General features: G+C 42.3%; 1 long non-coding RNA gene across 1 annotated transcript; it reads left to right on the top strand.

The window, feature by feature from the left end:
• Positions 1 to 18,399: 18,399 nt before the first annotated feature.
• Positions 18,400 to 70,230, top strand: LOC112958872. Its single transcript, XR_003251517.1, has 4 exons — positions 18,400 to 18,566; positions 35,355 to 35,487; positions 69,227 to 69,352; positions 70,082 to 70,230. It is a non-coding gene; the product is annotated as an uncharacterized LOC112958872 (long non-coding RNA).
• The last annotated feature ends 1,859 nt before the right edge of the window (positions 70,231 to 72,089 follow it).

Here is a 72,089-nt window from a genome sequence, read left to right as displayed (position 1 = left end):
CGGCTGCGTGGGGCTGTGACAGGTTTCACATCACACAGAGACACACTAACGCACTCCAGATCTGAAGCCTACCGTGTTTTCAGCGCCTGGTCTATTTTGGGGGTGTTTGCTTTCATCCTTTGACATGCCATTTGGCTTTGTGGCTACTAGACCTGCCAGTATAGTGGGTAATAACGGGGCCTCAGTATCTTTTCCTTAGCCCTTTTTCCTAAGTGGTGAAAAGATGAACACATCATCGCTGTCTGCTGGCGTTTCTCTCATTCCCTGCTTTACCCTAATGTCTTCTGAAAGCCTAAAATCCATCTTGCGGCGAGCTCGGTTTGAAGCGCTGCTCTGCGGTGCTCCGTCTTGGAGAAGTGGCATGTGTGTTTGTTTTCCTTCCCCGTGTGGAGGAGTGTGTAATTCTGGGATCTGTTTTCTGTATCCGGAGGAGTGCGTGTGTGCAAACTGCTCCGTGGTGGCTGCCCAGGCGAGCACAGCTCAGGCACGTGCAGCGCCTGGGGGCGCAGAGACGGCGTCCGGAGCGGAACAGCGCGGAGCACAGGGAGGTAAAACCCTCCTGCAGAGCCTCCCGGGAACTGCCGCCTCCTCCCTCAGCTTCYGTCATTCCCTACACTTCCTTCCACCCATCCCTTCTCTTGTTCTTCATTTTCGTCTTCTGCTCTCGGTGCTGGCTTTGTTCAAGAGAACACTGAGGCCCGTGTGCCGAGGGAAGCCTGGCAGCTGTGGTGACACCGAGGATGTGTCCCGATGAGCTTCTGCATTGCCTTTTGCTCACCGTTTGTCATGGTGAATTACGCTTTGGGGTTTTTTGTACCAGCTGGTTGTCTAAATTTCAATATAATCTAATTATTTGGTCAAATAATCTGCCAAAAATGACATCCGCAGTCAAGGATACTGCAAAATCTAGAAAATAAGTTAAAGTCTGGTTATCTTCTGAAAAACAACCTTAAATAAAACCTTAGGTAGCACCATGCCAACTGTCCCTCCTGACTTCCAAGACAAGCATGTTGACCTTAAAGACCAAATAGCCTTTCTGCAGTTACTTGTTGTGACTGATTTTAAGCTTTTTGCCACTAAATGAAACAACTAGGGGATTTAGTTCTTCAATAGGAATGGGAGGTGGTGTTGCTGTGGTTGCAGGTTTAGGATGTGGTCCTCCCTGAGGTTTTTTTAGGTGGTTGTGTCTGTGGTTTGTGARAGGGGCAGCCAAGCATTGGAAGAGGCTGCCTAAGGAAGTGGCGGAGTTCCCGTCTGTGGCAGCATTCAAGAAATGTGAAGATGGGTCACGTAGTGATATGGATTAGCAGGCATTGGGGTTGAAGGGTTTACGGATGGACTCTGATCTTGAACTTCTCTTCCATCCAACCACAATGATTCTGTGATTCTAAGATGTGCTCGGAAGGATTTCAAAGTTGTTTCCGTCTAACAGCAGCTTCCTTAGTCACTTCAACCTGAGTGTAAGAGATGCTGTTCAAATTCTCTCCAAACAGAGTTCTGATCTCTGTGGTGGGTGTAAGTCTCTCTTACGGTTTAGATAATAAAAAGGAAAAGAGAAGAACATAGAAATGAGAGAGAGGATATTTGTGGCAGAGGGGACAGGCGCTACCACCCTGAGTCCCGAGGCTTAGGGCTGGTGTCAGGTCGGCTGGTGCTCTCTGCATCAGCCTTGATCGTTCACTTCAGAAAATCTTGGGCATATAGCTGTTATTTTTGCTGCATRTATATGCAACAACCAGCACCATGGGCTACTTGATATGGAGATATTATGCATGCACCCTGAATTCTACATGTTAAATATGAGGGTTAAATATAAAAGATTTATGCAGCTTTTCAAACAATGGCCAGATTGCACAAGTTTTACAAACTATACTTAGAATTGCAAGCAACCTGTGTTTCTTCTGTTTTCTAATTTTGTCTCCAAGCCTCAAGAGTTCTCTGTTAGGATTCAGTTGGAGTAAGTAGGGGATTTGACTGCAGAAATTTTGGGTGCGGTTGAGGGGGAAAGACCCTTCCTCCCTGGCCAGCTTTCCCAGTCTGTTCTTCAGCTCTTCTCGGGGGCATCCCAGAGCAGGCTCCAAAGAACTGTCTCCACGTGGCCTTGGTCCCTCTGCACAGCCAGCCCAACATACAGTCCAGCAGTGCTGGCCAGTTTGCAGTGTCCTCGTAAGGATCACAGAGCACCTTGTGGTGGCTCTTGGTCCTTCCTTGCCTGACCCTGCCTATCTTGCTTGGTCTTGGCATGACAAAATTATATATAGAATCATAGACTCTTAGGATCATTATGGTTGGAAGACCTTCAAGGTCATTGAGGCCAACAGTAAGCCCTTCAACTCCATGCCTGCTATAGCATGCCCCTATATGCACCATATGCATGCAGATTAGCAAGACAGGAACCCAGTGCTAAGGCACTGGGCCCTTCCATGGGCAGTAAATGAGGCAAGGCAATAGCTTCTATCCAAGTTTGCTCAGCTCTTCATGGGAGCAGTCACTCTTAGCMTAAAATACTATCACCCACAGTGGTATTTATGCTGGGATTATTGCAGGGCTTGTTGGGGGTTAGCCAGAAATAAGAGGGCTCAGTAAAAAGAAAAAAAAAATCAGGCAGATGGGAGGAAATAACTATTACATTTTAATTTTCACTTTTTATGTAAAGCTCTGAAAAGCAAATACAGTAGCCTGCTCTGTCCCTATATGTCTTTCAATGATGAGAATTAGCCCAAAGCAAACTCTGCAGACAAATCACATGTTGTTAGTATTTTCATATTTTTAGCATTCCTGGAAAGGCTGAAGATTCAGGCAGCATCAGGGAGGGAAATGTGATATATTCTGGTTTTCCTCTTGCTAAATATTCTTAAGCAACTTTAAGATATTGAATGGACAATTATAGAGYATATATTACTGCAAACAGATGTATTATTATAACATTCCAGCAATTATTCTAATGCTAATTCAAGTGACATTTAAATATGCTTAATCCTGTTTTTTTATGCATTATTTTGCATACCACCAAAAGCTGTAAGCAAATGTACTGCAAACTGTAGATTTTGTGTCTTTAACTTTGGGGCCATACGGTAATTTATTTTGCTTTCACCACAAGATGCATTGCTTGGTTTTATATCACTTCTTCACTGCTGTTTTTGAAGCATATTCTTCATCTCACACTGCATTTGCTGTAAAACAAAAATGCTCCTGAGGAGCTGTATTGAAATGTGCTTCTTGGCCTTGTGTGTTTCGCTTCTTCAAGAAACACACTGTTAATTTCAGAGAAATGTTAATCTTTGTGTGTACACAAACAGCRAGTCTTTTTTTTAATAATTTCATACTAAAGATAATGGGCTGATTCACCCTGGAAGCAGTGAAGCCTGAAAGTGAAATAGGTTTAAATTTACGGCTAAGCAGTTTATTTCATGTTTTGTCCTGCTCTGAAAAAATAGAGTGGCTATTTACATATTACTGGGCACGCAAAGTAAGTCGCTTACATAGTTATATATCTTTTTTTTTTTCCTGATTAGAGCTTTTGTTTGCTTTCTGGATCTGAAACCGAAAACAGAGTTTAAAAAAATTAGAATCAGAAGGCTAAATGCAGAGAGACTGTCTCAAAATGAAGCAAACTGTCAGGAATCTATGAATATAAATAGATTTTAGCAAAAACATGTTATCAAGGAGTTGTCTCAACTATATTTGGCATTTTTGGAGCAAGAAGAATGTAGGTGCTTCATTAAAGAGCAGTTCAGCAAAAAGAGGGAGCATGTGGAGCCACGGCCTGGAGTGTCCTTGAAATGAGCACGGGCAATGAGAAAGGTGTGTTCCTGCGACTGTGGCACTACCCAAAAATTCATTACTATTTTTTTTTTATTTTTTTAGAGCACACATCAACCAAAAAGCTGTAAATAATCTACAAGGATGCTGAACTGTCACAAATTTTTTTTGTGATGAAAGCAAAAGCTATAAAATATTCATCTCTTTTTCTTAATTCATGTAAGATGGTAAAATTAAACCAGGCGAGCAACACCTCTTTTCTGTGTTTGCTCGTACCCCTCTCTCTTCTCATACCGCCTGGGAGGGAGCGAACTGTGCACTTCTTGGTTACCATTCTGAGCAGAATCGTATTTTGCTACATGCCTAAGAACCTGTCTCACATTTGTACTTAATCACATAACCCGGGCTACAAATGAGAAGTCCCCTGTCAGCTGCAGAAGGTATTAGAGGATGAGCTACAGGCTTGGTCGTGCGCTCGTTCCTGCCCATTCAGCCTTATGTGTTCCTGCTCTCCCAGCTCCTGGAGTTAACAGGAGCTTAAGCAATATGAAATGGGGTGCCGGGCTCCAGGGATCACCCTGGAGTGTGATTCCAGTCAGGAAGGGGAATCAGGGGCTTGGGGGGCTAGAAACTCTGTTCTCACTGACTAGAGCCCCGAGCGTGTTCAAGGAGGCCAAACAGAAAGGGGGGAAGAGCAAGGTGAGGGGGAAGAGAAGGCAATATCATCGTCCAGTCCTTGTAATGTGGTGTGCTTGCCAAAAAATAGGGATGCCACCCACTTCCAGGATGAGGAGCAGGCTGCTGCAAGCGTTTATTCAACTGCCAGGRCTGTATTCAGCTCTCTGGATGCCATTCCTGAAACCGTCTCCCAAACCCCAGCTGTAAACAGAGCTACTAAATGCCTACCTCATAAAAGCACTTCTCCATGCAAATGGCCTGCTTTGCTTTGTGTGGATAAAGGCATTGGGGCGTGCGTGTGGTGTGCATCACATTCAATTCGTCTATGATTGATAGACCGTCTTCCAGACCAGAGAAATGAAAAGAAAAGTGGAAGTCAAAGCCTCTGATTTTTATTTCAGCRGTAGCCAGGCACATACATCTGTGTGCAGCATTTGGCATTCAGCAAGTCTAACTTTTGCCAAACCAGCACAAGCAGTTGGTGTAACAGGGCTGTCCTGAAATGAAAACACGCACCAAGTAAGTATTTCGCATCCCTATCCTGGAGGTTATTTTTAGGGTTCCTTTGGGTTATGCAGTTGTGTTGTTCAGGATCTTTAACATGCAAATGCTCCTTGCTAGGAACAAACCCCCAGTTATGYTATTTGGGTAGGGTTGATGGCCAGTGGTCTTGCCCACGCAGGTGCAGCGCATATACGGTGGCGACGTTTCCCAGCCCTGGATCCCACGGAGCATCATTCCAGGCACATTCCTCTCTTGTGGCAAGTTGCAGGCAGTGAGGAGAGAGAAACCTAGAGTGAGACAGAGGTGCTGATTAGCAGGTCATAGAGAGTTTTTCACTGCTATGTCCACCATTTCTGTAGCTCTGTCACAAAGGGACAACTTTAAATAGCCATTGCACTGCATAAAACCTATTTATTGAAGCTGGTTGTGTAACGTAGGGTGTCATTTATTCTTTTTAAAATATGTTTTGGAACTAATAAGAATGTTTAAAGCTCTAGCTGGGCATTGCTGGGTAGACAATGCCATTACAAAGTAGTTAGCTATGCTCTAGAAATAATGAAGTTAGTATTATTTTCAAAACTTCATGACGTGGTACAGATTATTTTCATTTACCCTCTGGTCTCAGGATCTCGAGGAGGTCCTGGGACCATACTTCTTTTCTCCGTGGCCACAAGGGCTAGAATTTACATGGGAAAGAAAGCTAAGATCAATCTGAGAGTTCAAATACTGTAAGTCTTGTGATGAAATCAGGAGAATTGGCTCTGCTGTTTCTGTGTTAGATTTCAGTAGTTTGCTGCTGCAATGTTCAGCATTTCTCCTGAGAATTTCATGCTGACATGGGAAAGGCAGAATATTACCAACTCTTCACTTCCTCTTCTCTCTCCCAGATTATCTTTTAAAACAGATAGAGATGAAAAGGGGAGGAGGGAAGGAATTTAAGTTAGACATTCGACTGCAGCCCCAGCAGATCCTGCAGAGATGGTTCAAATGGGGATTTAAGGCAGGCATTTTTGTGTGTGATTCGTGTGAAAACTGAAAGCCATAAGGTTCAGGCTGGTCTTGCTTTAAAACAACATTTTTTGGCAAAGCGAAGATACATTTGATGAAAATGACACTTTGTCACCAAAGACTGTTTCAACAGCCTTTCCAAAAATCTCTCAAAGGCATATTCAAACCAAGAAGTATTTCCTGCCACATCCTCTGCCTCCCTAGTCCTCTTCCTCCTCTGCACTGATCTGCCTTGGAATCTGCTTCTGTTTCTGAAACTGGCAAAGCTGCTGGGAAAAAGAAGGGGGAAAAATGATCATCTTTGACTTAAAGAAGTCTTCTGAGATTTACAGGTCAGTTTTGCAATATTCACTTGCGTAGCCACAGTAAGTGTCTGACCCCTAGGGTGCTGGTGCAACCTCAGCCTGGCCCCCCTGAGCTTGGCCACCAGGAGAAGGTGCGTCCCTGCGTTGTCCACCCATGCTATGGTTTCTTATAGATGCTTATCCAGACATGCAATACATGCGTTTCTAAAACTCCTTAAAAACAATTTCTGAACAGAAATTAAAGATCGTCTTTAAGATGGAAAGAAGAATCACCAGCTTTGTCTGGAACAAAATCAGCTACCTCTTGAAACTGCAGATTTCTCTCCCTCGCTTGACGGTGTCAGTTGTGATCCTTGTCTTCCCATCGCTTCTAATGGAGAAAAGCGCGAGATGTGACTGCATCAACATTCCCCATATAATGGCCAGGTGTACTCTAAAGAAATATAGGTAAACTATAGCTATTTARTAGTTTCTTTTAAAGTCAGCCAGTCTTTTCACGAAGGAGACACTAGTGATCTGGAGACAGAGCCAGCCTCGCTTTGTCTGTTCTTGAGTGTGGTGTTGCCATTTATATCACCAGCTCTTCTGTGCTATTCAGATCCAGAAACAGGAAAGAAACCCGGCTGCACAGTTAGATTCTATGTTTGTAGAAAYGCATTTGATAGCAGGGGGAAGGGCTGTTTTCATAAAGATCAATGTTTTAATGAAACCCCATTTCCTTTCTGTGTGGCTCTGCCATGGGGCCTGTGGCRACGCTCGCCCAGCTCTGGCCAGGCCTGCCCCAGTGCTGCCGTGGGGAAGGGGAGAGGCCACCGCAGCCCAGGCGCTGCTTTTTAGGAGCAAGGGGCCTCTGCCACGCCCTGTGCTGCACTTGGCAGGGACAAAACAGCCAGGGGACAATCAGGGACTTGTGCTCTCCCTGAGGGAATTTTGCTAGCCCAAGCGCCGCTCGTCCAGTGGCAGGAGGGCCCGGCTGAAGCCCCAGGGTGGTGGGTCGCTGTGAGGTGCCGGCGTGAGGCGAGCCAGCGCATCCTCCGTCATGTTCCGTATCCTGCCAAASGTCTGCTTCCTTTTATCTGCATCCTGGCCTGAATCAGCAGCTGTTCCAGTACTTTCCCTTCTGAAGTGCATGTGTGGTTCCAGCAAGGCCGGCTCTGGGACTCGGGCTCCGCGGCCCAACCTGGAGCTGCCTCCCTGCAGCGCCCGCCCCGGCATCTCGGATCCGAGTGGCTTCATCCCATGGCTTTAGCCCTGGATCATAACACGGAATTTGGAGGCTCCTGTGCCCAGGGCCGTGCATTTAGCTGTCCTTCCCAAAGCTTGCTGTTCAATTCCGCTAGCCCAGAACGAATTACCATCGGCGTTTCAAATCACCCCCAGACAAGGTGTCCTGCTGCTTGCTGCGCAACAGCAGATAGCGTCTCTGTGCGCGTCCTCGCTGCTGTTTTCCCCTGTTTAGTAACCTTTGATTGTGGCTGTCAGTTGTACAAGGCTTATAAAACCTGATTTCCAGCTTCAGCTGTGGCTGCGTATCTCTTGTTATTGTCTGTATGCTTAGGTAATCACTCATGTTGACAGAGATGCTCTTCCAGGTCAGAGACCCTCTAGTCATTACATTAATTTGAACAGTTTAAGAATGATCAACAGCAAAAGCAGAAAACACCATTTGCTTTCTTTAAATAAACAGCTTATCTTCCTGCAACCGCTCTGCCCTCCGCTCGTCTCACTCACGTATTATACCATAAATTTATGCTGTCTGTGAGCTCTAACCTCCTGGATGTTTCATAATTCTTTGGATTGCATCCTTGGCAACTGTTCTGACTTCCAGCCTGTCATTAATTATGTTGTCCGAGTATCTGAGATCAGATATTCTGGGCTGAGAAGTCGATGAAGATGACATGGTTGTAACACCACTATTACAGTTGATGCYTTTCAATAAATCAGTAGGAAAAATCCATTTTTCAAATGGCTTTTTTTCTTAGCCTTCAGTAATATGGATGTTGATAGGTTTCCCCAAGGTTCTGCTTTTGTGGGTGTTTTTTTTACCCAGCGTTGCATCAGAAGTGTTACTAAATCATATGGGAAATTTTCTACTGTTCTAATTTCCTACTAATTGTTTTTCTTATTTTTTTCTTTTTTTTTTTTTTTGTTTTTCCTATAAGCATTGCTGCATTAATGGCTCTTTACAGGAGCAGCTCCATTTAAGCTCTTGCTTCAGGTTACCCATCCACTTTTTCCACATCAAAACTGTCCCAGTTCTGAGAAGATACGAACCCCTAAAAGCAATTTAGCCGCACGCTGCCAGGGACAGATTTAGCTGTGGACAAATCCATGCCGAATTTGTTAATCTGTCAGGTGCCCCCTGAGCACAGAGCCTGCTCCGGCGCTGCGGTTTGGCCCGCGCGCAGCTGCTGCGGCGCCCTGCACCTGCTGCAGCCCCAGCTTCTCCTCCCYGCCCGGGCAGCCCTCGCCTTAATCCTGGGAAAATATTTTCTCCATGGATCTTCCTGTGTCTCGCTCAAGGTTGTTTTTCCTGTGCAACCAGGGTTGCTGTGATGCGCCGGCCTGTGGAAGGTGCCTGGCTCCTTGCGAGCATCCCAGAATGCCCCAAATTGGGCAGGGAGCCACAGGGATTCGGAGCTGAGGGTCAGGAAGTTCCTCACCTCTTCTGAATTAAGGCGCTTTGTTTGGGATATAAAATGGAGTTAATTTAAAATGAATTCAAAATAAAATGCTCTCTGTCTCCCCGCCTAGGCACACGTATAGTGTTTTCATGCATTGACTTAAAGCAGACCCTTCCCTTCAGGCCATGGCAGGTTTGTAGTTCCAGAAAACAGCCCCTAGGCTGGATCGCTCAATCTGCACACCRTGTGCTTAAATTTAGATGTGTTTAATTTAAATTTAAAGACATAGAATACAACAGGGAGGTCGCTGGAGCCCCCTTTACGCTGGAATGATGTTTGTTCAGCGGACGCAGAAACGTGTCTGTTCCGGCCTCTTGGAGACTAAGCTGGTGAAGGTGGAAGCGAATGCAGTTGCAGGAAGGATTTACAGCAAAATATGTTTTTACAGTCAGTCCTGGAACTTACAGGGTTGTTTCAGATCTGATTAATGGTTTCTTTCCCCTCATCTACAATGAGAAGAAATAATTTTAAAATAATAAACAAAAGGCACATAGGGTTATTTCAGGAGCTGGGTAGTTTTGATTCCAACCATTGATTTAAATGCACACTATCTCCCAGCAATATAAGGGCGATACTGCTTGTTTTTCATGTAAGATGCAGACTCCACCAAATAAATTCAATATTAGTAGCTTGTCTCATACTGCCAATTGCTTAAAAGCAACAGGATGTTTTGAGACAAGTATTGAGTTGTTATCAAAATGTCTCAATCTCTCAACTCAGACTTTGACATGTTCTATAGGGAGTTTATTTCTTTAGCCAGAAATATGGCWTTGAGAATTCCACTCAGTAACTTCCCACTCAAGTTATAGATTTTCTGTCAGAAAAAATAAAATCATGCTTGTATACAGCTACAATTAAAACATATGGCTCTGCTTTGGCATCTGCTCTTTTTTTCTATTTAAAGACTTGAAAATGTATAATAAAAAGGGCAGTTTTATGAATATATCCCTTTTTGTTAGGGATTTTACACTGATATTACTATCTTCTTTCTTTAAAATCTAAACAAATAGCTCTTTACAGTCTGATCTGTAGATCGTAGCTGCTTCATGGGATCTCTAACACCTGTATTAAAATTTGTTGGATTAAACTAACATAGACTAAATTGAAAATGAAGTATGCCACAGAAATACCGCAAAATTAAGCTGTGAATTTTCTCAGTCATTTGGACCTTCTAAATGGGAGTTAAATACTGTTACATTTATAGCAAAGGTAAAGAAATACCATAAAGAAATACTAGTATTTACTTAGACTGAAATTGGAGAGCAGGAAAGATATCTGAAATCTGCATGGGGCTTTTACTTCTGAGTCACATACAAAATCTCTATCAAGTGTTTAATTCTAAGATAAATTCAGTTTTGGTGCCATTTTTACTTTTCATGTTTCTGAGTTATCAGATTGAGTGTTAAAGTGTTATGGACACAAATATGGAAAAGATCTTGGATGTTTGGCAGTACCTTCACACTCACTGATCAAACACTAAGTGCCATCTGATTACTTTGACAAATCACAGCAAAGAATACAGTTTACAGTTGGATTATCAGGACCCACAGAGCAAAATATGTGCTAATGTATTCATCACATTCAAAGAGGAATACATTTGAGGAAATCATGATCTTCACATTGGTTAGCTGCGAACCAAAGTAGGCTGCATTCAATGAATAAGTTACTCATGAATTATTTGCTGAACTCTGAAAACAAAGATGAATCTTTGAAAAGCAGCAGTGAATTTTTGGATGAATAGGCCCTTGAAAACATCTAGTTTGGATATATCCGTGATGTATTGCATCCACATTCGATTGGAGCTATTTTCAATAACAGCCTAATGAGAAAAATAAACCTCTTATTGCTGAGGGACAAATCCACGTCCCACTGAGGCTGGTGAAACTCGGGCTGCTGATTAAATAGGAAGAGCAGTCCCTGCAAGCACTCATGTGCCCTTGGGTAGTGGCAGCGGCTTCAGGGGAGCCAAAAAGAAGAGATCCCATCAAACAAGCTCCTCGTGCAGACAGGCTATTTGTGGTGCATAGTATTAACAAGAATAATAGTAAACTCATCAACAGAGGCTGAGACAAGGAAACGCTGTCTTGAAGCTTTTGTGAGTTACTGTCGTTAATCTACTTTCCACTTGCAGGGTTTGCTGATTCAGGAGGCCTTTGAAGCAGCTGCATCGTGRCTATTAAATACTGTAAAAATAAGTGGGAGATCTCATGCCTGAAGGCCTCAGGTAGCGGCGTGCGCAGCTCCACGCGAGGTGGAGCCGCGCGGAGGCCGGCGGGGCCTGTGGGCCCTAGGGATGGCGGAGTGGTCTCTCAGTCCCTAAGGGTGACACATGCCGTCCTCCTGCTTGCCCTGCTCCCCGTTGGACCCTGCGGAGGAGCAGGCCAGGCCTGTGGGGCCTAGGGATGGYGGAGTAGTGTCCTGCTCCCCAAGGTTGGCACCTTCCATCCTCCCGCTTTGCCCCGCTCCGCGCTGGCTGCGGAAGGGCAGGCGTCTCTGCCGAGCCCTCTTGTAAACCGCGGTGCCCAGTTCTGTATGTCAGCAGATTTCTGCACACCTCAGTAAGAGCTTTAGTCTCGTTACGCCTTATTTTATCTGTGGGAAGCCGACGGACGCACTTAGGGATGGCAGGAGCTYGTTCACGCTAAGAAAGCAGAGCAAAACAGGAGCTGGAGCCCACATCTCCTGAGCCTCGTGCTTGTGCTCTGCCTATCAGCCCAGTCCTGAGACCCATCTCACGCAGAGAGGTCATTGAGCTGCGGTTGTACTTTTCTAAAATGTATTTTTTTTCAGCCTTCCTAGCATTTTCTTTTGCTTCCTGCAGTCTTGCTCCATGTATATTTTCAAATCCAGTCCTGTACAACTACAGTTGTTTATTACAGTAGTTTCAAGAGAGGTTTGTATTAAATGACAACATTTTTTATATATATAAATTCCACATTTGAAGATAATATGAAATGGGGGTTTTACGACAGCACAGTTTTGGCCCTTAGGTTCTTAAATCAACTATGTCAGTTTATGTCTTTTAATTTATATATCTTGAGTGTTCAAAACTGACGTATTTTGAGCAAAAGACATGCAATGAGCGCTCAATCTAAAAATGTAGATTCATTGCTATGACTCAGAAAAACAGAATTACCATATCATAAATTCTTGGTAGTCTGTCTTTCCTAGGGCACCTACAGTTTTCACCATCTGCTCATATCCACTTTTCCCTTTTGGCCAACTGGAGTAGTCAGCTCCTTGAAACAGCAGAGATTTTCATTGTATTAATGATTAGAGATTATGTGATGGGTGGSGACATCGGCAAGAGATATATTAAAAGTCTTTCCAATAGCAAATGCCCTTATGTATTTAGCTCTGTGTTGCTCTTGCAAGACAKTTATTCATAATAATAAATGCAATATTGCATAATGCAATAAATTGCATGCATTGTCTTTTGTGGATGCACTAACTTTCAGAAGCTTCCTCCCTCGCTCCTGTCTCCCTCTATCTCTTTTTCTTTGTTTTTCTTTTTTATTCTAATATTTCTGAAGGCTCTTTGAGATGCTACTTTGTGTCTTTTGCACATTCCTTCTCCAGAGAGGGACTAGAGGAGTATTTAGCTGGATGCAGTTTGAGACCTTAATCACTCCCACTGCTTAACCTCCACTGGCCTTGCAGACCTGCATTTTAATTGAGAGAAATTGAGAGAGAAATTATACTGCTTTCAAGCTAAAGATCTGAATTACTCTTACCATACTGAATTCATCAGGATTTTAGGTATTTTAAAAGACAGTTGGTGTTACTAGTTTTGACTTATCTTGTTGGGAAAGCAGTTTCATGATATAGTGTTTCTCAAACTCAGGTCTCGACTGTTAAGTTATGGGTTAAAGCAACTTTGATTGTAGATATTTTTTAAGGTGGAGCTGACGATCAGGAAGGAATCAAAGACAGATGTTGGAAATGAGTGGAAAGTTGCAGGACAAAAGGTCATAATACAGCTAAAGGAGAAGGATGAAAAGGGAGGATCATGGTGGGAATTGCTCCATATTACTTTCCAGGGAAAAATCACGTCTATCTGGAAGCTGTCTAATGAAAGTGGCAGGGAGGGAGTAAAACAGAAGAGAAAAGCAGGCGTTTAAAGACCCAGGGAAGAGTCCCAGTTTGAGGCCTGGGGAAGAGGAGATGGTTCACACAGTAAAAGAAAGACCTTAATGGTGAGGTGGAAAAGAGCACAAAAAACCTGGGAAAAGAGCTGAAAGAGCATTTGTTTAGGTTGCTTTTTTTAGTTTAACCTCACAAGGGGTAGGATTTGGCTTTGGAGAGGGAAGTAAAAGGTATTAAAAATTGTACATATTAACAATTTAACAGCTCAATATTGAGCCTGGAGAGCTCTTGATAGAGTATAAAACTCCACAGACACACAGTTCATAGAGGCAGCTCTAATTCAACACAAGGCTGGAGATGGTTACAATTTGACGTGGAATGAGGCTTTGCTAATGACACAGTTTAAACTGGATTAGGCCTGGGAGGTGTTTTGCACTTCTGAGGCAGAAGTCAGAACCTGAGGAAGGTGTTGAAAGAGCTGAGCTTTGGAGCTTTTCTCTTTTTCTGTCTTTTTCATATCCCATCCCGTGCTCCACCAAACCCCACCCCTGYAGAATAGGCTTGACTCGAATGCAGTGCTGCTGCTCAGGCCATCACGGCTGGGCTCCAGCCTGGTCTTCCTGGCACCAACCATCCTGGAGACCCTAATGCTCCACAGATAAAGTAATGCCGTGCCCGGATCAGTTTGTCATGATAATTGTGACTCTGCCTGGTGATTTCAGTGAAATTTTGGTGACATTTAGATATTCACGGGTTTAGCTGGGTTTATTCAATCATAAAGCTGCTATTCCCTCCAGTCACTTTGTTCACAGTGGATATAACAAATCTGTTTTGCCATTTCTATCTATTTTAGATCCCAATTCGGATCCTGAAGTGAATTTATCACAATACTCCCACAGCTCGTATTATCCTCATGTGAATGTTCTGGTGAGCAAGTTTAACTTGGAAGAGTATTTGTAGAACGAGAATTTTAGATGCGCATACACATATGTGTGGGGACCAAATGTTGTGTATATTTATGTGAATATTTGCACCAAAAGTGCTAACCACCTTCTGTGTTACGAAAGCAAAACCTATCATTTACCTAACAGATGGAAATGGAGATAAATGTATTGATCAGGGATTTTCTGTTATTAACACAGAATCATTCAGCTCCTAATTTCTACTCCCCTAAAAACAGCACTGATTTCATTTTAAGAATGGAATAACTGGTRGAGATAGCCAACAGCATGTGGTTATTTTGCCACAAGAAGCAAATTTTATCACATTATTTCCTCAGTTCCAACCCTTGTTTAGACAGCTATTTCATAACTTTGTAACTTGCAAAAAAAAAAATAAATAAATAAAGAGAGAGAGGGAGGGAGGGAGAATTATCAAGCAGAAATAGTAAAATATAACATTAAAYGTGCTGTGGCACAAGGTGCTCTGTTTCCAAAGAGGGAAAAATATTCCCACGTAAGTCTAATTTTCAGAATTGTGTTCAGGTTAGTAGTGTTTTTCCCCGTGGGCCTCGCTGTGTTTGATAAGCCCAGCATGTCTGTGTCAGCACCCRGACCTGGAGAGAATCCGTCCCCAGTATCCCTGGGGACAACGTGGGTCTCCCGTCTCTGCGCACACTACCTGTCTTTGCTCCCCTTGGAGACTACGTTCCAGTTGCCACTCGACTTGCTGCTGCTGCTGGTTGTAAATAGAAGCAGAAAGAGTTTTGCAGTTTCTTATTTTTATAATTTTGATAGCATCTTGGCAAAGACCAAGACTTTTTTTTTCACTTGCTCGTGCTTGTGTAACACATGGCCTGCGTCGTATTTCCTTGAGAGCTGCTTGCATAACTCTAGCCTTTAACACGGGCTGTGCAGTCTGCAACTTCTTTCGTGGAAATCAAGTGYCCTGCAAATAGTTTCCTCATCGTGTAAGTGAGACGTATATCACTCTAAAGCTGATATACCTTTTTTTTTCTTGACAAACTTCAGGTAGATGTTGGCTAAGAGAATGTTAGAAAAAGACTCCCTTTTTTGAACTCTGTGATCGGAAACTTKGTGAAGTGGCTAAGGCTGTTTCTGTGAAACCAACTGACAATAGTTTTAGATTACACTTTGTGATAGTTTAGTTACCTCTGTATTCTCAAGTGTTTTGATGAGTATTTTTGGAGCTTTTTGGAAGTTTGGGGCAAAAAGGATGGAAGCAAGGATTTTTAGAGCAAYTTTGGGAAATCTATGAGCTAAGAGAAAATAACACTGACCCACAGATGATGGTGGGTAAAAACAGATGTTGTTATGTGYGTTTGAAATTCTTTGGATTAATGAATAGTGCTTTTTGTAAAATAGATGAAGAGTTTTAAGACTTTAATGTCTCAAGTTGCAAGCTTTAATGGTCTATTTAAAAAAAGCCCTAAAACTTCTTAGTTTAGGCACAAACTAATTCTCTGTATGTACACTGAATCCTGAACGTTATGTTGCGTGATATTCAGTAAGTGATGGAGGGCAAAGGGAAGTTCCTAGGCAGGGTCTCCCAGCGTGACCCTCAGAGCATTAAAGGGCTCTCAGGCCTCTCGGATGTATCCACAGCAGGAACATGTGGGGAGCAGCCTTGTCCTGCAAGGGGCATCGAGGTGAAAAAGGTAGCTCTGTGTTGAGCAGATCAAAGAAGCTCTGACTTGCTATGAGAGTTATTTCCCATAATCTTCACAAGGGCATAGGAAAGAAATTCTCCAAATTAAGGTAAGAGGAAAAACTTAGATGCTGGTATTTTGTATCAGGAGGAAAACACTTTTTAAAGTAGTTTTCATGAGGAAAAACTGTCTAAGAAATAGATATTAAATGGCATGAAATGTCACTAGCTTTAGCTACATCAGTGGAAGGCACAAATATGCAAAAAAGTAGTTCTTGTTYAGCTCTTTTACCAGCAGATAAATCAGATTCATGTTGCCTTATTTAACAAAACGCTATTATATTATTTTCCTGACGGGGGGCTGAGGGTGCCATGGGGGTCTGCGTGCCCTGGGTGCCCCCGTGCCTCGCGCCTGCCCCACACCAGCCCCTGCTCTCAGTGCACAACCCACCTCCCATTGTATCCAGGCCCTTCCTGCCGCATGCAGGAAAGCTGCAACCATCCAGGGRGCTTCTGAAGGGGAATTACGAATTACTCAGCGTGGAGAATTTGCATCATTTGGAGTTTTTGCTCCTTTGGTTTGGTTTGGTTTGGTGCTTCACACAGGACTATGGGGAGAGGTTTGAGATAGGACTTGAGGTCGTGATTCCTCCCTGTGCAGYGCAGCGACAGGCCCAGGGAGCAGCTCTGTCTCTAGGCTGTAAATGAGATTTTTGCCCCTTATCTCTGCTCTCATGGGTCTCGCTGTGGCCCAGGCAAACAGTCCCCTGTATCGGAGAGAGGCAGAGCAAGCAAACAGTCTTGGAAGAAAAATAGATAAGAAGAAAACCGCTAGTTACATGTTTAAGTTCAATCTACAAAAGAGCTCTTATCTTACATCACACTGGCCAAATTAAATCCATGAATCCACTAAATGAAATTCATAGTTGCACCTCTGTGAGGTTACATCAAGCAGCATGTGCCTTCATGTGTCTGTGAATAGATAATACATTTGTGCAGAGCAGTGATCAGGRGCTAAAGCAGTTTCCATATTCCTGCCAGCAAAACAATTTTTTTCTCACTTGTGCTTTTTTTCCCTATGCCAATCCTTATTCCTCAGAAGAAACCTTYAAGAGCTGAGGCGAATGCGCCAGCAGCCCATAGCTAGGGAGATCCTAAGTGCTGCCTAGAACTGTCACTAAAGGGCCAAGAGCAATAGCTTAAAGTTTAAATGATCAAAATCTTGTTTGGAAGGGAGTTCCAAGATCAAYACAGCAAAGAGAAAACAGTATTAGAAGTGCCACTTCTGAGCTGATCCAGTCCACTGGTTTAAGTGGGAATGGAGATATTATCTGCTAGATACCAGTTACCTGCTGTGTTTTATACAGTAAAAAAAAATTGGAGAAAGTGGTACTTTGTATTTTTTTTCTATTAGGAAAAATGATCAAGATGAGGKTTTCCAGGTAGTAACTCTAGTAGTAGGGCATTATCTGCAATTGAAAGACAGCCCTTTTCCATTCTAGCAAAATATAATGAATCTCATTAAAAGCTCTTACAGATGTGTGGGAATCAAGAGGGGATTATCACGAAATTCTATGCAAACTTGAAAGAGAGGAAAACTGTTGTCATGTTACTGAATACACAATTCTGTATTGGGACAAAGTCTTACCTCAGTAAACACTAATTTCAATCTCCTGTGGTGGCATTTTCATGCTTTACATGTAGAGTTTTCTTAGCTTGTTATAATAACTTATCTAAAGTCAATAAAGAAAAAAAATGTTTAAATTAGCCTCTAAAAAGCTTGAAGAGTCACTCAGATAAAGGGTGCCAGATACACAGCTCCATAGCCAGTACAGGACGGTTTGGTAGTAAGGTGCAGGCTCCATTCTCATCGTTTTGATGTCGTTTTTGGGCTCCACTCGGCTCGGTGGCTGCCAGATGGCTGCGGCGCCGAGGAGGCTGCCGCCAGATGGTGGTGACAGTGCGGACAAGACAAAGATTTTGGCTACGGAAAGGGGCCTTTGGAAAGACACCACAAGTCTATCTTTCCTGATAATATCACTGCCCAATTTGGATGCACATCACATCGAGTTTTTTTTTTTTCTTTCTTTCTTTTTAAACCAGAGAAAAGGTATTAAAGCCTTGATCGTGTAGAAAGGCGAAAGGGACTGAAAGGGGAAGCGAGGTCTGCCCTTTGGTCCGGTTCCCAAATCCTGACCGTTCAGTAACAACAAAAAAAACTCCCTATGTATAATTGGCACGTAATTATTTGTGATTACTAGTGTGATTCCTCTGCTTCTCTCACTGTTACTGAACTAATTACTCTTTTTATGCAACATTAGCAAATTAAATCATTCCAATTACCCACATTTATTTGCTTTCATCTCCTTGTGTTTTCTCTGCTGCCATAAGCCTTTCCCATCACCCCATGTGATGGCACCAATCACACTTTCAGTCACAGCTCCTTGTTTTGGGGGGCAGTCAGTGGCTCTTGTGCTCGTCCCACTGTGAAGCAGCTCTGCTCTAGRCAGGGCCACTGTGGAGGTATCTGTGGTACCACCACAAGATCCTTCAGCTGCCCTGGGAGGTGGAGAGGCCTGTGTGGGGCCTGCCCCTCCAGCAGGCTGTAATGGCCCCCTCAACAAGCCTCAGCTGGGCCTTGTTATGGTCCTCACCTGCACACGGCTTCCTCCTCCCCACGTGCCTCTGCAGTGGCTGGGGCCACCTTGAGAAGGAGATTAAAAATGAGGATGGGAGGCGTGTTTCAGGGTTCATGCAGCTTTGTTGGATTAATGTGAGTGATGCTACAAAGTGGCTCTGGTTGCCGGTACCTGGCTCCAACCCTCATTTCCACCTCACCATGACCTGCTCCTGAGATTTGCCCATATGCCTGTGAGCTTGTTTTTCCTGGCTACTGAGCACYGGATGAGGAAACTATCCTACAGAGCACCAGGTAAGGGTGAGGAAGCATCAGTGAGGTCCACGTGCCAGGCAGGAGAGGTGCCAGCCTTGCCCCCAATTCCTCTTGCACTGCTGTAGTGGCTGCCTGCTGCACTGCAGGCTGTGAAATGTGAGCATCRCTGTCTGCCTGCGCCTGGGCACCTCTGGGCATTTGCAACAGCCTGAAACGCTTGTCTGTGAAACAGTTTTYCTCTGTGTGGCAGCAGAGGAAGTGGGGCTGTTGTCTGGTTAGGCCTCTTTGATGTGAGATGAACTGAGTTGTTGCCTGTTGTTATTGTCACATTGAGTTTTCCTTTCTTATAATATATCTATTTCTCCTGGATCTCTTTTTTTTTTTTTTTCTGTTTTTCTCCTTACAAAGGAGTTCAAATGAGCAATCCAACACAGGGTACATTTTAACACCTAACCCAAGAGCTTAATGCATTCCTGTTACTGGAGGACTTSAGTGGGGAGGACAAATAAGGACACTAGACAGAATGCAAAGAAGTTTTTCAGCAAAAAGTCCTTAARTCCTGAAAGAGAAATTGGCATTCTTAGCTTAAAATTATATTCAGTGTTTATATTCTGGCAAGTCTATGTCCAGAAAAACCTCGATGGGATGGCAGCTGTCTGGGAAACCTGAGCGTTAGCATGATGCAGGGAGATGACAATGTGGAGAGTATTTGCATGTCTCAGCCTTTCYTGAATGGTTTCCTCACTTTGGGAAGTGAGAACTGTTTTAAAGGGTTAGTGATGAGTCAGGAAGTTCTTTGTTTTCTTTCTGCTTTTAGTAGAGGGGACCTTGCTCCATAGGGAGGCTGTCTTTGGCTACCTGTCTTCCTGGGAGAGCAGTCTTCATGTGAGTGAATTGAACATCAAGATAATGATGTTCAATTTGGATTGACTAGGGCAAGAGCATGTTTTGAGTCAGAATTCAAGATATTTCCAGGACTCCCAAATTGCCTATAATAATACCCGCTGCAGCTCCCTCTAATTCYAGTCCCTTTCCCTATGACTTTGAGGAAGCCACTGACTTAGATACTTAGCTCTACCACATCCCCTTGTTTTAGCAGTGTGGTCTGTGGCAAGTCAGTATCACAGACCCGAAATCCTGAAAATCAGTCTTGAAACCTACCATTCTGTTGTATTAGCACTTGGTGTAAGTATGTATTGTTTGGCCTTATTTCTGGTCCACTGCTATAAGGCCGCAGTGTTTGAGCCTAAATTTCAAGGAAACTTGATGAAATTTCAAGTGAATGGAAGAAGCCTGGTGTATGATAACAGTAGCAAAGCGTAACAGCATAATGTATTATTTGTGGTGAGAAGCAATATTTAGGCTGAAGGTGTGGTCCTGAATTATCCCTTCTGGAGTTCTAAAGAACATTTGTCTTCTAGAATTGGACTTGGGCAGATACATGCATCTACAGATCTGTTAATAAATAAGAAGCTTTCATCAGATAACAYTTATCTGATGAAAGGTTATCTCTGCAGTAGGTTGAGCAACTTGTAAATTCTGGGGCCTTCTTCCTAGGAGACTGTAAATGATACAGAAKGTATAACTTCTGTCTTTATTTCTGAATTTGTAGCCTTATATACTTTAGGACATGAGTAGCAGCAATGTGACAAAAACCTTTCTGTCTTGAGAAACACTTGGACTTTTCTGAGGTGTTGTAAACTGTTTTGGTTTGATGTTAATGGGGACTGCTCGAGACTCTTGTCTGCTTGAGAGTTTAAACAAAAGCTTAAGATAATGAGTGGTTGAGTGCACGTGGTCATCACATCCATAAAGGGGTGAATTTCCCTCAGTGCTTGCCAGTTTCCCAGCAGGAGATGGGTGATCTATTCTCACCAGCCTCACCTCATACAGTCATGTCATAGCAGCTCTCAAGTTTATATTTTAATATTTACTGGCTTTGCGAATGACCCTGGCAGTTACAAAACATGCTTCCAGTGGTTCTACAGTGATTGGTACTTTGCTTTTGAAAAAGTAAAGTTTTGAATTTCCATACTTGTCAAGAAGATGCCAGCAAATTTAACAAGATATTCTTGGTGTTAACTGCACTTCTCAGGTACTGCAATTCTGGGAGCACGATTACAATATTTAGCGTGATCCTGCCATCCATTATCACCAACACCACCTACTTGTGCAGAGCTGTAGCAGTGGGCGTGATGCTATCTGCTTCACACTATTGGCCTACAATGCTCTAACACAGGAAGAAAATAAACTTCAGAATGTTAAAATGCGTGCCTACATTTTCATATTTTGTTTTAGAATTATTGTTATATCTCTAACTCAAATGTCTTTATTAATTTTAGACTGTTTTTCCTGTTTATTGAAATGGGACGTTGCCTTGATCGCTTTGTAGACCTGAGTGACTGATATTGAGCCTTAGATCATGTTTGATCTCCTGTTCAGTGGCTGATATTCATTATTTCCTATCAAACTGTTACTATCAGCCTCTGTCAAGGTCTGCAGGACATGAATMCCTTTAAAACCAGGACTCAGTTTCCCTTTCTGAGGCTGGTTTTCCTCTAGCTGGTGCCTACATAATAGCTTTTATGCAGGAGGATCTAATTTACCAAACAACTTTAATCCCTGTACAGCTAATCTCAGAGGGACACCAGCTTCAATAACCTTGGCTGGATTTTGAGCAGGATGGTGTGTAAATAACCTGCATAGCAGTACATAAACATCAACACGGCTGAGTGGAGCTTACTTGGGTTAGAATGGCCTTTTTTTCCTTGCTCTGTGATTGAGAAGCAGTAAAAGCAGGAGAATCTCTTAATTAGGCAATTAGTTCTCTGGGGGAGGGAGTGTTTCTCCATGCAGGGAGCATCATGTTTACTAACTTAATATATTATGTCCTCTCCATGCTACCATAATACAAAGTAAGAGGTAACTTCATTTGATGGTCTGCTAACAGACAAGGCTAACATGCTCATGATGAGTTTATTAGATCTGTCAGGTGTCCTTAATTCTGTTAAGCATGGAACTCTGGCTGGATAGCTGGGTAAAAATAGCAGCATGAGGTGTGGGCCTTTTTGTTTCATTGCTTTGTTTTAATGCTATCAAGCTGGGTATGGCCATACCTATTTTGCCATTATTCTGACGGAGTAAATTTGTGGAATTGTTTGAATTTGCTTTGAGGATCTGTTACTTACATAGCCCCGATGGCTGTAATTGCTATTCAGCTGTATAGAAGGAAGATACCACCATCTTTTCAAAATCAAATTGGGTGAGACAGGACATGCTTAGCTCTCACCTGGAGTAGATAGTGCAGTAAAAATGAGGGGAAGGAGACAGGGAGACAATATCCACATTAGTAGTTGTGTATTGAAAATATTTAACAGTTTCCTTAGTTTTTGCCCTGTAATTATGTGTAAGCCAAGATGGGTTTGCCATGGGCTTGCAGACTGGTGCTTTCCTGGGCTCGGTCTCGGGAGCTCAGGGGATGAGAACCCTGTAAGAGTGGGCTCATGCACAGCATTCCTAGCACCAGGATGACTAAGCTCAGCACAAGTGTCCAGATGGGCTCAGGCTGGCAAGACTGGAATAGCCCAAAGTGTCACAGCTCCAGGGAAGTGTTTGTCCAGGAACTCCCACCGCTGTGATGGGAGTGGGAAGAGATGGCACTTTCCTGACCTCTGCACTGGCCGGCCTCAGGAGCTCTCGCGTTGGGTTCCTGCCTGACAAGGATCGAGTTATCCTATGGTTCGGTAATATATAAAAAGCTAGGGCACATGGCAAATAAGCTGAGAAGGTTGGAATGGGAGCGCGGAGCAGCTGAGATGAGCCCAAGGGTGAGTTTATCAGTTAGACAAGGTGCTGCCTGGAAATTAATAGGGTGCGTCGAATGGATTTATTCTGCATAGCTGTAAACAGTCTTTAAGCAGATCACTTCTGGTGATTATTTGATGTTTTATTGGTGTGTGTGTGTGTGTGTGTATATATATGTAGTGGGAAGATGTTTTTCCTATGTCCTCCTTCTAGTCAGACTAGAAAATGTGATCTTCTGATACGTGAGCGTAAAAGCTCTGATCCCGGGCAAAGTGAAGGATTCTTCTGATTGCTTTGTGTAGTTGACCTCTAAATTAAACAGCAAGAAAGTTGCTTTCCAGAACTTCTTATTTTCACCCTGTTTTGCCACTTTAAAGGCAAACAGCAAATACTATTTTGTAATCACTTYAATTCCTTCAGCCCTTATGAGATAATAGCATCAATCTGAATTTGTGGCTCTTGGGCTATTTGGATCAAGAATATTTATTTTACACTTAAAATTGTTTCAATAGGTTTTATTTCAGATAAGACATGGCTTACCATCAAAATGTGATTCAAATATGCATTTGGAATTGCAAAAATAAAATCAATGGAATGTCATTTACGAGCTAACCCTTAAGAAAAACAAGTACATATCCACTGTACTTGAAGGTTGTTAAAAGAAATCTTGAGAAATACCATTTTGGTCCTAATTGCAGATTTAGCAGATCTGTGTGAACTATTCAGACTAACTTAACACACATTCCCAGGTAAAATCTCAATTCAAAAAGGGTTTCCCATTATGTCGCAAATGGAACAATGTTAACACTTTAGCAGTGGGGCTGGTACAGGAATTCTCTGGAAGAAACATGAATATCTCATGGAAATGGCCAATTCTAGATATCAAAATGGATGTTTTTCTGGTATGAGTCTCTTGCACTAACCACAAAAAAAAWGAAGCTGCTGTATTTTTGTTAATTCAAAATACAGTGTAACTATTTTAAAGGAATGGCAAATAAGCAAAATGGGGCTATTGCGAGAGCATATGAAATGAATTGGTGTGTATTGCAGCAGTGTCTCCAACCAAATTGTGTATTTTGCAGAGCTTTAATTACTAGTTAACTAGATTCAAGATGGATCTGTGTATAAGCTGAACAATGGGTACAAAAGAGCATTATGCAGAGCATAACATGCCTCTAACCATTGTTTGTTCCACTTGATTTGCAGTTCCACATAACARGATGCCATTTGGCTTGGAGATTTACTGCATGCCTTACCTTTAGCAGCTATGCAGATTTTATTTTTCTAATATTGAGAGTTGTTAGTCCAATTAGAAAATAACTAATTACGGGTAAGATTTATTTTTTTCTAATATAATTGCCATAGATTGAAATAGGAAGTGAACCTTTTGGGTTCCTGAAATTGAATGGCATGACTTTGCTTTATTAAAGTCATCTTGAATGCCTGTGTGCATTATATAGCTCTAATAATTTTCAACAGAGTTGGAGATGACTCATTTTGTGTGTATATATGTACTGTGCAGTTACACACATGCATAYGCACACATGCATTTCAAAAGCATCTTTCCTTGGTTACAGCCTTTGAGCTGAGGTGTCCGTGTTGGGCAATAGCTGCAGCTAAAGCAGATGCAGACCCCATGGGAGGAGGATTTTGGAGAGCACATACGTCTTCCCTGGGCATGATGGCATGCTGCCCATATGGGAGGGATGGTAAATGCTCCCAGGCTGGCACCCTAGCAAGTCTGCCTTTTTGTTAACGGGCAGATCCCCCTTTTGGCATCCTGGCTTCCCCGTTAAGAGAGCAGTGCAGCAACTTGCCTTTTCTCAGAGCAGTCAAGAACATCCCCAGGCAGGCAGGGGCTCCCCAGAGGAGCTACCTGGTCCTTCTGTGATCCTGGTCTTGTACAGGTGGACACCTGCAGTCGTCACAGAGTGAGAGGTACCAGCAGCATCTCAACATGTCTTTCATCTGAAATAAAATCTATTGAAACAGTTTTAAGTGTAAAATAAATATTCTTGATCCTTATAGCCCAACAGCCACAAATTCGTGTGTCTTTAAGTTGCAATGTGCCCCTCCAGCCTTCTACGGAGAGGAGAGTGGTGGGGTCCCCAAAATGYATGCTGTGGTGGCTGGGAGCAAGGACGTGATGGTTTTCCATGGCTAAGGGAATCCTGGCCTGGCCTCGTGTCAGCTTTTGCTTGTAGTTCCCAAATTCAGTCAGTTAGTAATGTCAGAACTTAATTAAAACACATCCTAGGCATTTTGTCCATTCTTCTGAATGTCCAGGGCAGAGTAGATTTACCAATATAGGTATTGTACAAACTATAGTGCATAATATAAATTGAATGATATTTTTCTACTATTAAATAGCTTAGTGAATAATTCATTGCTAAGAATTGGAGGGTGCATTATTCTTCAATTCAACATTAGAAAAATGTGTTGGTTGGTTTGGTCTACCTGAGCAAGCAATTGTAGTGCCATGGAACCCAAATGASAGCTCACAGCTTTGTGCCATCAGTGGCTGATTATTTGTGGAAGGACTCGCATTTGCAGTTCATCAGAAGGTAACCTGACAAGCCACAGCTGGGGCCCGGTGGCATCTTCCTTCTGTGTTCACAAATATAAATTGTCTTGTCTAGGATGGCTCATGTGAATTTTGAAGAAAAGTGGCAGAAAAAAACAGCCACTAAGGCTTATTTGCCAAGAAGGAAGGACTTGACTGAAGAAGATTGTGCCCAATAACATTAAATAGCAGCTAGAGGAAGGTGGCTTAGATCTGTCTTCCYTCCTCCTTCCAGCCTGTCTCTCCCTCATCCTCACTGCCTCARCCTGCAAAGAAATAGCAGTTGAGCTGATTGAACAAGAAATGCACGTAAACACAGCAGGAAAAACACAACTGGGATAGCARGGAATTAGAAGAACTTCCTGTTGAGGCCATTGGTGCTGAATGCAGGTGTGGGATGTTCTTCCCACAGCTGTGATGGGCACCCAAACCGGGAATGCCAGAGCTTCAGCTACTGCTCACTCCCACAGTACTGCTGAGCTGGGGGTTGCTGCATTCGGGTCCAAGAAGGCTGTGCGTTTTTGGCTTTGTTTTCTTTGAGTGTAGGATAGATTGTTTGATACAAGAAAGTAATCCATAAATACCAACTATGTATAGATTGGGAATAATGTTTTTCTTCCCTTTTTTTAAACTGGCCTTGTTTGATTATGGTTTAGATGAGTATSAGGTATCTACTGAATTTCCATACTAAAAAGCTATCAATATAACAGGTTGGTTGTTTATATAAAATAGTGAGTAGTGCCATCATTAGAAYGATATCCAAGTCTCTGAGAATTGGATCTAATGAAAACAGAACCGTGTTATTCCTTACACTGCTTAGATGCACACAGAGGCCTCTAAATAAACATGCAGTTTTCATCCTGCTGCCTTCTCAGGTTACAGGACAAGGAGAGGCACATCTTGGTCAGCAGGTGAGACTTGTTTGGAAGGTACACTAGAGCTCTCTCAAAATATTTACTTGTCGTTACCTATATCACCTGAAAGGTCCTCGTTTGTTTGGAGCCAGACTGCAACCAGTGCACAGCGAGAGACAAGGTATCAGTGTTGGCTGCCTGAGATTTATTAGCCCCCAGTAGAGAACAGACACAACCCTTTTCATACCCTAACAGTCTAGGAAAAAGTAATAAAAAGAAAACCTGACACTTGCTCAGTTCTTTATTGCCTGGCAAATGCTGTTAAGGGTGAGTTGGGATGGCCACCTATCAATACAAGAAGGCGATAGATATGTCAGATCACATCTTGTGTGTGCRTCTCCCTTGTAAACGCTTTTTGTTGATGTATGTTTGTTTTTAAATCAAGTGTCTCAAACATGTGATTCCTTTTGCAAAATTGCTCTATATTCTGAAAAAATGTGTGCAGAGTGTGTGTTACAGTGAGATGGCTTTACAGATGCACAACCCAAAGTGCACGAGCCCAGAAGGGGGTAGYGCGAGGGAGCTTTGCCCTGCTTGCACTCCGGGCTGTTCCGGCAGCCTCTGCAGGCCCTGTCCGCTCGCCTTGATYTGAAGGGAGAGCTCAGCCCTTGGGGGCACGGGGAGGCTTTGGAGCAGCAGCGGTTTGGCTTGGAGAAACATGGCCCCAGGGCCCCGGTGGGGGCATCAGCATCGAGCCCAGTTCTTGAGTGTTGGTCCAGGCCTTGGTACTTGAACTGCTGCATGTTTGCTCTGCCTCTGGTGTGAGGTTCCCTGCATGGGTGCTGGGTTTKTTTAATGTATTTATGTTCCCTACGCTTGTGTATTTGCTTAACACAATCCTTATGGCGTGTCCCTGGAGCTCCAGGTGGAGCCCCAGGATACATTGAGCAGTGTAAACTCAGGAGTTTGCTGCAGACCACTGCAGCCCTGCCTCTCTCCCCAGTCAGGACTGAGGTACCATGTGGCACCTTGTGACTCCTGCAGTCAGGTTGTTGCTGAGAGAGAAAGAAAGAGCTTTTCTAGGAGCTTTTGAGAAAGCTGCCTTTAATAAAACATCCACTTTGTGCACAGATCGTGTAATTCAGGAGGGAGAGTAGCAGATTTTGGAAGCAGCCTATGTGCGTAGCCTCCTGCCCCTGCAAAGAGGGTTAGTGCTGAGGTAACATGTTTGTGGAAAACAGTTTTAAACAGCAGAGTGGCAGAGAGATGAGGGCCACCAATGACTTGAGATGAGGCACCGCAGACCAGCTTGCCAAGACAGGAGTGTTTCATTCCTCGACAGGTATCAGCCCAATCACTGCATCCATCAAGCGCCCTGGGCAAYGATGCCACATTTCAGGTGAAGTTAGACTTGGCTCTGGATACAACCTTGRCTTGTGTTTGTTTGCTGAACAATAGTTTTACGGTAACATTAGATTATAGTAACATTATGTACTTGTATAATCAGTAAGACAAAAGTAGTTAGAATGTCTTTGCTTTAGAAATGACAGAGAAATAAAATTTAAGCAAATACCCATTTACATGAAATGCTTTTAGGAAGCATTTTTATTTTAAAAAACGCTTTTAAAAGAAGGAAATATTAAAAATGAACTTGGGCATTTGGCTCCCCAGTCAGAGCTCTAGTGTGGCTGCAGATATATTCTTGGAGRAGGGAAACGTTGCCCCTCTCTGAAGCGTGATCTCTGACCTTAGCTTTCTGCTTGTGCCCTGAGAGATGATRGGGGGAACTTCAAGTAGTGACCAGTTGCTCAGACTCACAGCTATGGTTATTTACCAGCTCCTGTTCAGTGACCCTGTTTCTTGCACTTTTGAGGCAGTGTGTAACCAGGATGAAGATACAATTACAGGCCAAAGCTCAAGAAAATTAATAACTGAAGAGCTATTTTTAAATTTATTCCAAATTTTTGTTAGGCTTCCTATTATATCATGCTCTCATGTTTTGTAGTGGAAATAACACTGTCTAGCATGAATTAACTAGCATGAGTGTTTCATGTTGCTTGTTTACTATCACACTAGAACCAGCTGGACTTTTAGGACTTCTATTGTGTCTAGAAAATTATATTTTAAATACAGGATAATCCACTGAAATGCATTTGTTTTTTTCTTTAACTGATAACCTATTTTCTTGTCATATGAACAAAAATTGTGAGACTGTTTGGGGCTTTTCAGTTTCTTGGTCACACATAGCTTAGAGGGCAGTTGCCAGCTGCTGTGAATGAGGCTGTAGCTTTGAGCAGCCTTCAAGTGCGCGATAGCTGTAGTGCGGATAGATGATCCGTGGCGTTACCCAGCTGGAGCTCCGTGCGGGGCGCGCGCCCGGGCTGTCAGAACGTGCTGATCCTGCAGCGTGGTCCCTAGCGAGGGGCCAGCCCTTAGTCTGTTTTCCCATTCGCTCTGATGCTTCCCTCTCCCTAGGAGATATTCSATCCTCCTCAATATTGGGCCTCTACAGCAAACGTGCAACATGAATGATAGCCCCCATTTAGAGGTTTTATTAGCAAGAGGAAAGGTGAATCAGAYGCGAAGGCGATTCTAAGCGGGGAAGATGTGGCGGGCTGAGTGTCTCATCCTRCTTGGGAAGCAGGATAACTTTGTGCCTGCTGTCATCGTGCTGTATTACTCTATCTCAACTTCTTCTCTTGGTAGACTTCTCCTTGCAGTGATTTTAGTCTTGACTTTGGCTTTGGACTACCTGAATCTAAGCTATGGCTTTTCTCTAGTCTTTTCAGAATGTCACATGTCTTTTATCAACTATAACCTTCCTTATTTCTCCCAAGAATTATACACAGCTCTACTTGTTAAACTGTGTAGCTGTGTAGTATGTTTCCATTTGTTCAACTGTGCAATAAAATATCTGAGTTGAAAATCAGAGCAGATCTCTCTTGCATGGACAAGGCCCTTGAAGGGTCATAGACTCCTACGCTTGCTGCGTGGATTGCAAATACTCATGAGAATGTGTGTCATTAATATTCATGGGACATGCTCATTCTGCAAACATTTGTGTGAACAGTATTTGTCAGAATCTACTTATTATACCTAAGCATCCAATGGAAGTTTAACATCGTAGGCCAGCATTTATTTCAGGGCTGTAACAGGTTATTCGTTTCATCGAGCAGGCTGTTTGCAACACACTGTTTAACTGCATGTCAGCCATAGGAAATCACGGATAAGCCACGAGATTGGCTTCTCTATGGGGATGCGTGTCGGCTTGCACACACAACTCGAGCTAACTGTATTAACGTAAGGTTATTATCAAGTAGATATATGTGGTGCTGACAGCTCCTGACAGAAGAATGCTTTATTACATAAAAGTTTGCAAAGGATAGAGAAAGAGGAAAAGGGTCGGGGGGGAAACCTCACTGAACATTACAACATGACAGTCTTTTATGCCCAGAAACCTCTGTGTTGGACAAGAATCCACATAATTAATACTAATTACAATAATGTGTGACAATCAGGGAAGACTAAGAGGAGATTCTGCTCATAAGTCAAGACCTCCGAAGGAGAGGAGAAATGGAGCCAGCCAGCGATGATGACGGCAGAGAGCTGGCACTGAATAATTCATGCAAGAAGACTGTGGATCGCGTGCGCGGTTTGGAGCCCGTAAGGGCTTGTGATAGATGCTAGGGTTCACTCATTGTAGGTAAGTCATGACGAGCCTCAGGAAAGGAGGACGATGGAGAGTGTACACGTGATGTAGCATCAAGTATTAATAGGAGCTAAAAGGTCGTGTGCTCCCCACGTCAGGCGTGCATGATCAGCAACAGAGTGTGCCGAATGACATATGTAAYGTGTAACCTGTAGGGAAACAAAAGCAAGTATGACCTTCGTGGCAGCTCTGTTAATTTAAAGGCTTGATAAATGCATATTTATGACATTCACAATCATCGTAACTGTTCTGGTTTTTCTTTTAATATTTGGCAAATGGGGAACTTGCACATAGGAGTGATAAAGCAAGCTTGATCTATAAAATACATGTGRTAACAGTAGGTATAACAGCCAGGTAGAGGCCTACATTTTAAATTCCACTTGTTGTTTATCAAGTGGTGAGGAACAGAAAGCTATATACTTAGAAACTGTTCCCTCAGTCCCAGATGATCCAACAAATGAGTTTTCTTGATGTCCAAGGAAAGAAAATGGCACATTACCCATTGTTGAAATAGTCTTGTAACAGACCCACAAGAAAATCCAAAGGTTYGCTTGGAAATCCGAAGTATTTTTTTTCTTATGTTTAAACAGGATTTCTTGTTTTTGAACTTTTCCCCTTTGCTTCTTGTCCTGTCACTGGTACCACTGAGGAGAGTCTGACTCATCTTCCTTATGCCCTCCTGTGTGTCAGGAATACACCAATTTTTGTATACCTATTGAAAAGATCCCCTAGCCCTTCTCTTTTAAGCAGTCTGAACCCTCTCGCCCTCTACTTGCATGTCAGATATTTCAGTCCCRAGACATATATATATATGCACACACCCCCACATATATATGTATAAAATTAGTATCAGTGTGGTTTGGGCTTTAATAGGGAGTTAAGTGTTGGAGAAGAAATTCTCCTTGCTGTGTGTTACTATTTGATTTAATGTTCTTTCAAGAAATGACACTCATCTTCTGTAAGTGGATCTTCAAAAAGGAGGACTGTGAGGTTCTGTGGGTTTGGATAAAGGGAGATCATCTGTGCTGCAGGAGGATTCCTCCCCATATGTGAGCAGATTTACAGGGAAAACAGAATTCTGTAGAGAGACCATTTTACTAAGGTAAAAAATGTAATTGATTTCAAGGCTGGCCAACAGGATTTAATCATGAATCTTGGCTTTCGCTAGCCTTCTGGAAGCCCATTAACTTGGGCTATCAGTGTCTGCAGTGACTGGTCAAATCAGTGCTGCCTTGTGGGATTAGAGAGTGCCTGACTTGCAGAACACCGACCTAATCTGTGCTTCTGTGCACTCTGTTTAATTTGCTTGAATAAACTGGACAAATCAAATAGCTACTACAATACATTAAAGGGAAGTGACAGATTTTTCARTCATTATTGGTTTATCTCTACAGTTACCAAAGTCTGCCCGTTTTCTGCTGACCAGTGAAGCAATAGACTTTATTTTTAGCATGAACTGAAGAGGAGAAACCTTAGGTTAAATGTGGGAAAGCTGAAGCAAGCCCGGGAGGCTGAAGAGCRCATTCCTGCAGTGGCTGCAACAGCAGCCTGGGGACTGTGTGTGCAAAAGGGACAAGAGTCCCTCGCAGCCCATGCGGGGCTGCAGTGGGTCAGCAGCTCTGTGGCCACCAGCMYGTGCCCTTAGAACCACAGAGTGGTTGAGGTTGGAAGAGACCTCTAGAGATCATCTACTCCAACCCTGTTGCTCMTGCAGGGACACCTAGAGCACCTCTCCTGTGGGTCTGTGCATGGTGCCAAGGCTGGCAGGTGACAGGCCTCTGTGACTTGCTTGTTGTCAGATCACTGTAAGGAGGAGATGTTTCCAACACAGTTGTTATTCAAGAATGTATCTGTTCTGATGCAAAAGGACAAAGCAGGTGAATCTTTTCTTAAGAAAGAGGAAGCCAAGACAGCCTGTAGGAATTGATACAGCCCAAACCTTGTGTGAATGAGGGATTTTTTTCTGCTGGCCAAGGTCTTGGTATTTTGCTGCAACTTCTCCTGTTGTAACCAACAGGAGTTTGCTTTTTTTTATGAAACATGAACATTACTGATGCAGTTATGATACGTCCTCTGTCAGTTATTTGGATAGTAAATTCAGTTTATTTTACACTGTCCTCCCTTTCTCATTTCTGATGTGACAGATTGGTGTTAACAATGTATAGTTGCGTAGCAGAGGTTGTCACAGGGAAGTGAGTAGTTTTGGCAGCTGAGTAAAGAGTGTTTGGAAGGTATCAGTGYTGGGAGCGGAGCGGGAGATGATTTGGAAGTTGGGAGCAAGCATGTTGATGTTTCTGCCATCAACACTGAAGAAGCAAACAATATAGTTTTAAGTTGCTGTGCAACTGAAATTCATGGGTAGTTCACACTATTGCTATTGTTCTGGCTGTCAGCAATCCTATAGAAATTATCTGGAATGGGTTTTTATGAGTAGTATCTTCATTATCTCCGTGACTGCAAGAATACAGATAGAATTTGTCAGTTTTCTCATGTGGGGAGTCATGAAGTACATGTGCTGTAACTCTTAAAAACAATATTGGTAAAATGTTCCTTGTAGCAGGAGAGCCTACTGTGCAAGAGTAAAAATGAGCTCCAGCAGTAACAGAAAGAGCTGAGAGTTATTTTATCTATGTACTGTACTGCTTCAGATGCACCGGCAAGGTGCTTCAGAAGCTAGGTTGGGTTGGCTGTTTTTCAGTAAGTATTTGTGTTTGAAAAGAGTCTGGTGCAAATACCAGATTCCTTTACCGCTTGAGATTGAGCGTTTGACTTGTGGTCATTTCTGTGAACCTGTTCCCCACATCTGGAGAACAAGGAGGCAATCTGGTCGGGGAGTTGGCAAGTCAGATGTCATCGTGGCAAGGCGGTCGCTGAAGACAGACTTGCAGACCTGATTCTAGGAGCAGATGGGGAAAGGCACTTAGTGAAGAAAATCTGTTACTGTAACTGAAGGCTGTTTCAGGAGCATACATTAATCCTCGCTTTAGGTGGAATAAAGCTCCTGAATAACCAATAGGAGTTGGCTGGCAAGATGGTCTTTTACAGATGTATATGCTAATGTAAATGTCCTAATGCAAATTAAAGTACTCAAGAACATTATGTGGATTTGGGAAAATCCCTAAAATTTTAATTCCATATGCAAAATATTATTTTGGCAGCAGATGACAGAAATAATCCTGCTCCCAGATGTTTCATACTATTGACATTGAAACTAGTTGTACGGTCTTCTTTGAGACAGCTCTAAAACTTCACAAAAGCTTCTTGGAATATGAAGCAACTTGAATATGAGTGCAGTGCAGAACCATGTGTGAACTTCTAAGACCATGCAGTCTTCTGGGGAAATACTGTGGGGACCAGTTTTCACCAAGTTTTAAAACACATCCATTAGAGAAGATGGAATGGAGGAAAACTTAGCCTTGGAATTGAGGGAAGGAGAGGTAACCTGTAGCTTTTGTATATATGTCTGCCGTGGCATTTTTTACTGTACACTTGCATTTTGGGGCCGTACTCTGATAGCTGGCTGGGCCACACTGTAGTTTTTCAGTCCGCAGAGCATTTCTGGAGCATTAAGACTCTTGTAATTCCTTTAAGAGGAAGAAAAGTGGAGAATAAACTCCTCTYACCACATTTGGTTACATCTTTATTCTGTTAGCAAGTTTAAATGTAGTTAAACTTATTTCAATGTAAATCATGATATGCTGAACAAAAATGTGTGGTAAAGTACATCATTTTTACTTGGGAGTAATTTTAAATAGGCAAGTCAGTGTTTATTTTTATTGACTAATGTTTCAGTTTAAATTGACATGTAAATTGAATGCTGTAGGAATTGGGTTTATTGTTCCTCAGGTTGATTCTTTGTGGATGCCATTAGGAAGAGAAGTGTGCAGGTCTTGTCGCTGTGCTGTGTGAGGAGAGGCTTTGCTGAGGGCGGGGAAGTTTCCACACGGCGTTGAAAAACCTTAGATCAGTTTTCAAATGCGTCATTGCAAATTTTTAGGTGGTATCTTTATGATATCTGAAGATCCTTATCCCTTCAGGTCGAACACGCTCRCAAATGGGACATTTTTGTCCTAAAATTGCTATAATACAAACGAGGCCTGTATTAAAAATTTGAATATCTCCTATTTAAAAAAAAAAAGCAATGGGAAGGTGAGAATGAAAGCAGCTTGTTCCAGTTTTCCAATTATATATAATAGGGAGGAGAAAGGATAGCGGGGAACTATTCAGTAAGGCACAAAGCAGCGGCTTAAGTACCGGAGCATGCAGCTGCACTAATAATGTAGGTGAACTTGTGTAGTGAACACTGAACACGAGGAGAACCTCAAACATTTTTGACTCCTCTTCCTCCATCCTCTTGCACGGGAGGAGGGAGGGCTCCCACCTCGTGGTGGTTCCCTGAGGGTGGGGGGCCGGTGTTGCCCTCCTGCCTTGAGTCTCTTCAGTCCCTGTCGCGCCTGGGCGGGGCTCCGCCCCCTGGCGCCAACGGAAAAAAACGGTCGCGCCTGGGCGGGGCTCCGCCCCCTGGCGCCAACGGAAAAAAACGGTCGCGCCTGGGCGGGGCTATGGCCTCCTCCGCCCCGCGGTGTTCGAGGGCTCCCCGCGAGCTGGTTCTGTTGGCTACCTCGAGGAGGACGCGGATCTTCCATGCTGACCTTGGGCTCTGTGGCCGTGGGCAGTATAGGGCAGCGTGGCTTCCATGTCACTTGGCTTCTTCTCCTGTTGGCAACTCTTTGTGTTGTGCCAAGGGGCAACACCACAAACCTGAGGTGTTGGTGGGGCACCCCAGACCTCYAGATGGATGGGTTGTGTGTAATCAGGACCATCAAACACTTAGTGCTGCGTTTGCCTGCTGTCTGAAGGGAGCATGACATGGTTGCTCAGGCGGATTTAGAGGCTGCCTCATATGTCAGCAGCTCCAGAGAGTGATGGATGTGTGAGTCGCTATCGAGTCGGCGAATGGCTGCGGTCCTGCAGGGAGCTGGAGCGGAGGAAAAGGCTTCGGCCAAAGGGGCAGCACTGTAGAGTGAGCCCTGCAGTCCCCTAATATGCCCCTAGCACAGGAAAGGGGAAGGTCAAATTCAACCAGGCAAAAAATGTTAGTGAGCAGCTTCCATCATTAAGTGAGTGCAGAGCACGTCCTTTTTGGAAGAGAAATAGAGACGAAAAAGAGGAATCTGCTATCCACACAGGCAAGAAGTGCAGCATAGATGGCGTTTGATACCCTGCCCATGCTGTGAGGTCCCTGGCGCGTTGCAGGTCTCTGAACTCCTGGATCGCTTTTTGTGTCCTCGAACACCAGTCTTGAGATGTTGAGGGAAGTAAGCATCCTGATTTGGCGCTCCCATCTGGAATTCCGAAGGTGATGTTTGCCTTTAAAAGTGCCATTGCACCAATATCTTGGAACCTCAAAATCTGAAGGCAGGTATTTTTCCCTTTTCTGAACCAAATGTTTTCAGAGCGGGAGAGGAAATAAACCATCTCTCAAAGTTCACGACATGGTTCTACTGGATGATTGCAACCTTCATGATAAACAAATCTCTCCTGGAACCATAGTAATTAATTTGCATGGCTTGTTGAAATGTACTGCTCAAAATTAAGTGCCTTTTCATTTTGGATGTTGTGACTGGCCTTAGTGGTTTCAGGAAGACCCTCTTTAAGTACCCCATGCCATAATATGGCAGCTGTGCCAGAAAATGGCCAAGTCTAATGAAAGGAAAGGGAGAGATGAGGGCCCACGGGTGGTGGTGACACCATCACCTGGACCATCACCTCAGTGACAGACTTCAAATGCCTAATCTCACTCACAGCTCTTCTAAGCTACTTGGATTCATCTGAACAGTGTTTTACAGTAAATGCCTGTTTTTTTTTCCCTGCTACGGGCTAAATCCTACCCAAAGGCAACTGTAGAAGAGTGAAGAGGAGATTTTCTCTGTAGGAAGACTTCTGCTAAAAATGGAAATTCTCCCTGTGAACCAGTATGCCCTGTATCTGTGACCRAATTTCTCCAGGAGTGCCAAGGACTTTAGCATGGTGAGTACAGTTATTATAGGCAAGATATAAAAGATATAAAAGAACAAAGCTTGGCAATCAAATCAGACATTGGAAGCAACATAGAGTGCCTCTTATGAGTATTGTTTTATATGGTAAATGTTTTTCTGGTTTGCTTCTGAGCTAAGTATGTGTGTTGCAAATGGTGAAAATGCTTCCATKGTGCATTGGGGAGGGGAACAGCACATTGTGGTGCACAGCCTAGCCAAGTTAATGTCACACACACACACATTTGTGTGTTGTTTTTTTTGTTTTGTTTTTGTGTTTTCCCCTTCCTCTGGGATCTAGCATGCCCTGGAGTTACCCTCATTTGTGTACTGTGTGTATGTCATATGGCAGCACATCCTGCAAAAAGCTTTCCCTGGCTGCCTGCTTGGATTGGGGGCGTGAAGGGGTGAGGCAGGAGGAGTATGCATTTTCCCTCCCTTGTTTCATTGCAGCAGTGCACAGCACCTGTCAGGTAGGCTTTTTTTATTTATTTAGAGTAGGTTGTAGTTTACAGTGTGCTACAGCTTGGTGGGGTTAGCAGAGGTTTTTGAAGCACAGTGTTAAACAGTGTACTGACACTAATGCTGATTTTACTAGTCTTTGCTTTTATGAGTATAGAGAATATCACTGATATCTAAAACCAAGTGGATTATTTGTTAACGGTTTAGGATGTTCACCAGCAATAAAATTAAAATTTAAAGGGAGGAAAAAAAATGTTCTTACAGTAGCTGCTATAAGGGTGGGCTAGATATAAGGAGTTTGAGTCAGACTGAATCTACTCCAAAGGTTTTCTTCACTCCTATGGAAAAACTTAACATAATACCATGTTGAACATTTGGAAATATAATTCMATTTAAAAAGTAAAATCTGAATGGATAACTGAAACTCTTGAACTGTATCAACATTCAGTTCTGCATGCCTAATGTAATATGCAGTTAGATGGTTTTTATTTTAGAGAGATAGAGGTTACAAAATACTAGATGTCTTTTATGGAACATTGTTAGATTAGAAAACTGGTTGAAGATTCTTAATGACATTTTGTAAAGTCCTTGCTCCTGCTCTAAGTTAAAGAGGAAACGTTGTTTGTTCTACTCTCTGTATGATCCCAGGGTGCTTGATAAGTACTGCCCTTAGGTACTTTGAGGCTAACATGCTGAACCTATATAAATAATGCTTTTACTGCTCAGTTAAACCCCTCTTTAATTATGACAAGACACAAGTCTCTCCTTAGAATAGGAAGCTAACTCGAGCCCTAAGCCTCATTTTGACCTATAACAATACTTTGCACTTCTGTGGAGCTTTTCATAAGAGGATCTCCGCATGCTTGACAATCATTAACAAATTTCGCCTGCCAGCTTCCCTGTGAGGTAGGTAAGTACTGTATTAGCATTCGTCTTCTAAAGATGGAGAAACTGAGAGACATTATTATTTTTGCTTTATTGCCTGAAAAGGCACTTTGCCGAACATACAGAAGACATGTCTGCCCAGAGGAGGTTACAGCCTAAATAAAGACATGACTTAACAAATGGATACAAGAGAACAAAAGGGGTTGGGGTGAAAGAAAGGGGGAGAAAGGTTCTGGGAGCGTGTGATCACTTTAGATGTGCTGGGCAGATCTCAGTGCTCTGGTTCATTTGATTTCATAAGACTTCAGATTTCTCAACTATGTTGCAGTTGTGGGATAAAAAAGAACACAAGGAAAGGTTTGRGAAGCATCATAAACACCAATATAGTGATAATAAGTAGTAGATAAGTCTGGAAGGAACAAAGTAAAGTGGGTCATGGACCACAGAAAACAAATAGAAAAGCTGGAATACTAAAATTTGGACGGGATTTGGCTGATTCAAGTGGCACTTCTCTTTGAGAAGAGCTAGAAGTCTCTGCCTTTCCTCCTGTAGCTTTAGTGGTAGGTAGTGCCAGCTATTTTGGCATGGTTAGCAAGTTTCTGCCAAAAGCTTATGTCAGCAGTTCACTGGTAGAAGCATACAGATATAATCTTTTATTTGGTCCCCTTCTAATTCAAGCCTTTCTTCCGTATTTTCTGAGCAATTTTGGGTGATGGACCCTTAGTAGGTAACTGCAGGTTCGGGTTGGAAGAGACTTCTGCGGGTCATCTAATTCGAGCAGGGTCATCCACAGTATGCTGCCCAGTACAGCTCAAAAGGCTGCGCAGTGTTACCAAAGAGACTCTGAAGAAAAGCTGAGAAGAAGCTATTAAATCTCATGCTTCTTTGAAGGTGGTGTGACTTAGGATTTTTGGACTGTAAAGGATGTTGTAAAGTTTGTCACATAGAAGGATGTCTCATTTTGGATGATAATGGCACAAAATACTTGCTTTGCTGCTAATGCTTCTGTAAAATGTAATAGATCTTCCATTAGTAGCTGTCAACTGTTTTGGTGCTGGCAGATACAATGGTAGCCTGTTTTCAGCAGCTGAACAGCATTTCTCCTCTTTAGTGGTTTGTAAGAATGAGCTGTTTTCAGGAGAGTTTCTATTCTTACTAGCTGCTTTTATTAGAAGATGGRAAGCCTTCTGCACTTGAGAGGAGCAGTGTTATCAATGTGTGTTAATAAATATTTCTAGAGCATAAAGATGGTGTTTTATTTTCAATGGCAGTATACTTCTGGATCTAAAAAAAACCCCATATTCCTCTGCCTTCATCCATAGTATCAATTTTCAAAAAGCTACATGTAGAGAAAAGGAAAAATAGTTCTTGCCTCTTATGCTAGAAACAAGTGACTGTATTGTGATTAATGTCATTAGCACCACTAAATATCAAATGGTTATTCAGTTTATGATTTACAGTTATACGATGTACCCCACAACTGTATTGGTAGAAGACATTTGTGCATCTGGTATTTAAATGGAGCATGTGTTTTTGTTTTTGTGTGCGTGTGTGTTCTGGAGCATCAGTAAACATGGCTGTTAAAATTGTCATTTTAAAAATATGCTTTGTCCTGCTTTTGGAACATATTTAATCTTTTTCCCATTAATCTGCTTTCTCTAAACCTTTCCCTAATTCTTCTGAAGGATCCCCCCACCTGCTGTGCAGGCTATGCAACACAGTGAATCTAATCATGCCTGGAATTACCATCTTTTATCAGTTTAATCCATATTTTTCTGTTATTTGCTTTCCAAAGTCTTGAACATTTTATGTGCTGTGGTGAGTAATGGGGCAATTGTGAGGGTTAGTCTCTTTTTGAAAGGACAATGGCAAAACATCTGAGATAATGGATTATTTTCTGGAATGCAGTGTTAGCCTTCCATGTAAGTTAAGCCTGATCCTTAGATTTACTGAATTTATTTTAGAATTTTCGAAATGTAGATCAGTTGAGAAATAGTATCCCTGTATTTAACTGTTAAAGCAAACATTCTGAATAGTCCTGATTAACACTTGAGCATTCTTGATTGTGCACTCRGCACTCTGCTACCTCTCTGAATTTGTTGACATTTTTTTTCACATGAAGTCACATAATGTTCATTTTTTTTCTGGAAAGCCTTTATAAAAATCAGCTACAGATAAGACAGCAGCTGTTTTCTTTATGCTACAATTTGCTATTGTAAAATGTAGTATCAAGTATCTGAAGAAAGCACCATCTTAATTCAAATGAACAGGCACACTTTTCTGGAGTTCTACTTTTTGGGGAAGCTCATCTGAATTTAGTGCCCTAAAAAAGATGAAGGTGTGGTATCCAGTTCTTTTACTCCTTACTAGTGCTGTTCAGGGTCATTAGTTTGAAACTGGTACATGCGAGATCTTCATCTGATAGAAAGCAACTATTAGCAATACTGTGTATGAATTTGGCAGGGAATGTTTTAAAATAAATACACAAAATGCCTAGAAACAAATTAGATAACTTCATCTAGATAAGCCCTAAAGGAATAATGTCTGTGGAGGTGCCATCCTGCTGTGGGGAATTCATCCTTTCACTRGTGTCTATCTCAGGTAAGCTCTTTAGTCAGATCTGCTTTCCCTCTTCTGCTCCTTTACTTCACTCCCCCTTTCTATAACGCTGTGGGATGCAGAGCAACTGCTCTCCGCTTATCACCTACCTAAATGTGGATGTCTAGCACTGCCACCGTGGTAGGGCTGGTTTGTAAAAATGTAATTTAGCGGAATCCTTGCATAAACTAACAGATTGTAAGCCATTTGCAGAAGGCTATGATTTGTACTGWTTTCATTCAAGGCAGGACATTAGGGCTCCAGCTATATTTCATTATCCATTTGAATAACTTTTTTTTCAATTTAGAACTCTTTGTCTAACCATGAGCACTAAATTAATACTGGATTCTCTCTGCCTAGTGGGAACACTAAATAGATAAATAAAAATCATTGCAGAATAATTGTAGGTGCTGTGGGCTGAAAGCCAAAGCAGGCCAATTCAGCCTTTGAGCCCTGTCTGTCTGCCTTTTTTTCCTCTTTTTTCCTTTTTTTTTCCCCCTGCCCATCATAATAGGGTATTCAATTATAATCTTTTCTCTGTGTGCACAGTGGAGGTTTGCATACAGTGGCCCAGAGGCATTATTAATCTCAATGCATTTGGAGAGTGAGTGAAAAGACTAAAGGTTTAGGGAAAAATCTCTCCCCCCCCCGTAGCTGTATTTATCACTTAGGGTCTTTGTCAAAACGTAGTTTTCTTTCTCCCTTCCCCCGTTCCTTGGAGCATAAGCTGGAAATGACTCCAGAAGTTAGCGGACAATGGAAGCAGGGATTATGGAGCTTCATGGGCAAGATAGGGGCTGGGGGATGAAGGTAGGGGCCAGCTTCTGGCAGGATGGAGATCTGAGGTAGATGCACATGTTAGACGAGTGCTTACTACTACATAAGAAAATAGCAATAATGTAATTTATTTACATGGAGCTGTCTGGCCCCTGAAAAGAATATTCAAGAGTTCTTTCTAGAGCAGGGAAAGAGATAACTGGGTTTATTGTTAAAATTTATGGTTAGTGTCCAGAGCAAGTTCTTGGGGAAAAAAAGCTCACTTTTATTTTTCACTTGTGTAAGAATTGTCTTCAAGAAGCTTTTAATATTCTCTAATTGATTAAAAGGAAATTGTGTGGATAGGCTGTATGAATGATTCCTGAATCCCAGGTTATTTCTGAGCAGTTTCCTGTAATACCCAAATAGAAAATTGGAGCAATACCATAGTGTTTTGAGGAAACAGCAAGTCGTGGTTGATTTGAAAGGATTTGGATTGAATCAGATTAGCTATATAGAGCCTTAGACKTGAATCAAGTATTTGACATTAAAATTCAAGTCAATATGATTTTAAAGGTGTTTTTATGTATGTTTTCTACAATTTGGGTAGCTTCGATTAGCTAGTATAGAACAAGACAGAGCAGTTGGCGAAATCTTCCAAGTCGTAATCTCGGTTTGTAGTTTAGCCATTTGTATGTGTTAACATTCTAAATTTACACTCCATTAAATGTTATTTTCTGTGAAGATACTGGATTTTGATGCCTTGTCTTTAATTTTGGTGCTAAAGCTGCTTTGAAGCATTGTAAGTTGAGGTAGTATGGTTGCCTCTTTTATGTCAGCAAAATTGGTTCAATACACTCATGATGTAGCGTAGAGAGCTTTTAGTTTTCCCATGCAGGTCCAGAGCATCTTAATCAAAAGGATGCTCTACAACACTGTTTCTTAAAACAAAAGCAGCTATTTACTCTTAATTTCTCATGTACTAAATGCTTTCTGAATGTTTAGGCTTTAAAATACTGTTTGTTTATTCTTTAAAATCTCTCCAGACCGTCAATTTTACAGGGGTGCATTTAGGTAGAAATTTTGGGAGAAATTCTGTTATCATGGTGCTCAACTAGATCTTCAGTGATGTTTATGAAATGTCTTTCTAATGTGATACTAGATAAACTGATTTCAAGGAAGATTGCAAATGATTCTAAGTGACAAATAAATGATCCTTTTTTCCCCTGCTCAGCACAGTCGCTTGATAMAACTGCTTCAGTAACTAATCAAAGTGTAATTTTTTTCAATATTCTGAGTAATTTGTTTAGGTGTTTAAAAACCTTGTAGGATTTCTCAGTRGAAGACTTCACGCCTGTCTACTAGTAAACTGGTATCCTATGGAATCCGATTTAACCTGGATAATGCTTTAGCAGTGTCTTCCAGCATAAAAGCTTTAACATTTCACATCAGGACCTTGATTTACTTGCCATCTGCTCAGAGGTCTGTCATCAACAGAAATGATTTCTAGCTCCCTTCAGATAACTGGCGTTTGGCAGGGTTCTGCTAAACAGTCTATAACCTTGAAAACGAGGAGTGTACAGTAACTCATGCATATCAGTTAACCTTTAAGTGGCTTAATAGTCTCTATCCTAAAAAGAACTGTCAAGTCCTTCAGTTTTATCCTGATTTTTTTTCCCTTAAGGTCAGAAAAAAAAATTCAGTTAGACCTTGGGGGCCGTGAAGAAATTCCGTTCTGTTTTTATTTTGCAGTATTCTGTACTTTCACCATTAACATTCTTAAGAAACTTGCTTTCCTTTTTTCTGTGGCTTTAGAAGAACTTATCTAGAAATCAAAATCAAAAAAGCAGCCAGTTCTGTTTTGTAAAACTTATTTCAGTGAAGTCAAGAAAAACATTGGAATGAGTTTATCTAAAGACAGCGGTTAAAACTGGTGGACTTCAATTCTAGCTTTAATGACAATTCAGGAGGCTAATAATATATTCCTTACGCCATCACATTAATGACTTAGTCATTAGATTCAAAGAGCATAGGCGTATTTCTGTAGAGGCTGCTGGGTATTTAAGAGTTTACTTAAATATGTTTGGATATTGGTAAGACAGACTTAGACATACTTGATTTAGGCCTAAGCACATAAGGAGTGGCTAGTCCAGACAGTGTGTTTAAGGCCAAGCTCACAAAGAGCTTTCTGAAGATTAAAGCTTTTGGGTTAATTTGACTTCTAGTTTAAAATGCTAGAGTGTAATTGTTAMCATTCAGAATTATGGCACGGCTTGATGCAATATAACAGAATCTGCTAACAAATTCTGTGTCATTTACTAGTGAGCACAGCAGAGTGATGAGCTACCAGATGATGAAAATGTCTCTTTCAATATATTGAATCATTTAGARGACATGTGGGATGCTTTTTTTTTCCTGTTTGCTCATTTTTATTTTTGCTCCTTCAGAATCTGTTTTGTTCTATGTTGGCTTTTTGGCTGCATTTCTTTTTAAGAAGTTTTGGAGCGGCTGGAAGGTTAGTCTGTTCTTCAGAAAACTGGAGAGTGTGGTCTCCAGTTAGTCTAAAACAAACAAAAAAGAAGAGTGTGATTTGAACTCTTTCCTATCTAGCTTAAATTTGTTTCTAGATTTTATTTTTTTTCCCTCCAGTATTATCAGGAGAGACTTGATGCTCACTGGGTCCACTCTCAGTAATAATGAGAAACGCAAGCCTGAAGAACTTAACAGCAGATGAGTTTGATATCCTCTCTTTCACCTGCCTTTCAAACAGGTTTGAACCTGCAGTGTATTAATTCCCCTGAGCACTGGAGGGAAAAACTGCTAGAACTTTTATATCTATTTAGAGTAATCCTTTTCAACAAGATGTCTTCCTGACTTTGTTAGCCTCCTCTTATTGCAAACTGTCAAAAATAGGTTAGCTAAAGTTCTTGCTGTCAAAAGAAGCATGAGGCAGTTAGAGCAGCCTGGCCTGTGAGCCACGCTTGTGTGTGAGGAGCTGCATATTGGTAGGCATCCCTTCTCTGGAGCCAGGTTGGGGACTGTTAGGCGTGAGGGCTTGCAATTGGGGAGAGTCTAGGAGGAGAGTGCATGGATGCAGGGTTTAGTGCTTAAAAAGACAAAACAAGAAGGAAGTTGAGGTATAAAGTAGAAGATGTAGAATCTCAGGTTCACCTTATTTTTTAGTTTTTTTTTCTTTGCCTGGGATATCCATGTGGTTAACATCTTTATTGCGCTTGTTGAATTAAAATGTGGAGTAAAAGGTGACTTTTTGAGAAGGTTATGCGCATGCCGTTCTTTGGCTTGTATGCTGTAATGGAAACAAGTGCTTCCCTGTTCTGTGGTGTGTCCTTTCTTGGTATTTTTTTGATAGTTGTATTTGTGGTTTTGGAAACCAGTCTATTTTTAGTAGTTCTCTACAGAAACACAATGTGATTTTTAAAAAAGTGTAGAAAATGCAATACAAGGAAATATTCTTGCAAGGGTAATGGCCCTCCCAACTTATCAATGAATTGAACATACCACCATGCCAGCTGATAAATTCACTGAAATGTCTGTCAGTCAAGGTGATATAGGTGAGATCTAAGAACAAATTAATTTCTCCTTTTGCATCTATCTGGCAACTTCTTCTGCTAGCTGTTAATGGTCTGTGAACCTTTCAGTGTCAGATGAGTTCCACGTTTCAGACTATTGTCACTGACATTGCCCAGTACTTGGAATGCAATGATGGTGGACTATGAACTGTTAATTATAAGCAAAATGGATGAGAGCTTACTAGGGCTTCTGTTGGACAGGTAAGGAAGGAAACTCCTTTCCGAAGGAAAGCATCAGTAACCAGAATACCTGCCTAGGTTTATGCTGGAAGACTTTCATATGGAAATCTTAAATGTGAAGGGTGTGCTTGCAGATGCCCAGTGACTGGGCTAAAACCTGCTGTTGGCTTCGTGGTTCCTACCTGGAGGACACTACTAGAGGAGGGTGACTGTAAGGCTGGCTCCTGGGAAGTTGTATGTGCATGTGGAGATGTAGGTGAGATGGCGGGGGGTGGGGAGGAAAATGTATAATTCTGTTTCTTCAGTGTGTTTGAGAACACTCATCATACGCCTAGTACCTTTCACTGTGCAGGGGTGAATGAGGAAAGATGGTGGAGGGATCAAAACCCAAACTAGCTTTGCATGCTAGAGGCTTCCAATAAACATGTATCAAAAGCAAGAGCTTAGTCTAGGCAAACATGCTGTTGTTATTGTTTCTCACATATAGAATGTACAGTAATTAGCTCCACRGTATATAGAACAATGCTAGTCTGTTTGTAGGTCTGTAGAAGCCAGCCAGGAACTGAAGCACAAACTGTCCTTCAGTCTTTACTTCTAAAGCAGCTAGATTGGAAAAATAACATCTTTTTTAAATATTGAATACTTGCARACCTTCTACAACAGTCTCTAGGATGATTTGGATCTCAATTTTGCCTAACTTGCCTTTTGCGTTGTGCCTGATGTGTATTGTTTCTATATACAAGAGGAAAATGGAATAACTTAACTCTGAATGATGCCCAGGTGCAGTAACACCTTTTATGTATTGCTTTTCAAATTCCTGAATATGCACTAGGACTGCAATTAATTTATAATAAGGTTTGGCACAAAACACCATAATCTGGTTTGGAAGGAGCCAAAATTAGCTTAGCCATGATTAGCTTATGAATGTTCCTGTACTGCTGGTGATTGACAGAATTCCCATGGATTTCATACTACAAATAGACATGATTTGTCCATTAATGAAAGTTGCCTTGTTATTGATGGGCATGTAAAAATAAAAAAGCCACTCTGCRAATACATTGTTCTTGAAATCCTTAGGAGCTTTTTGATCACTACAAAAGCAACATTCACAAGCATCTGCTTATATTGTAACGTACTGTTGTCTCTGTGCACATGTTCCTCTTCATTTCTGGATACTGAAGAGAGCAAGTTATGACCATCTTCTGTGTGAGAGCCTGAATAATGGTGTGCACAGGAGAAGTGACCACTTATTATGCATGAGTCTTGATAGGTCTTGTGACACAGGTCAAACATAGTACATGGAGGTCTTGTTGTAGGCTATTTGTTCTAGGTATTTAAAAAAATGGAAATGCTCTACAGTTTTGTAGAGACACTGCAATTTTCACTTTGCAAACTGTTGCTGAATGTATCCATAGTAGATTTGTGGCAAATGCTTTGACACACTTTTAGATGGGCTTTTCAGAGAATATAAACATTGTCAATGGCACTGATCTTGAATAACTCATGGTCAAAGCCTTTATGAGAAAGGAGGAACTAACTGGTAATAGAATGTTGTAAAAATATTTCAGAAAATATAGTTTGCTCTGTCCTTGTTTTGCTTTGTTGTTCTAAGTTGATTCTTTGTATATGTCTACCAYAGTCTTTTCTTTCTGTCATGCTCTGTGAAGCCTACTGCTGTCTGAATCTTGAGACAATCTCGGTTTGACTTTGGCCTTCTGCACAATATCCCTTCGGTCTTTCAAGATGTGACCTATGCTAATGCTCTGAATCACTCACCAATTTTCGGCACAAGGGACTTGTTACACTCAGACCTCTATAAATGTAGAGCTTAAAGTGTCATATTCAATATAGGAAATCTCCTTTATGTTGAAAAAGGCGTAGAGCTAAGCCATCTAGATAGAAGGCCAGACTAGTTTTCAGGTATCAGCCCCTCTGAGCCGCCAAAGGAGCATAAAAGGATGCGTATCCGTGTACAAAGTGCTGTGAGAGATGCTCTAAAGCTCAGGAGTGGACAGAGCTCAGTTCCTACTTTATGATCCTCCTGTGGCCTGTGATTCTTTTAAGATCATTTACTGATACCATAGATTAGAGCAACCTAAAGCATCCAGGCAAGCTGGATAGATATCCTGAGATAGGGCAAGCTATCTCAGGAGTGGGACTAGTATGTTTCAGAAGTGGTCTAATGGGGTATGTGACAGGTCCTTTCTCCTGTTTGCTTGCTTCTTGGAGCTCTGACACAGGGGAGGAAATTTTYCTCTTCTCTTTCTCTGTTCTAATCTTAGCTGTCAAATATATAACAGCAAATATATAATTATTTATTGAGCTCTTAAAAGTCTTTTGATACACTTCTTGTGTTTCATTTTCTAAGTTGCTTGTCTTTTTAGTAAATGTCCTAGGTGTGTGTGTGTGTCTGATTTACCTTTTCATTTAAGATTCTAATGGTCTCTGCAGCTGCCAATAGTACTAGATGCTTTTGTTAAACAATTGGAAGTAGTCCCAGTTTCTGCTTCACCTGTAGATGGGTTGAGCTTCTGTTTGAAGTTCTCTATTCATCTTCTCTCTCTTAAAGTTTCTCCAAAATGCATTAGACCAGGCTGCAAACACATAAATGATGATTACAGAAAACGTATTCTGCTATCCTTACTAAAGGTGTGTAAGTAGAAAGTAATTCAGTCTGGTTAGGAGTCCCTAGGGAAAGGGGGAGAGTTGCATCCTGTGCCATCCTGTCTGTAACCTCTGGAATCAAAATCTCACAGCTCCTTTCACAGCATGATTTCTGTCCAGCAAGTTACTGCTGTAGGAAGTAGATAAATCTAAACTCGTTAATTGAGTTTAGCTCAACTTTTGTTGCAGGAATATTCTTTCTTTTCAAGTAATTCTTGCAGATCTGAATCTTTGGCACTATTTTCAACTTTTGAGAAGTCACTTTGGTATAATAATTAAAGATTAATATTAATTATGCAAGCTCTGGGAAACATCCTTGTTCTGAAAGCAGATCCAATTCTGCATGGTGTTTCGCTGACCTAGAAGTTGACCTTTCGGTGGCTATCTTGACTATTTTGTTTTACCTTGTAACTCTTCTGCATACTTCTAGCGTGATCAAAATCTAGCCAAGATAGCTTGTAGCAACATATTAAAAAACGAAGCTTTCAATATTCTCTTCAAAATGTTCTTATACTGATGTTGATGGTGCGTGCAAGCCATCTTTTATTTTGCAGAGATAAAGAGTAGGTTTGAGAGTCTCATCTGCTTGAGGCAGGGCACTTCTGGCTAAGGAACTTCACTATGTATCTCTGGGTGCCCTACAGAGAACACAAGTATAAGGGCTTCAAATAATGTTGTTTCTTAATCCAACTTAATTAAAGTGACTTTAATACACAGAGTCCACTTGGTTCAGCCTAATGTGATTGAGAGGAGAAATAAATAACTAACAAAGACATCGTGGTTTTTTTAAGCCTACAGAGACAGTTACTGTTAAATATTGAAACAGAGAAAGGAAGGAAGAACCTCAGACTCCTTTTTGGTTTCAGTCGAGCTGAGTTACATCAATAGATCTCCAGCAATTTGGGAACTATTTTCAAGAATGTTTTCAATATAATAAAGCCCTAACTTTCTTAGTGCACTTCTGAATGTCAGGAGTGGCTGGGAAAAAGCCTGACTGGAATCACAAATTGTCACTAGTCAACTTTATAGTGGGTGTCAGTGGGCATCAAGCCTATTCTGCTGCAGATAATTTTCACTGTAAATGTGTTAAGAGGCCGTTTGAGTCCTCCTGGCTTGCTTAGTCTCCCTTGCCACATGCTGTATGTGCTATTCTTTACAAAAAGGATCTTGTTGTGAAGAACTTAAGATCTAAACCAGGCAAAATACAGGTAAAGGATTGGGAGAAGGATGTCTGAGGTAGATGTCTCCCTGCAATAGTGTTAATTATCTGTTGTTGCTCCACAATGTGTATGTATAAAACTTGTTTAAGATGTCTCATACCTATCTAGAAGATGAGCAGACAGGAGCCTTCTGCTCCTAAAGCAAAGAAATAGATCCAGAAGAAGTAAGTTTTGAAGCACTTAGTGGTATATGACTTGGCATTCTACAGACCTGAAGCCATAATAGGAACCAGCACTGAAAAGAGCCTGTGGGGAACTTAGAGGATCTTACAGCGAATCAGATGGTCAAGGTTACCGAAGATGTTGAGCCCGGTTCTGCTCTGCTAATCCAGTGTAACTCCACAAATTAGTTTTGTTGAATATTTTTCTTAGAGCTTAGATATGAGCATTTCTTAATTGGTATTATAGTTCTAGAGAAACAATGGCTTGTTATGCTTAACAGAATGAACAATAATAAAGCCAATTAATTTGATAGTTAGAAGAGGTTAAAAATCTGTCAAGGACGATAATATTAGCTGTAGATTCATTAGATGGAAACAATTTCATCTCAAGTCAAGCAATACTTAGTTCATAGCAGTAAATGAAGCTTTAGCTGCATGAGAGTAAATATGAGTGATAGTTTAGATCTGTAAGGGGCAGAATCAGCTTCCCTATATATTAAATGCAATTGAGAAATTATCCTGGTAAACAATAGAAAGAATGGAAAATAATCAAAACTTCCACTCTGAAGTTAGTGTAGTAAGCAATCAAAACTATAGCTAATAAAACAGTGCAGGAAGATCAGTACTTCAAGGGAAATAACCCACCATAAAATCAATTTTAACAGCATGTGCAGCCAGAGAGAGAGCGTTCTTTTATTTCTTTCTTTTTTTTCCAACTTCAATTTAAAGAAGATAAATTTTGTTCATCCTGGGTGGTACAAAGCTGTAGGTGTTAGGGGCCTATAGCTGCCATATCTTGCTTCAGATACCTTTCATGCAATGCTGGGGAACGGAAAGACTGTGACCTATACTTTGTAAGACAACATTCCTCTAACTGGTTAAAATTTTGATTAAAGGTGCCAAATAGAAGGCAGTGTCTTGTGATTTGTGGTATGAGTAAACAGAGCAATTTTATAATCAATTCATTGACTCTGTTGCAACTGATGGAAAGGCTGTACAATCAGCAAAATATGTTCAAATCTTCTCAAAAAAGCAGAGCAGCAGGCTGTGCCTGCTGGAGATGGTGCAGAGCCCTGGTGTGCAAGCCAGTCAATAAAGAATTACTGTAATCTAATCTTGAAGAAAGGGACAAAAAGTGTAAATGAAATGCCCTTCTGTAGTCTAACATGAATCTCATATGTATCCAGCTACTAAAAAAACCACTTGATTGCAAACTGGAAAAATATGTGGTGGAGGAATAAAGCTCCTTGGAGCTTCACAGCCAAACAGCGGCAGGACTGCTTTGTTTGAGGAAAGTGTGATACAAGGGATTGAACACGCACCGAATAGGCTGCAACTTAATGTTATTCAGTTGGTGTATCTGTAGGAATTATACAGGAACTGTAGAGATGGACAAGCTTGCATCCAGGCAGCTTAGGGAGCTATATCTGCCTCGTTGCGCTGAGGTATGATATATAGGCCCTGTCCCTGGCTCTGCTCTGGTTTCTTTGGGGGTCCCAAAAGCCCTTTGCCTTTATGGTAAGTGAGATCACATTGTACTTTTTCCTCCATCCAGGTCTTTAGGCTGAACACTTTTTTTTTTAGCAACAGCAATAATGATTTTAAGTTGCTCAAAAATTAAGAGAAACTTTCTCCAAATATATTGTATGATTTTTTTTTTTGTTTTTAATTTCATGACTTGGAGCTTTTAGGAGTAGTAGCACCAGTGCTATCTGGTAGAACCACAATTCTTTTGTAACCATGGTAAGAGCTCTACAGTTGTAGTTGGTCTGGAAGAGGGGACCTATACTCTTTAAGTTGACAGCAAAAGGAAAAACAAAAGTTAGAAAACAGGCACCAAGAATGAGCTACTCTATAAGATACCACTCTTACTGTGACTGTTGATCAATAAAAATGCTATCACTCTTCAAATTGTATTACAACAAAATCAATCTGGAGGTGTTGTATATTGACTGAAGAACCAAACTGCCTCTATCATAATTGCAGTTGTGTTATTCACAGCAGATATTAACATGTCTGATTTTCTGAAGGCAAAACTGAACTTAAGCAACTCTGTAATTTATATTTGTCAAAGGATTTGTTATGTAATTTTGAAGGGCTCTTTAGAATGAAAGGTTTTACATCTCAGGTAGAGTTACTAACTAAATCTGTAAACCACACTTCAGCTAGAGCCTTTCTGCCTGAGAGCAAGAGATGCGAAGAAACAAAAATTAATGTTCAGGATCTTCGCCCACCACAGGGTGGCTGAGAGCTGCTGTATATTCAGTGTCCTTGGCTTGACAATTTTCATCCTTCTCACATGTTTCTGGATTGACTCCCTTTTTTTCTTTTCTCTTGCCTATCTTGAAGAAGGTTTCCAGTTAGAGAAGCAGCAGTGCAGAAGCTCTGCAGGCAAGTGAACAGAAATATGAGTGAAGGGATTGAAATATCCAAAAGTGGGCCCTGTCTTCTGTGAGAAGCCTATATAATAATAAGCTGGGAAAGAATCATTTTGCTTTTATATCTACAAACAGTTTATCTTTTTCATGAAAGAAGCCTGTTGTGAGGATCTGAGACTTGTTTGAGCCAGACCAAAGAGATTACTTTGGCCATATCAAATACATGCAGAAAGATTTAATTATTTCCTAAAAACTTCTGTGTTTGTTTCATATCCCCAATATATAACCCTCAAATTAAATCTTGTAAGGGAGTTCAGAATYTGTGAGTGTCAAGCTGACTACATATTTCTATAGATATTGGAAAGCTGATCAGAATGCAAGTGAACATAGACCTCATTTTTCATATCAAGTCCTTGGGATGCTGCTTTAATAAGCAGTAAATTCTAGTATCCGAATGAACAGTTTACCCAGTAGGAACCTGAAGACAAAACGATGGATGTCCTTCAATGAACACAAGGTAGCTAAGGATTTCTTTGGTTAGAGGAAGTGGATGTTAAAACTGTAACTAGGAGGATTCAATTCAAGCATGCCTTTTACATAAGGGGAAGGCATTCTTGTCATCTACTTTTTTTTCTTTAGCTTTACCTTACCAAAAAAAAAAAAAAAAAAAAAAAAACCCCAAACAAGAAGATAAGAGGTTCTCTTTAAGGTTATTTTTTCTCTTTTAATCTGCACTTCCAAAGCTGTAGTGAGTCAGGAAAAATTTCCAGTGGGGCATCTTTCTCATGGTTGTCTTTGAGGAAAAGTTAAGAGCAGAGCAGCATCTCTGACTTAATCAGAGTATAATGCTCCTATCCAAAGCTGTCTGCCCAAAGGAGGAAGGGGGGCGGGGGGGGGGAAGCTTGCATGGATCAAAGGGCAGAAAATATATAATTGCAACTATGCCAGATGTGAGACACAGGAAGCTCTATCGTGGAAAGAAGACAACAGTTGAAACCTCAAGGTTGTATTTGAAATAGGAAACGAGGAATAATGCTGAGATAGAGAAAACATTTCAGATATTAAAGATAATTAAAGATTACTGGCATTAAAGATAAGTAGAGAAAGAACAAGACCAGTGAAGAGAGTGGCAGACCAAATGATAAGACATGAGCACTACAGCAGAGAAACCAAAAAGAAAAAAAATGTATATAGAGCAAATGCAGTTTTCTGCAAAATACTAGCATTTGTTTTTTTAAAAGAAGTTTTGAAATACAGATGAAGGAAGAGTAAGGAAATGAGAAGGAATGCTAAAGAAAGACTTTATGATTAAGAACAAGGTTTATCTAGACTAATAGATTAATGTTATGTAAAGCAGTTTTCTTTCAGTTATTTTATTTTGCTGTCCGTTATTCTCACTGTGCTCTTCAGGTGCTCATTTGCTGTTATGAAGTTACATGTGTTTACAGAAATGTGCTTATAGAAATAACATTTTGATTCAGTAAGGCTGTGAAAAAGCACTAGTGGTGTTGTAGGAGCTAATGGTAAATACTTTATAGGAATCAAAGTGAAAAGTTTTTAAATAGTCTTCAAAATTGGCACTGAATAATAAATGGTATGTAAGGCCGTATGATGCTTACTGTATGAAAAATACATAATTTTCATGAAAGGTTGATTTCTTATGGTAAAAAGTACTGTGATTGTTATGATGTGAGAGAGGGATTTGGCTTTTTATTGAAATATTACTTTGGCTTTGCAAGCTGGTGTTCTTGTAATAGTTTGACTTGATGGTTTACCTGCTTGCTTTTTTAATCAGTTTGGGTTTTTGGAGACTCACAACCTTGATTTTTGTGAGAAAATCTAGCAAGGCATTCCAGTGTAACTTAATATTTGYATTTGGCCTCAAGGTAGGAATTTGTGAAAACTGCATTTGAAGAAATGAAATTTAGAGACTCCAGTCACAACTCGCACTGGAAGAACTGCATYAAATAAGGCTATTTTCCCTGTAATACTAGCAAACTGARTAATTATTAAGCATGGTGAACATAACAGTAATTATAAACTTCCAGTAAAATTTATTGTTTCCTGAAGACCACATCAGCTGGTTCTCTTGGTATAGCTTAAGTAACAGCAACTAGTATAGTTTCAACTATRTATTTGTATATATGGTCATACTATCATGTCCTAATATGTAGGTAAAATTAAASAAAATCTACCAAACTTGTTTCATGATTTTGTTATGCTTTATGATATAAAATCTGGACACACTTCCAGATTGTCTTAAACATTATTTTTTCTTAAGTTAATAAAACAAGAAGGATGGCCAAAAGTCCTAATGAAGGTATGTTTTACAATTGACTACTCTGTGTAGCCCTGAGTATGGAAGTCATGATTCATTGGGATAATGGTTAAGGGAAGAATTTCTTAGAAGCCTAATTAGGAAAAGTTCCTTTAGGGGGCTTGTCTGCATTGTATGCAAATCACATACAGTTTCTTTTTGCAAAAGAGAATAGAAGAAGATGAGATTATGATAAGACAGGGATTTATGATTTAAAAAGAACTATTGGTGCTTGACACTAGAGCTGCATATATCAGGGCTTGATCAAAAGAGGCTGTATCTTGTATGTAGAGTCTTATAAATGTATCACTTCTGAAAAATATTGAATTCCAAACTTCTTTCACAAGGAGAAAGAAGTAAAACAGCAGTATCTTGGTATAAGAATGCAAGGCCTTTTGTTCCCCCCCCCTTTTTTTTTTTTTTTTTTTTTTTTTTTTTGCAGTTCTCGCGAGAGTACCTTAGATAATGTGTTGTGATCTTTAGCCTGGAGTTTTTTCAAACATACGGGGGAAAAAAAAAAAAGATTCATTCTTGCAATGTATATTTTGATTACATGCGTTCAGTTTAGTTTAGGATTTGAACTTTACTGAAGTTTGAGTGAGCATCTGATCACAGGTTTTCCCACTAAACAGTATGGTGAATTATCCAAATTATGCCATGAGCAGAAGTAGATCTGCCTGGGTTCTTTCTTTTGAAAGGAAGAAGGGATTTAGTTTGCTTTTGTGAGTAACTTAAGTGTATTGACTTCCATCTTCTTCTATGTTGTCTTAGTTTTTCTTGAAACACTCCTGTAGTTTAAACTTGATGCCAGAGAACGTAATTTTTTTTGTTTTCCCTGAGTACAGAGTGGTCTCTTTTTTCATTATTTTAATAAGAGCTGAGGGTTTCCTTCCTTGTTTCCTTCCTTGAAGACTTGGTTCTTTCTCTTTGTATGCGGTTATAGTGAATGCTTGTAAAGTAGGGTTGGATACAGCACCGTTCCTCCTTTCTGGGTGTTCTGACAGCAGAAAGAGTACCATGTATGTGTACACTAGTAGTTCTCCCAGTAGTTGTCCTGTGCAATCAAGAATAAGCTAAAAGGAACGGTGAGCACATGATTTCTATACTGAAGGCAGAAGACCAAAAGTTGCGAGACTTTTTGGAGTTATTGTTGTAGAGTGAGAGGTGTTTTTGCAGTATACACCAAACCTTTTAAACCAATTACGTGGCAGACCATGAGTGAGGAGCAAGCAACTGGAACACAAAAAGTATTATTGCAGTAGATGTATTAATATTTGGTTTCTGTTGTATTTTAATATTGCTTTGCAAATCTCCTACTAATTTGAGATATCCCAATCCAAATACTTTTTGATCTAGTTGGAAGAAATCAGATTTTGTTTAGCAGGTGGATTTTAGGCATCAGAGTCAAGTCATATGAAGAGTTAAGGCAACAAGTGATCGCCTGTGAAGGTGTCAGGGATGCCAGAGCCAGGATGTGGATGAATGACAAATAGGACCTTGTTTCTCCTGAGCATGAAATTCCGGCTGCTTTTGTGGTAGATGCCTGGGCTGAAGTTTGCACACAGTTTGCACCAGGAGTCGCCTGCTGCCTTTTCATCACTTATTCACGTGCACGCATGCACACTAGTAAATCTTGTSTGCCTTAGGCAGGCGTGGTGTAAGTGGATACTGGAAAACACTGGTTGAAGTCACGCTGCCAATAGCAGCAGGCTTTAGAGCAGTAACAGGCTCCCGTATCTAAGTACTTACTCAAGAATTATTGGGCTGTATTTGCCCAGCAAATGTTTTGGAGTGGTGTATATTGGGGCAATTGAGATCTGCTGAGAAATAACTTAAAGGAGTTCAAATTTGGCTGCACACAGCTATGAAACTCAGGTATCTTTGGATGCATGTGGAGGATCATTCAGTATATCCTGTATGTTATTTGGCAAACCATAAGTCTTTCTATTTCTTTTACAAAGTCTAAGTGTGGGATGTAGGCTCAAATTGGTAGATACGGATATGTGATCTTAAAAAATTAAATGATGGATGTGAAATGATTGGTTCTGTGGTGGAAATCCATTCCCATAGTATTAGTCTCAGGTAGCATTTTTAGAAACAAAAATGAGGAGGTGATTAAAAAAAATTTATAACACAATGAATGGACATAAGTGGCATCTCTTGAAATGAGAATTTTCTTGTGATGCACAGTGAGGGCTGCTTTTGTCATGTAGTTTGGCCCTTCTCACCACGGCTTGGTGGGGGCCTGAGCTCCCTTCATACTAGGAGCATCAGTGGCCAAATCAGATGCACTGAAACAAAAATATAGGTTTCTTTCCCTTTCTTCAACTAAACTTCTTTTTCTCTAGGCTTAGGAACTTTATTTGCCTTTTCCTAAATAAAGCTATGACACAGTCATGACACGTCCCACCTTCTTATTTTGACAGGAAATTTAAAACAAGTTTTAATTAAAAGACTGCTTAATTTTGTTACTTGAGCACGCCTGCAATATTAATATTCTTTTTGTCTGACATTTCAAATACCTTTCTCATTGTAATTTTCTCAACTAAAAGGGGTTGAAAGCAGCAAAGAGCATAAATTATATCTTGTGTTACAGTTTAAACCTTGAGGTGTGAAAGTTCTCCCAAATGTACCTTTTCAAAACCTCTTTTGTATGTGGAAAAAGTAGCATTGATACATATTGTAGTTGGATAAAAAACATGCGTATTATACCTTTCAGCTCATTCGYTTTCATTATGAATGGCAAATATTTAGTTTTTGTTTAATGAATCACGTAGTGCTTTCTGCACATCCTGGAAGGAGTTACGAGGAAAATCTTTCAGCACAGCAGGATAAGACTAAGGATATAAAGCGAAAAGGAGGGGTGGGGGGGGGAGGAAGGCAAGGTCTTTCTGTAATTCCTGTCTTTTTTCCAATGTATTTAAGTGTCATCTTTACAGTACTGACTGTTGGGAAGTTGCAGGGCACTCCTACCGAATCGGCCATTCGGACGTTATCATTTTGGCTCATAACAGCCAGTGGCGGCAGCAGCAGAGGCTCTTGTGGTGAGGCCGTTGTCTAAGGAGCTGTGTGGAGCAGAGCCTGTCTCTCCTTTGCGTATCTCATATATCTGGTGTCAAATGGCAGGAGCGCCACTCAGCACTCGGAAACAAACACAGCACTTGAAGTATCAATGACAGGGAAAGCACGACCCCAGGGACAGAGGGTGGGAGCTTTTGCTGGGCTGAAGCTGTACGGAACCTAGCAAGGGAAAGACTGGAGATGGTGAACACTTTCATCAACCTAGTGGCAATTCTTCCAAGGAAAAGAGCAGTGAGTTGAAGGTGACCTTGTCTGTTTAAAATGAGAGCTGAGCAAGAAAATCAGTTCATTGACTGAATTTGAGGAGAATTTCCCGCACATCAGATGCCCTGGGTCTCTTAAACAGTGTGAACTCTGATGGGATGAATGCTAGTTACACAGTGACATGGGGAGGATAATATGCATCCAAAATRGGGAAGTTTTCTCTTTATTATAGAGCTGGAGTCTGAAAGTATTTAGCAGGGCTTGTGAGCCTGTCGTCAYATTATTCTTCCAGCACCTCTGCTTTCCCTGGGTGTTTGAGAAGAAGGGTGTCTTCTGCATCCCAGCTCCCACTGAATTGTAACAGCAGCAGAAGGTGGTGGAAGCAGTTCCCTCTCCCAGAAGCAAGCTGGTAACTTGCTTCCGAAAAGGGCTGTGCTTCCTACTCAGTTTCTGCTTATTAGGAGTTGAGCAAGAGCAGGGAGCTGTTGGCACTCGCCAAGGTGTGATGGTGTCAGTGGGCACACATGTCTCTAGCGGCAGCAGCAGCCTCTCTGGGTCGCTTTAGGCTTAGGAACCACCACCATGTCCTGCTGCGGGACAGGCTCCTGTCATGTTGGGGATGACAGGGAAAAATTCCCTGCGACATCTGAGCCAAACTGCACATATTTTGGATGCCTCCACTTAGCATCTTTGCATATGGACTAGCGCCTAGGTTGTAGGTTAATAYGCTTGTCTTTACCTCTTGTCTTCTGGACTGTGGGCAGTAAAAGAAGTTGTGAGTGTCTCCTGCTTACATTCACCTTATATGAAGATGTGGCCCTCGGGTGCAGGAGGAAATAGTGCCCTAAAACCCTGAGAGAGCTCCAACTGCTAAGCTGTTTGACGAAAAGCAAGATTTTTTTTCTACTGCTGTTTATAAGAGATAGGCCTGTCYTCTATGGTTTATGATACAAAAAACTGCAGTACTAAAAGTTCAGAGASCAATGGTATCTACCTCCCTGAAGCAAGATTTGTTTGCTTGATGTAGAGAGCCCTAGGACACAGCTCTCTGTGAATCTCATCCCTGCCTAACTTTCCTTCTGCTTTGTACAGGAACCCTGGGCACCAGCTGGCCTTGGGGATTGTTGTAAGGATCATCTGAATACGAGTTAGACGGTGTGAAGCTCCATGTCGCTGTGCGGAAACATTTTGTGAATTCCGGTCCCAAGTTGCAGGAGCACTTTGGAAAACRCTTTGTTTTCTTCTAAGTCTCATTTCAAAGGTGATTCAGGAGCCTCTGCTGAACAGGGATGTGCACTTTCTGATTTACAGACAATCAGCACTGTTGGAAAATAATTCTCAGGTTTTGTTCTGGTGTAACTGTTCTTAGTATTGCTATGTAATACTTCATCTTGATACTAAATCTGCAAGTACTCTTTATTCAGACCTTCCCATCRCATATTATACCAGTGCATTTGTATAAAATCCAAATAACACAGTAGAAAAATCTTGAATAAATGAATTGAAAATTGTCATGAAGGTAAATATTAGGAATGTTCCTTAAAGAAACACRAGTTTCAGGACATGAGCTTTCTTAACCTTTTTTTTTTCTAGCCATTCATTAACCTGAGTAATATTTAAGGAAATATGACCTTTTTCTCCTTGACCAAAAATCTGAGTAGTGTTTCCAAATCTTGCTCCAACTATTCAGCATGACCTCACTGCCCTAGTAGGAAGGTAGAACTTCCTAGGTGCATCATGGAGCCCATAATTAGTCAGTAAAAAGTCCTTGGTTCGAGCAGGTTTTCCTGGTTTTCTTAGCACAGCCGAGAACTCCAGCTGAGAGATGCAAATATGTAAAAGATGTTTACAGTTACTTTTATCTGTGAAGAGATAAAAATAAAAACTGAAAAATGTAGCAGTTTATTGCAGTTACTTGGGGCTAAAAAGTATARTTGAAGCCTTTTAAAATCTGTTTTTCCTGTAAATCTTTCTCACTTTGAGCAGTAAATCCATTGTTTTTCCTCATGGAGATCTTTCCAGGTCTGCAGTTCAAAGTGCAGTTCCACAGACCTTTTCTAGCATCTTAAATGGTGCCTAAAACTTTTACACAGCAGAAGATCTTGCATTCCTAGGATTGTTCAACAGATCAATATGTAGCTCTTATTTTAGCCTGCATGTATTTATTCTGGGTGACGTATAAAAGATACCCTACAGAGAAGAAAAGGAACCATCTGAATAACCTTATTTGGAAAAGTAACTATGGAAAGACATACCTTTGAGCTTATTTATACAGCCTAATTAGAAAGTAGTCACTTAAAGCATAAACTGAATCAAATAACATGAGAGGCTGTCTAATGAGCACTGTCACATCTGTGCATATGAAGTTCTTGACACTCTGGAGTGACTCAAAATGAGTCTGGCACTCTGCTGCTGAAGCATCCTTCTAAGCAGAAATACAAGAGATGTCTGTAGCATCATGGGCTGATACCCCAACTCAGCAGTTTCATTTTGTCCCTTGGCACACTTCAGAAGCAGGAAACTTGTCAGATAGCAACTCAAACGCAGCCCGACTCATTAGCACAGGTCCCTGATGCAACATCAATTGGGCAAGCAGCAACTTCACTGCTCTGAGCTCCTAAGCATCTTCAGCTTGATAAATCAATATATAAAACAAAGGTAATTCTAACTGGGCAGTACTTAAGATCTCATAGCAGCTATTTAGCTTAATTCATGAGCCAGCAGCCTGTGAGCCTGGCAACGGTCAGCCTGCAACACCCCCCCTCCCCACACACACACACACACATACGGTTGTTCAAAATGTGTCAGATAGTCTAGACTTGGTCTGTATGTGCAGGTGTCCCAGCTGTACATGGGGAAAAAGCTGCTGTTTGAGAAGGTTCTTTAAGGGGAAGCCAGCCCTGGATTTTACACATCTTTCCTCAGTTTGCATGTGCTGTCAAACATTAYCTGATTTGGGAGAAATTCAGGACATACTACAAAATTCTGCTGCTTTTATTCTGTTTTGGACTGTAACTTCAAATATAACTTTGAAACTATATGTTGTGAAGAAAGTCTGCAACAACCTAAGGTGATCAGTGCAAGGTTTATGTTATGTTATTTTATGTTGTGTTTGACTACTGTTCTTTCTAGGTACTCATGTTGCTATTTCTATTTCTGATGCTCATGTTCTGTTTCTGGATGTTCGTGTTGCTATATGTTGGGATCATTACTGCTTTGTGGATACCCCTGGGATCTGACTGCTTGAGCACAACTTGGTCTGCAGTAGGAGTCTGCCAAGTGTGGCCATGGATATTTGTAAGGAGCCTGCAAAGGGACTTGWCTTTTTGATTCTACTGGGTAGGGTCTGGGCTCCAGGAGTCATGGAGGTAAAGCAGGATCCATCGCAAAGATGTGCGGATGCAGGGAATGTGATAATTTTTTACTTTGGACAGATACGAGATGTATSAGACACTTGATTTTGGAGTGCTGTGTGGCTCCTAGCTTAGTTGACCTTCTCMGAGTAAAAACTGGCAACACAGGAAATGTTGAAATTCCCTCTCCTAGGAGCAAGCCTAGGGTGGATGGGGAGCAGCTGTCTCCTCCTTGCTACCGAAGCTGCAGAGGTGTGCAAGTTAGTCCAACCAAAAATTGCTCCTTCTAGAGTTAAAACAGGAAGAGTGGCAGGGAGTTCGATGGAGAGTTTTCAGATTTCCTTTTCATTTTCCAGGAGTCCAGAAGCTTGGCTCTGAGTCKGTAATTAGAGGAATTGTGAGAAATCCTGTAGTAAATGATCAAATCCAAATGCACATCTTTGAATGCTGCCAGTTGTACTGGGGACCCACTTAGTAATCTACAAGTCTTGGAGCACTGCAGAAATTTACTAATTAGCTTCAGCTTTTCAGTGTGTGGAGAACATATTGCTCTTAATGGGTTTCATAGCACTTTCACAACTGTACCGTGTCTGATCTTTTTTTCTTCTTTTTGGAGGCTTGATTGCTTTGACTGTTGTCTCCAGAATTTGGAGATCTTGTTTTTATAGTGCTTCTTAATAGCTGCTGCTCAGATTAGTTGCAAGCAATGCAAACAGAGCTACCTGTCTCGCTGAGCTGGCAGGGCAGTTATGAACTAGTGCACTGGGAACCCCCTGTGACTAAGAAGTGTCCCTGCTGCTCCAGAGGTAGCCACACTGAGGTGGGAAGCACTGGGTGCTACAGTGCTAAGGCAGAGAAATAGTGGTGCCTGAGCCCCTTCTGCTGCCTGCAAACAACCACAACACACTTCTGATTGGGAGTGCAGTTAAAACCCAATAAAACATGATTTCTGTGTAAGAAAAAGCAAGTGTGTGATGGGGATGAGTAAGGACTGAAGTTTGAAATGGAGAGGAAGATTTGAGCAGAAGCCTCTGCCCCTTGACCTCTTAACTGTGAGGATCTGTAGGGAACAGACTGCAAGGATTAGGCCCAGTTCTGTGCTAGCAGATGAAGAGCAGGGACACCTTCTGCTTCCTGACCGTGCCCTGTTGGGTGTAAGGCACCAAGGGAAGCCTGCTTTGAGGGACTTCTTTTAAAGGAAGGATTTTTTTTGCAGGGCTTGGGGATCTTGTGGTGAATTGATTGCTATTTGAATAAACAACTCTTTCTGTTCTTTAAGTTTTATTTTTAGGTAAAACACATGATTTTGTCAGGTACAGTTTTAGTCCCCTCAAGGAGCAGAGAAAACCTTGGGTCAGATTCATCAGAAGGGATAACAGATAGTTTTCAGGTGTTGCATTCTAATGAATAGCTGGCTCTTATTCATTATTTATCTACCTCAGAAGTTTAATGAATAGCTTGGAAACTAATTATTGAATTTCTGTAATTGTGGAGAATAGTGTTTCAGAAACTGCAGATCACTGAGTACTATAGAAAAGTTTCTAAGTATTCGCTTGCATTTAAAAATAACCCTACTTGGACCATGCCTGTCCTCATTAATTAATTTATTTACTTTTAATGACTTCCTGTCACCATTTAAACATGAAGATCTTCCCAGGAAGATGGGCACAGAGTGAGTTCAGGACAGCCATAAATCCAAGAGCTTCCATGTAGAAGCTTTACAATTTGTAGCTGTAACAGCATACAATACCTTGATACATGTGAGATGAATTAGGATTTTGGCAAAGCTTATTGGTAACATAGTTAAGTGGTTTCTGCCCCTCTTAATGCCCTGAAAACATCATTCTAGACATAGGGCTGTGACATGCGCTATGGTGGATCCCCATGTTGGTTCTCCTTGTTGCAGGTCAGGTCCTGACTATTCGAAACCCTCGGCAGGGAGATTTGCGTAGCTGGAGCTGTTCCCATGGGGAAGTTTATAGCTTGGGGACTGGGCAGCTCTTTAAGACAGAACACTGTTGTTTGCTTAAAGCAAGGCACAGAGCGAAGCAAAAAGGGCAAGAGAGGGGGAAGATGTTGGGGTACAGGAGGAGGTCTCTGTGTGTCCTGCCTCCCTCTCTGTGCAAGGCAGCCTGGCAAGTACCAAACACAGTGGTAGCCTTTAACCATTTGTGCTCCTTGGGATTTCTTGCTCCCCTACCAGTGGCAAAAGCACTGATATAAGTTGGTTTTAGCTTCTTCACAGCCAACACGGCAAGTGCTAAATGACTGCAGGTGTATTTCCAGTAAGGTGCTTGTTTTGAACTGCTGCGCTTGTGTTTCTGGCAGTCTAATGAAGAAACTAGATAAGAAGAAATGCCTATTGTGGGCATTCCAGAGCCCTGTCAGGAAGCAGCAGCACTGTCATGTAGTTGGTCATAAAAAATCAAGGCAGCTCAGTTGGACAGGAGTCAAGTAGTTCTAATTCTTGATACTGCCAGAAAATATTTGGAAGAAAAAAAAAGGATGGGGGGCAAGTTGAAAGATAATTATAATTTTACTTATCAAGGGATTTTAAGAGAGTATGCAAACACAGTGGTTTAAACAAATATTTTTTCAATTATTAAAAATAATTATTTTTATTTTTTATAAAACCTTTTGTGACTTTCTAAGTTGCAGAACCTTTTCCCTTCCAAAAAATTCCTTCCTCTGGGGGGTGAGCATTTGCAGAGTTGGGGCCCTCATGAAAAGCTCTCATCCACAAACCAGAGTTGTGCACAGAAGCCTACTGTGGTAATCAGCAGATTCATCTGGGGAAAAAATAGAGCTGAGCTATTTATTTATCTTTAATTATAAGTGGTTTAACAAGGAGAATAGACTTACAGTTGCTACTGAACTTAAAAAGACTGTGATTTGTGCCAGCTAAAAATTAATTAGTAAGGAATTTTTAATTCCAACTTCCCAGGCCAAGAGTTTCTTCCCTGATAAATATGTCCCCATGGAGTGCAGTTATGAGATCAGATTAGAAGAAAAGTAAACTTTGTATCGCATAGAGCAATTCAAAGAGTGCCTGAAATGATTTTGTGTGGCAGAGTAACCTCAAAGCTCCTCAGGCTGGGGACTTATCATGCCCAATGAAAGAATGCAAGGTCCCTTAGTACCACTAGAAAACTTTGAGGTGGAAAAACATTAATAGCTTTTTAGTGCTTAGTATGTAATTGCTCCCCTCTAATTGTTTGAACCCAGGATGCTCTGATAGCTAAAACCACCCATTTCGGAGATCACCAAATTGTCCTCTTCCTCTCGACCACTTCGAACAGAAGGGCATGGAGCACTTGTGATAAAATCCATGTAAGTGGTTTCTTATTATTTAAACCTCACTCACCCAGTCTTTCTATATGTTGGCATTTCTGAGCTCAAGAAATACTGTGAGGAAGATTTAGAATTTCACTATGAYGGACAAGTGGGAACACAGTTAAGGTTTAAGCTATTTGCATGTTTAAATACTTTTTTTTTGGTTCTCAAAATTCCAGTTGACAAAATTCAAACACTTTTGCCTCAGAAAAGGTTTGCAGTACTAGGAACAAGATAAGAGAATTAAAAATCATTGTGTATTGTGACTTAGTCTTTACATTTGTACAATCTAGAGTTCTAAACAGAATAGGTATTTTTTTCCCGGGTTCGTCTTGATTCAATAAAATCTATGAAAATTACTAAGAAATTTAGTGACTTTTTGTTCCCCTGAAAATCATTCACTGATCTTGCTATTCCTCAGGAACATTCATCATGATGTTTATAAGTCTCAGTGGACAGAAAGCACAGAAATAGTTTTGTTGGTTTATGTGCCAACATATCAGTGTTGTGTTGTAAAGATTATAGATAATTTAAAGAAATAAAATTACATCAGAGTCAAGTTAGTGTTGTAAATAGCCTGAGCAAATAGTTTGATATTTAAGCTGGAAGCAAATAATGGTCCTAATGCTAAAGTGTGAAAAAGCCTAATGCTGCCAGTGGAAGTATGTGGTGATGACCCCTGCGTGAGTAATGACAGGTCCTTGGAGAGGAAATCTTGGAAGCTGCAGAAAACCTGGAAAAAGGTTTCAGTGAAGTGCCCATAGGATAACATTCACGATGTGTGTGCCAAAATATATTCCATTTTATATAAGGAAACAAATTGATTTTCATGTTATATAAAGGCCTCTTGAGATGTTACCTTCATAGATTTTTTTTTTTTTTGGAGGGTGGGTGGGAAGGGGGTGATTTTATCTCCAGTATTTTTCCCTGAATTACCCCTTTATGGTATTTTTCAAATGGTAGTTCAATTTTTACAGTAGTAACAAAGATTGCAGCGGCAGTCTAAGCAAGAACCCCATGCATTATGGACAAGAGTAAAGATAGAAAGAAGTGTAACATAAATTTGTTACAAGTGACAAGCCCAAATGGAAAAATCCTCTAAGAATCAGCGGCCTCTGCCAGCTTTTATATTTCCTTTAAACTTCAAAATACCTTTGTGGGCTCCCCAGAAATCTTGTAGTCACAAGCTTCAAGCCTCGACTAAAATGAATTTTGCATAGCAAAGAGCTTCCTATTTTGAGTAGGAAACTTTTGAGACGGTTATTTTTCTAAATGAGAGAATGTAGCAAGACTAAATGCATTTGTGAGGGTGTTCTGCATAGCTTGTTCCTACTTTTAAATAGCTGCTTTATGTTCAAGAAAAGTAATGAATCTAGAAGGAAAAAAAAAAAAAAGAAAAAGGAGGATTTCTTCAGCAATATTCCTGAAGCTTCTCAGTCTTTCAGCGAATATTAAACTATGTAACATTCTGGACTTACTTTTTATGTGTAATAATTGGAATGTTTTTATCCTGCACTGTCAGCAAGTCTTTTAGATTATTAGTACATGTAGAATTTGCTGTTCAGATCCTCTCTTCTGTCTTTCAAAACCTTTCTTAACAACCTGAGAGTTTTGTAATGCGATCTGATAATGTATAGTAGGTAGCATCAGCTATGTGTGAAAGCAGAGCAAAAATAACCCATTAATCATTAAAATAATCAAAACAAGTTGCATGGCTCTGGCATTACGGTGCGGAAAATATAATCAGTCATCTCAAAACCATATGAAAGGGTTGATGTTCCTGATACTTAATGCTTTGCTCTGGGAATGCTCTAGTATTGTGGACTGCTAAGTTCTCAAAGAGTTAAAGGAGATGAGGATATATATATATTTCTAGTAATGCTGGCCAGGCTGGTAGACCTTGGCACATAGTAGATGACTTTCCTCTTTTATTTCAAATAAAAGTATTGTACTAAATACAGTGTTTAAATGAATCAAATGAAGCTTCAAATTATATAAAAGCTGAATAATTATTTTAGATTAAATTGCAGCTTTCACTTCTGCCTTTCTGGCCTAATTCAGTTTTAACGTTCCTCTAAGCCCTGGTGTCCCTGCTGTGTACTTGGGTTGCTTGAAGAAACTGAGGGTTAGTGTCATTTTCTGATATGTGTTCAATGAAGGCAATTTTGATAGTCCCAAGAGAGCTAGAGGAGGAAGTTGTKCAACCTGTGGAAAGCAGAGCTGGACCGGCGCTGCTCTCTGCAATCGGATACTCTGGAGAGCCTCCGGCCGCGCTCGCGGCGCCATAGCAGGTGCCCTGCTTGGGAGCCCCATGGCCCTGGCGAGCTGCGGCGAGCGCTTCCCTGCCGCTGCTCTCCGCCTGCTTCTCCCCCTCCCTGGCATCCCGCAGGTGGGGACTTCTTCATCCACCTTTCTTTCCAGATACTTAGGAAAAGTTCAAAGTCATCACAAGGACTATGATTCGGGCATGTTTTAACTTTAATTTGAATTTAAAATGCAAATTATATTTGAAAATGTAAATATTTTAGCCTTAACTCTGTATTTGCATTATACAGGTTCTAAAAAGTAACTTTTCATTACATGGTAATGTACAGGTAACTTGAAGCTTTCCTTTTCAGGTACATTTTGGAACAAGAATCTTTATCCAGTAGGATTTGGCTTGGTTAGTGTGAATTTCCTTGGCAGATTTAAGTAAAAATTGTAAATGTACTTGAGAAGTTCATTATCTGATACTTCAAGATTTTGCTAGTGAGCCAAATCTTAGAGTTAATTCTTTCAGGTAGAGTATTGTAAGGGGGTTAATGTCAGAATCCACTGGGGGATTGATGGATTTGTATGAAGAAATATGAACAATAATTGTGCAGATAATTGTAATAATAATTTTTTTCTTGGCGTGCAGCTCTTTTTTTCTCTTCCTGCTTGCAACCTATTATTACTTCTAGAGAAAAATCTTTTTCTGCACAAAAGGTATGAATTGTCAATCTGATATTAAGGATGGACTATTTGCGTTATACAACAAACACTGCATTTTAGGGGACAGCTCTTCTATAAAATTCCAATTAAGAGTAAAGTACAAAAAAGAGATGTAATTGAAAAACAACCACCCACATGTTATAGTGGGAGTGATCCAAGACATTTGGAAATGGTGTCTCGCTGCTCTTCTCTGAAAGAGCTTCCATGTTCTCGAGATGAAAAAAATGTGTCTTAGGAGGTTTTGCCCTTGCCCGTTTCCCTTTGGCTCTCCATAGAGCATGGGCAGGCTGAGATGCTCTTCAAAGTCAATTAGCTCAGCTTTGTGGGAGGAAAAGTTTGCCTGCAAGGGTATGGGATGTAAGGAGGGTGCTCATCTCACCCAGGGAGGGTATTCATTATTTGCAGTTGTTAAGACCTGGCCTGTGCTCTTTCTGCTCAGCCTTTACATCAGAGGGTGCTGATTGTGGAGGTAGCTCTGTATAGAGCAGTACAAACTTCACTTTCTTTCAGAAGGAGAAAATTGAGTAAGGAAGGAATGTAAATGGCAGGAGAGGGAAGTGGGGATAGTGGCTAAACAAACAATGTGAAGTGCTCATAGTTCAGGCTCAAAGTTTATGCTGTGATTTCACAGCAGGAAGGAGATTTCACTGAATCTGCATGCTTAGGAGTTAGCAAATGATCCTCTGTCTTTCAAACAAACAAAATAAATTTCTATCTTTGAGTTGAAATTCCCAGTGAACTGTGTGATGAGCTTTCCACTTGGCTTRGACACAGAGACTGTGGGGAATGGTCCCCTTGAGCTGTGTTCATATAGGCACAGTGCCCCCGCCACAGTATTCTTAGTTTTGCTCATTTGTGTTTTGTTTTAGTCTAGAATAGGATAAAATTCTGCTAAAGTAAGATTCATTTAGTACATTTAGTTAGATCAAATGATCAGTTTTAGTAATTATTTCATATTCTATATGTATAGCCTCCATTTTTTGCCAGGTTTTGCTTTGTGGGGTGCATAACTGGCAGAAGGTTCATTTCAGGTTCATATATAGTTTGCATGGGCCTCAGTGGGAAGCCACGTCTTGTCCTACTGCAAAACTTAATTAGTTAAAACATAGAGGTTTTGTAAAATTATTAAAAGATATGCAACAACATTTGGTTGCAAAGAATAGTTTATAATTTAAATTCTTCTGTTAAGATTTGCCCATCAACGTGTGTACAGATGGATTGCACTGGGTGACTCCTGGCAGAGCCGGTGGACGTCTTGCGACTTGCACGAGTCTCAAGTTGGCTCTTCTGAGTGTCAGTTGTTTTCCCTCTGCTTCCAACAGCCCCTTCATTTCCTGCAAAACTGTCAAAGCCCCAGCCAGGGGAGCGTGTCCTTTGGAGGCAGATGGGCATTGACTTCGGTGGCTCTACCTCTCAGACTTGAAATGTGCCTGCTTGTGAATGGGCYGTAAATGCTGAGGCAAAAGGGTGCTGCTGTGATCCCGAGTGAGCTGTGGACATCCTGCTGTGTGTGTGTGCGYGCGCGTGTGTGTATGGGGGTGAAGCTGCTGCTTGTCCTGCACAGCAGCGGGCTGGCCGGGCTGCTGGGCCGCTCTGCGCACTGCGGCTCCTCTGCTACTTCCTTTGTCATTGGGTTGGTGCTCTCAAAAAATAGCTGTGTGATTTTATACCTCGTCTGCTCCAGAATCGTCAGAAAGTTGTGTTCCTTCAGGGTTTGCAGAGGGTGGATTTCTTATTTGATGGAAATATTTTATGTTTTCAATATTTCATATGCATTTTTCATATATGAAATGATACATTTTTATTTAAGGAACATTTATTTTTTATCTCTACATGGAATCAAAAGAACRAATCAACATGAAATATTTGGCAGTATGTTCCTGTTTCTGGGGTGTATTGCTCCTGGAAGGATGATTTCTGGTACCCTCTTCAAGGCAGCCTCTGCAGCAACTTCTAGAGTGCTTTTTAGCCTAAGCAAGGCTTGCTCCTGAGCTCCCTTAGCTTTGCTCATCTGCTGGGCTTTGCTGTGGATGCCAATCTCAGCAGTTTAAACAGGCTAAGTGAACAAAGATAACACACCGTTTTGGAATGGGTTGGAAGCTAGAAATTAAAGGGCTAAGACAACGATGACCCTTTCTGTGTCCAGGGGCTGTGTCAGAGGCCAAAATGGTGCTTTAGAAACTGACWCAGAGCAAGGGAAACGAAACAAAAAATTGGCCCCAACAGAGCAGATTCGGAGAGGCAGCTTGACCAAAGTCTGAGTTTCCTTCCATTAGACAAAATGGGAGGAACTGTCACCTTCTTCTCTCTCTCATGATGCTCTTGAGTTTTTCAGGCTCTGTTTTGCAGATGAATGAAGCTACTTGTCTCATTGCTGTGTAGGTGCTACAGAAACTTAGATTATTGCCCCTACACACATGCTGTTGTCCCACTTTAGCTGATTCTTATTGCTAGTGACTTACAAGAGAGATGCCAGTAAAGAAGAACATTATTTTTTTTTCTTTGCAGATGTTAGATATGCGTACTTACTCTTCTGTGGTTCTCCCCTATAATTTCTTTTGAAAAGTGAGGCTCTATTGTACATGGCGCTGTTGTAGCCTTGTGGTGTTTCACTATCTTCTTTCTCGTCTTCCAGGAAAGTAAATTGAAAAAATGTTTCCATTTAGTAATGAAGAAAMAGACAAACTAAATGACAATTATGTGTATTTAGAGTAGGTTTATAAAAATCTCAGGAACCTTTAACAATGAAGCAAAACATTCTAGCCCTTGATAATTGGTAGTATCTGGGATTCCAGGGCCAGGGTCCTGCCAAGCGCTCACGTGAACGATCCGTTATGGGGCGAAGAGCAGGAGTGTTGAGGGAGCCACTGAGGGGCAGTGGCCTCGCAGCTTTGGGGATCGAGGCCCCTTTGGAGGAGCCAGACACGCAGCCTGGTCAGCTGTTTGCTCCTGAGCGATGAGGAAGGGCCAGCCTTTCTCTGAGGGGAGCAAGCCGCTGGGCTTGCACAGCTTGCAGCAGCCCTGCTCGTGTTTGGCGCTTGCCAGTTAGTGCAAAGTGAGGGAGAGAGTTTGCAGGGATGGCACAAACCTGCTTCGTGGTGCCGCCTTGCTGCCCAGGCGCTTGTGCCAGAGGCTGTGAAGGCACCGGCGTTGGCGCCCAGTGACATGGACCCTCCCCGGCGACTAGGATGGAGCAGCAGGCCAGCGGTATTCCTGCTTCTGCCTCCCGTGTTCCCTGCTCCTCCACTTGGTCCATTAGCTGGGAACGTTTCCTTTGGACTGAAATGGCTTCTGACTCATCACTGGTGAAAAACTTTGCAACCTTTTATGCCAATACCCCAGGGCTTCCAAGCCTTCTGTAACTGAATACTTAATATTTAGGAACAAGAGTGACTTAACCAAATGGGCAAGTCTGTAAGTTTAGCTGTGACCTCCTTGAATTTATATGCATTTTGGAAATAAAGGTTGAAATATTCGTGATGCTACTGTATCTTCTCCTAATGTATTCCACAATCTCTGTTCCTCCCTCAGATGCAGACAGCAGATAATCAGAAATGATCTTTTGTTTTCCCTACATAGGTAATTGGAACTGAGGACCCTCAAATCAGCCCTCCAAGACTTTATGCTCACGGTAAAGGACAACCACTAGCACAGCAAGATGTAATCCACCTTGTCAGCAAGCTGCTGGGGCAAACACAATATATGGTATGCTTCACAGCTGAAATATTGGTGACTGGAGTGTAGGGCGTGGAGTAACCCAGGTTCCCATGTATGAGTTTGCTCAGGTACCAGGAGTGGTATAGGAAAGCATAGGGCTGGTGCCCTAGGAGGGTGGTGTGTTCCCTGCTCGGGCCTAGCGGCCACCCTTTYGTGCTGAGTGCTAACGTTACGTTTGGATCCGTGGGCTGAGTGGGCAGCCCCAGCACCTGCCACGGGCCGGGCCACAGGGTCAGGCAGCCCAGGGTGCATGACGGCCGTGTGCTCCAGCGCATACTCCCTGTGACAGCTGATATTTTCAAATCAGATGATGGCTCAGCACAGAGACGAGGAGCTGCAGGAGAGGCGAGCGTGGCACTCTGTGGAGGTTTCGTGGCCCCTTGCTAGCTGCCTTGTGCCCAAGGGTGCCCTGTGGAAGGGGGATGTTGTATGAAACCTCGCAGTCCCACAGCCCAGGGAAGGCAAGAGAAGCGTGTGGGGTTCGTTGTCCATCAGGGACAGCTCAACCCCCTATGCTTCTCTCGCCCCACCGGGGGCAGCTTCGTGCCCGGCCGCGCTGCCCGGGGGCTCTGGGGGGCGCGGGGCGGGTGCGGGGGGTGCGGGGGCGGGGGGGGGATGTTGTGAAGCTCTCGCTAGCGCTGCTTGTGGTCACAGCCAGGCAAGCTCACATCCCATCTGGATCGCGCTCACTCTCTCCCTTCTGCTTTTCTACCATAGAGTTGCACTGGAAACAGAAGATAGAGGGAGTGTAGGAGCTCGCCATCTCCAAGCGATCTACATTGGGAAAAAACATGGAGTCCGCTCCGGCAGCCCCCGATCCAGCAGCTAGTGAGCCGGGCAGCAGCGTCCCCGAGGCGGCTGCCAGCGCCAGGGACACGCCGGTGACCGTGGAGCCTGCCCGGAAAAGCGACGCGCCGGCCGCCGTGCGCAGGCAGAGCTACGYGAGCAGCGGCAGCAGAGGTGGGAGCGCGGGGGAGGGCGCCGGGCAGCGGGGCCGCGGGTGGGTGGGCAGAGCGCGAGGGGGGYGAGGGAGAAGGGGGCAATCGCAGCCGCTTCAGCCCCTGCCCTGCTGTGGCGCCTCCCGGCGCGTGGGCCAGCCGCGCTCCTGCCCCCTGCGAAACCTCCCAAACTTTTATCCCCGCTTTTAATTGCCGCGGGAGGAGGGACGAGGACAGCAAAAACACAGAGCGYGGCTCACTGCTGCTGCTCCCCCTCGTCTCCCTCGTTTATTGCCTTCGTATCCGGCTGGGTGCCGTGCCCCAAGATTACATAATTTCATAAATGTCCAAAGCAACAGCGGGAGCGCAGGGATTGAAGGGAACAAACTTTCCAAGCGGCCGTGTCCTCCTCCTCCCTCGCCCCGCCGCGTTTGACAGTTTCTGGGCTGGCACAGAGCTGCGCGGGGAGCGGGGCGGCCAGAGCGCCGCGCTGAGGGGCACTTGTTCGCTCCCCCGCACGCTGCTTGCCTCCATGCACCTACGTCCAGGAAATACAGGGCTATATGTCGATATATGTGTATATAGCTGCATTTCCCGGTGGAGTTGGCAATCCCTTGGCGCGGCTGCTCGTTCTTGAAGGCACCCAACTTGGCCGAGGGTCGCTGCCCTGGTGGCTGCGCAGCCCCTGCTGCCACGTTAACCCCATGCGGCTCCACGGTGGTCGCGGGCGGGCGCGCAGGCCGGGGCGCCCGGCGCTGCGGGAGCTGCCGCTTTAACGAGTTGTAAATACAGCGTGGGGGGTGGGTGCCACCGAGGCCCCGCTCSGCGACAGGCACAAATTACTGAGCTCGGGCTCTGCGGGCATGCGGGGAGCCGCTCACAGAAGTGACAGGCGGAGAAAAGTCGGAGCCAGGTGGGAGCAGCAGCCCCCGGTGGGGAGCAGTTCCCGCGGGCAGGCGCGCGCGCTCGCGCTGCGGGCTGGAATATGGCTGATCATGTGCTGGCCTGGGCTTTACAGGATTTTTCCCCTTTTGGCCACACCCCCCCTTCCCAGGCAGCTTCCCACGCAGGGAAGCTGCGCGCAGTAAACGGCTCCAAGCTGCCACACGCGCGTAGCAGGCGGCGCGGGGCAACAGTGCAGCCGGGTGCGGGGCCGAGGCCGGGGGGCCTCGGGCTGCGTGTGGAGAACTCCACACTGAGTGCGAATATATTTAGAGCTTGAGAGAGTGGATGTGGAATGCAAGCTGGTTATATAACGCAGTTAATGAGAAACACTGCGGAAAATTCCCTTAATTTGCCCACAACTTTCGGGCCACTGTCGGGGCGGCCGTGGGGGGCGCCGGCGCCCATGGGCAACTTGGCCTCATGTCTCTTATGTAATGCCCGGCCCTGGCTGCGGTGCGGAGCCTGCGCTGGGTTGGGGCCGGTGGCCCGTGCCCCTTCCCCGCGCCACGTGGTTGCGCAGCCGCTGCTAACCTGCTGACCCACATGTACTTCCCCCGAGGGGCGAGCGCGCAGCCGGGCCCACGCACACGCGGCCTGCCAGGGCCTCCYCGCCAAGCGCCGTGTTATGTAACAGGCTGAACGAAAGCGCTGAGGTCGGCGACAGCCGTGAGGGTTCCGCAGGGGGACCGAGCRCTCCTCCATGGAGCCCCCGGCGTGCGCAGGGGCTGCGGGGGAGGCGGCAGGGGAGAGCGGCGCAGCGCGCGCGAGGGAAGCGTGTGGGGCTTTCGGATGATGTCATGGAGCTGGCAGAAAATGCGCGGCTACTCCTCGAGTGCAAACAG

Source organism: Nothoprocta perdicaria, unplaced genomic scaffold, assembly GCF_003342845.1.
Source record: "Nothoprocta perdicaria isolate Ctin4 unplaced genomic scaffold, notPer1 scaffold_113, whole genome shotgun sequence".
In the NCBI taxonomy this organism is placed as follows: Eukaryota; Metazoa; Chordata; class Aves; order Tinamiformes; family Tinamidae; genus Nothoprocta; species Nothoprocta perdicaria.
Note: the sequence above shows the minus strand (reverse complement) of the source record. Positions and strands in the feature narration are given on the sequence as shown.